Genomic DNA, 72,089 nt, shown 5'->3' with positions numbered 1-72,089 from the left:
TGTGTCCATTTTGACATATCTTCCATTTATCAGCATTCCCAGTGTTATTACCGGAGTCAACCAAAGTAGAAGAAAAAGCACACCCAACACAATCCAAAGTTCAATCCATGGTGAAACCAGATAAGTGTTTTCCAGGTGATGAAAAAGGTCTGTATCTTGTTCTTTGAAAGTTCTTTTTGCTGGCGTCATTTCAGGTTGCTGGGAAACGTATCAAAGTTAATGAAATAGCCAGAGGCAGTTCTGTCAATTGTTGGGATTGCATCAGCATTCGTTGAAATCGCTGGAACCACTTGATCACTTGTTACTTCACTGTAGACAGGTGTTTCTTGACGAACTGTTATTTGGGTTTCAAAAGGTACAGGTTTCATAGCTTTGTTGCTTAGTCCCTCATTTCGCTCTGCAGATTCTTCAAAGGTGATGAGTCTCTCAGTTTGAACCTCTTGGATAGTAGCCAGATTTGGGTGTCTGCTACTTGGTTGGAGTCCACTTGGCCTACTGCTTAGTATCGGCCACATAATGTGGCTTGATCAGGTCGATTGCCACAAACCTGTTCTCCTTTTTACCAGCAAGGGGCAGCAGTAATACTGTTCTTGCTCCGTGGATTGCTAGGACAGGTACTGGTTGTCTGTAAGAAGGCCCAAATTTCTTCTTGTCCACGATCTTTTCTCTGACTAGATCCCCAAGCTTTAGAATCCAAACTGGCCTTGCTTGGATGTTCTGTTTTTCTTCAGTGGTGGTTGGCTTTAGGAACACGTTGCTTTCTTTTGTTCTTATTTAATTTAAGTCCTGTAAAGCAGCCAAACGGTCTTTGATATCAAATCTTTCTGCTCTACCACTGAAGTCTGACAATCGAGGTCCGCTACTAACATTCTGGTCCCAAAAAGCACTTCATATGGAGTGATACCCCATAGAGAAATTCTTGGCAGATTGTTAAGACTACATTGGACACTAATTGGATTTTTGACCACCCGTCACCCGAGCCTAATACCCTAGCAGTTATAGATTGCTGAATGTCCCGGTTTTTCCCTCCACAACCGAATTTCCCTCAGGATGGAATTGACTAGAGTACCGCAATGCAACGCCCAATTTGGCCATGGCCTCCTTGTAAGCTCGAGAGCTAAACGCAGGACCCTGGTCAGAATGTATCGTGCCAACTGCGTATGTGCCAGTAAAGACTCGCAAATCTTTTATAACAGTTGGAGCGTCAGCTGAGCGCTGAGGCCACATCCAAATGAACCTTGAACAGGAATCCACTGCGAATATGATATATTTATAGTTACAATCCCTCTGTAAGTGACCGCAGTGGTCCAGGTAAACGCAAGCTAATGGTTTATCTGAAATTAACAGGGGCGTCTGCGCAGGACGCTCACAGTAGAGACTTTCATCTTTTGGCATATTTCATTCCAAAACATAATTTCTTGTTTGTTTCCTCAAGCGCGGCCACCAGTATCTCTGTTTTAATAATGACACTGTGGCGGAAACACCTGCATGTGCAGAGGCGAGCCCTTCATGTGCTACTAGGATTAGTCCTGATCTATGTTCCATGTTTCAAATGACCCTATCCCCCACTCCAGGGATTTGAGTAAACTGAACATTATTCGCATCAGTTATATATGAGTATTTGACTGGAAACCCCTTTAGGTAACGTCTTTCCGGTGTCTTTGCTAGAAGCATTGACAGCCAGCATTATTTCACTGTCTATTTTTGTTTTTGAACGAGTGATTGCAGCTACGGAAGCCGTTTGCACAGCTGCCTTCGCGGCTTCATCAGCCAATGAATTCTCTGCAAAGTGAACGCCATCACGTTGATGACTCAGTGTATGTATCACGTGAGTCTTTTGCAGTCCTTATTGTAACTGAACTATTTGTTCCCAAAGCAGTTTATGCTTGATTGTGCCACCTTTTGCATCTTTGTATCCGTTTTGAATCCTGTCCTGTCAAGTATCATTGTAAGATTGAACACAATAATACGAATCGCACACTATGAGTGTGGGGGAATTCGTGATCTGTATTTTCAAGTGCCATCTTGAAGGCTTGTAGTTCAGCTCGCTGAGCTGTAGAACCACCTAAAGATTGGGTTTTTGTGACAATTGGTCGGAATTTGCCATCGCGCCAACGACCTTTAACGATCAGGCACGCCGCACTATAGGCTTGTTTACCCCCCGTAGCGGGTTGAGCTGATCCATCAGTATAAATTATACATTCATACTAGTCGAGAGGCAACATTTCAGTAAGCAGAGGACATTCTTGTTCGTATTGTAGAAAAGCTTGTGTTTTTGAATATGGATGAAAAACGTATTCAACGTCTGTTGCAGCAAGAGAATTAACCCATTGTATCCATCTTGGATGTAAAGTTTTAGCATTTGGTGTGCTTGCTTTCGTCACTGCCTCTAAGACAGGTACAGGAGTTACAACCATAATGCGTTTCCCCTGTGCCAGGTCTCTTTCTTTTGCTACTGCAGGGTTTGGACCGCTATCAGAATTTTTTCTGTCAAAGTGACTTTCATTTCTGCTTGTATGTTCAAGTGTAATTTGTAAGCTATTGGTACTTTTTCACCTTCGTTAAAAGTTAAGTACGTTTACGCGTGTTTGCAAATGTTTAGTTGCTAACATGTCTGTTTGTAGTGAACGCAAAATTTCTGTGTGTTTTTGTGTTCAATTTACTGTTTTAAAATCAGGTTTGATTCATTCGTAGTAGTTTAACTCTTTCTGCGTAATTTAGAATGTAAGTTCTTCCGAAATGTAAGAACCCTAGAACCGACTGTATGTTTTTCAGCGTTTTTGGAGGTTGGAGCAGCGCACATTTCTCTATAAAGTTTGCTGCCAGGCTTTTGCCTTCACTTGATAACTCATATTCTAGAAATAACAGGATGAGATGGGCAATTCTAGATTTTTTTTAATTGAATTTATAGCCCTCCGATGCGAATCCAAGTATAATAGTGTTCACTCTGTTCAAGTGCCTGTCTAAGTCATCATCTGTCAAATAGATGTCATCTACGTATGATAATGCTTCATCATCATAAGTCTGTAGTTACTCTTGATGAGAATAACCCAGGACTGTTCTTGAATCCCTGTGGGAGACGACAGAAGTGACGCTGTGTCCCCATTATTGAGAAAGCGGTCAAATACCTACTTTCTGGTGCAATGTTTAGACAAAAGAAACTGTTAGAAATATCTAATGTGGTTTTTTTTCTTCCGCACAATGTTATTCATTAATGCTGTACTGTGTGCATTTTGAACTGCAAATGTTTTGCAACAAGAATTTAGATGTCTGTAATTCGATACTAGACAAAATGTATTGTCTGGTTTGGATGCAAGAAACAAAGGATTGTTCATTGACGAGGTGCATGTTTCAATCACCCCCTGGTATTCAAGTTGATCGAAGATCTCCTTGATCTGTTTTTTAGCTTCTTGCTTAACTGGGTACTGCCATTGTGCAGTTGATTGATTTTTCAGTTGGATTTTATGTTGAGGCGAGTCCTCATCCCATCCTACATGATTTTTGTATAATGCAGGAGCTTGGACGACTGCTCATTTCCTGGCATAAGTATATTTTAAGTGAACTGGAATATGATTTGAGAAGGCTGGCATAATGATGTCTTCGCTATGTGCGCACTCCCTGACAAATTGTGGTGGTCCGTCTTTTTCAGCTAGAAAACTCTCAGAAAGTCGCTCCCAAAAGAGTGCTCTCACTTTTCTTGGTATATCCCCCTCCATCCGGAGTTTTATTTCATATAACCTATGTGGAGAACTAACCCTGGTATCTGCAGTTTCAACTTGAATGAATTCATTCAAGTCCACTGTCTCCAGATGATCTTTGAAGTTCTGGCGAGCTATTGTGATTTCTGCTGCGCTGTCCAACATTGTCGGAGCCCATTCTCCATTCTTGAGTTGTGTCCTCAAGATCCTCGGCATGTCTGATTTTTAGACCTGCTAACTTCTTTTTGGTTAATTGAGGTATCTTGTTTTTCTGAACGTGGTGATCGTCTTTGGACTTCACGCGTTCTTCCTTGTTTTCTGACCGTCCTCTTCTTTCGGATTTCTGTGACAAAGTCTGAATAGTACGAGAGGAACGTGTATCATTATCTTGATATCTATCAGGTTTTCTCAAATTATCCCTATCCCTGAGGTTATACCTCCTGTCAAAGGGCTCCTTTTGAGGAGACCTACCTCTGGAATGAGAACGCTTCTCTTTAGAAGTTTGTTTGCCATTTTTCCGCTTCTTTTTAGAAGATGTAGGAGTATTTTTAGTAAAGACCTTTTCAGGACTTTCAGACAGTTGGGGTTTCACTGATTTTACACCCACTGTCTCTGCCTAATTCTTCATAGGATTTTTCAATAATTCTGGCTAGTTTTTGTGGTTGCTCAGTTACATCAAATTCCCTTAATTTTTGGTGGATCGCCACTGATGCTGCTTCTTCTTTAATATTTGCTAACATTATTGCTGAGACCCGTTTGAAATCTTTCAGTAATTTCATACCTAAATTTAAAGCAGGCTCTACCCCGTATTCATTTTGAATCTGTTTCAGGACAACAGGTATTACCGCCATGGACGGTACACCATGTGTTTTAGTGTAGATTGCAGTGAAGACTGTACCCCAAGTGTTGCAGTCCTCCAGATGTGGTGCGATCCCATTTGGTAAACAGATTGTTAAAATTCAGGGGGTTTTCATGGGGGGTAGTATTAGGAAATACTGCTTTGATTTGAGTCATTCTTTGAGCTATCCAGAATGGAATTTGTTTCCTTTTAACAGATAATTTACCAATGACTGAGTGTAAAGTCTGTGGTGTAATTTTTAGTGTATTCCCCTGGTGAGGGGTATGTTGTGGAATCACTATTGCAGGTTGGACTGTGAGAGTCCACATGACATATTGACCCAATTGTCTATAGATTTTGATTAACTCTTTGAGTTCAGCTAGTAATGCCACATCTGTCATATCATTAATGTCAGGATGTGGTGTATAGCCAGCTAAAACCGGCCATGTGGCTCCTGGTCTACCTAGTGGACCGAGCCTGGTAATGTGATTTAAATGTTTTAGGGCGCCTTTAAACCAAAGCTCATGCTCCTGGTATGTGAGTGGAATTTCCATATCCTCGAAAGGAATATACTCTTCCGGTGGTTCATCTTCTTTGTAGAAGTGAAACACATGTGTTACTGGATTTGCTTCAGGGAAGACTATCCAAGAATAGAATACCTCTGTCTGTTGATATTCATGTGCCTCTATCACAAAAACTGCCCTACCACCTCTCGATGTTAGGCCATGTTTTATACGTTTTATAGTGATGGCTTTCCTTAAATTTAGAAGAATGCTTATAGCATCCTCGTCGGTTTGTTGGAAACCTGTTAGGTTGAAAGCTGGTACGGCATTTTCGCCTGCAGCTCCACTTGCCCCAGGATTATCTTTGTCTGCCATTTTGTTGACTGAAAGTTTGCAGAGCAAGCTTCAAGGAAACAAAGATAAGGTGCACAATAATTTGGAACACTGTATCCTTCAACGTTGAACAAACAAAAAACGAACACATAGGATTTTCGTCCTACTCAGCTATGGCGGATATTATCCTTTTACCCACTCCAGACGTCTATTGGAGTATTTACGGGAAAAGGGATCTCTGAGAAAAACACGACTGAGTTACTTTAGTATCTAGCGTTAAATTAGTGCCTTACCAAACCGTTGGGCGCCATGTATTGTAGTTCCTATATTCCCAATAGGCTCTGCGCATTGGAATAATTCACACTATAGATTTGACATAGGACTGAGGTCAGTATGTCTCTATCGAGTATATTAAACTTTATTGTGAGTGCCACCTAGCTCAGAGGTCACTAGAAACTTTCTCAAATACACAAGAAGGGATTAGTTCCTGATAACCGCATAAATATGACAACATTGTTTCCCTAGGACTGGAACAAATATCTTCAGAGTCGTGGAAACAAAATATAACTATTTTACTCAGTCAATCGTGCATGCTTCGTTTCTACAGAGTTGCAGAGAAATAGTGAGACAGGCGTTTTCAATAAAAGGATTTATTGAACAGTCTTCTTTCTCATGCAAGAGAGGTGAACTGCTACAATCGTTAAACAGAATGCAAAGTATAATGCGTACAGCAAAAATAGTAATATAAAATAATACTGTAATAGCATTGTCTGTTGCTATGACATGTAAAAATACATACATAAATACCACAGGCTAAAATACTCAACTGGTGCTTCTGTAATACGCCTACCCCAAAGTACCTAAACCTAGGTCTAGTACGAGGGAAGAAGTAAGTGTTGCTTAGCATAAGTTTTTGTTCTGCCAAGAATTGCCAAAGGTTTCTCTAGGTTCTAATCAGTTCCATACCTTAGAATGAGGTTAGTATCTCTGTCTCGGACTCTATTTCCCAACACCCTGCAAGGGGAGTCAGAAACACTGGAGCTGGATTCTCGGCAGGAGGATGACAACTTCTTTGTCAGTACGTCAGCTTGCGAGTCTGCTTCCTTCGGCACTTGCTGTAGCGAGCTGCGTCGGGCAAGTAGGTAGTCAAACTCAACCGAACCACACCGTGCTTTGCTTTAGCAAGTGAAGGTATATTTATACCTTGAAGGTGTTTAGGAATGCCAGCTTTGATGTAAAGTCAGGGATATGAACATCATGGATGAACCCCTAAGGAATAGTTGTTCATGCATAATAATGAGTTTCTTGGAGAAATCAAAATCCAGGCTAGGGGAAGTCCCTTCTTCTTTAGACTTTCGTTATCCCAGAAATCGTTGTGACGTAGATGAACGGATGGAAGTTGCCATGCCTGTATATGGGTAGCATGGGCTATGCCTAAATAAGGGCTGGGTTTTTATGCCTATATAAGGGCAATGCAAATTCTACCTACATAAGGGCATTAATTGGGAAAATTCATTCAGCCTCTAAAACGCCATACAACAGTTGGGTAACAGGTCAAACAAAAAGTATTCACTGTACTGTATTTTCCTCTGCCTCTTAAAGTCCCTACTTACAATGTAAATTTCTTCTTACGACTGCTTTTTGTAACACTGCTCCATGTGGGAACCACTCACCTCTGCTGATTTAGTTATTTACCAAAGTGGCCCTTCTCATAGCTTCCACATTGTCACATCGCAATACATTGCTTCATTGTGGAATTCTATTTCTAGTACGGCTTGTGCCACCACAAACAAAGCTGGCAAACTAATAGCAAAAGCTTTATGTAACAAAAAGCCAGACCTTTTGGCTTTGCCAGTGCTTGTTCTAAAACTGTTCCCTACTCTCTTCGCACGCCTCTGTTGCTCCCTTCCCCTTTCTTCTTGCTCTCTTCTTTGTCCATGCTGCTCCTCCTCTCCTGCTTAGGATCGTAGCAGAAATAGGAAACAGACCACTTGTAGTGTTATTACGTTAATGTCCTACCTTTGTGCTATGTGTGGACTTATGCCAGGTACGCACCATGTTTATATTTGAATGAGCAGGGGAAGGGATTTGTACCCTTGCCTTCCCCCACCACGGCCGGAAATGGCGCGCCGACTATCCCCCTGTCCTTAGACTGGGGGCACTGGTATGCTGATTAGTGGGCCTTCCTTTGGCAATAAGGCGGCCTCCCTGTTAGGAGGGTCCCCTACGTGGACCCCGGGCAGCCTGACGTAGTGCCAATATCGACAACACTTCTTAGTTCTCAAACCCCAACATACATAAATAAACCACAGGACACTTAGTTAGTGGAGAAAATTGCTGCAGGTTTATTTGCATAACCAATATGCCAACATGGTGGGTTATCTTACGGGTGATCTAAGGGCAGGCCAGCCCCTCTGTCGCCTGCCCCCCTGATGAGCCAAATTACACCGTAACCGGCGACAATCGGTGGTTATCAATTTCGGGAGGGGCCACCCCTCCCATCAGTGGACCGCCAGTCCATGCACTTACTCACGCCCCCCAAAAGGTGGCGGAGCGTTCTGAAGTAATTCGGGGTTCTCAAGGCCTACACACTCCAAAGATAACCCACTTACACTCAAGAACTGTTGGCACGGAAGCTGTAAAAGGCAAAGAACAAGTTTATTAAGACCCCATGGGGTGGTGGTACACTCAAACAGCACCCTTCGGTAATGCTAGAGGTATCACACCGAACACCGGTGTGACCCCGTTTATATACAGTTTTGGGGCAATAAAAGATAGGCGGCACAAGTTAAGACACATTTAAGGACATATATGGTCATGTTTTGGAATACTGCCAGCTCATTGGAGGGGGCACAACTCCGCTGGTCAGTTTGGTGCACATTCCAGGAGGGTTACGGGTCAGTGGGAACTGCGCATGTGCGACTTGACCAGTACTAAAAATAGCCTGTTGCTGGGCAGATAGGAGTGGTCAGCGGAACGGACAACGGACTAAAGGGCACGTCGGCCACGAGGCCGCTCATGATCTAAGATGGCCGCTGGAACATTCAAAATGGCGTTTTTCATATACAGCCAAGTTAAGGAGGACAACGTGTAGGTTCAGCTAATCGCTAATGCGGCCGGGCCAATTACAACAGACGACCCTTTTAGCGGTTAGCTGAATCTACCTCATAGTGAACATAGTCAGGATGTTCGTCCTCGATGTCTATTAACATTATTTGTGTTACCTCCTTATGAAGCATCATTTTGTCATGGGCAAGAGCTCGTCTTGATGGTATACAAGCTGATAAACACATTGAACATAAAGCTGGACCACATTGAATACATAAACATATGGAAAACATTGCTCCCACAAGTATACAGAGAATTGTCAACAGTTTCCAGCCCCAAGTTGCAATCGTAGACCAAAACCACCCTGAAAGTGTCCAAGTTCCATTGTCCGGGTGTATTTCAGCAGCTATTTTATGAAGCTTGGAAATAGCATCATACACAGATGGAGAATTGTCCGGGACATATACGCAACAGCTGCTTCCGATAATCCTACATGCCCCCCCACGATCAGCCAAAACAAGGTCCAACACCATTCGATTTTGGAGGGTGACAATTCTGGAAATCTGTAGTTCCTCGGTAATATTCCCCAGGGCAATGGCAGTGTCATTTGCAACAGCCTCAACAACACGTGTCAGTCGTCTGATTTTCCGGCTGTTCAGTGCAGCCCCCACAAAGGAGAATAGTCCCAGATTAAAATCCACATACTATTGTAACGCAGTGTCCGTTTGGTCAATGTCCTCCAGGGCAACAGTTCGTTTAACCCTATTCAAAACGAAATCATGGTACAGTATATAATCGTTGTGGTACATCGGAGGGGCAATGAATACAGGGGGTAACACAAACGATACGTAGCACGTGCCCAACCACCCCACTGGAAGCTGATGGTATCCCTTCGTTCCACAAATAAAGTATGTATTTCTTGATGCAACAAATGAGATGCCATTCGGGCTATCAAACGTAAGAGAAATGTTACATTCACTTTTCCCCACTGCAATCGTGCCCTTGTTTCTGATACACAAATCGGCTTTTGTGGCAATGACATTTATAACATGAGCACTAGATACATTAACATTCCGCTGATTGCTGTATACACGTGGGGCAGATACATTGTCAGGCCTATACTCTTCCCATTCGAAACGTGTACTCTCAGCCTGGGGAAACCCATCTTTGTCATGGAAACATACTTTATTCAAACGGAAAAGCACCCCCCCTTTAGTTGGCCATCTCAAAGTAAAAAGGAGGGTGTACCAAGCGTTGCATGACCCATTGTGTGAAAACGGGAGTGGAATAAGTGGGGTGCCCCCCCTCTTCTGGTGCCCAGGCAACATTCCACACACCCAACAATTCGAGGTATTGGTCATGTTATGTGTGTGGTGAAGAATCTGAATGAAGCTGTTATTTAAATACGTTTGGCGATGGCACTCTTCATGAAAGGGCAGTGTGAAATGAAAATGTTCAGACGGTGCCGGGGTAGTCGGCAGCAAATGTTCACGTACAGGCACCACAAGTTCGACTACCCAGGCTATAACAGCTATCACCACAATAGTCAAGACAAAGAGAAAGGCACCCAATATTTTCTTATCACGGGATGCCGTTGATGCCATATTTCAAGAATATTCGTGCAAAATCTCAAATAGCACCAATTGTTCACAAATTGTCCACAACTTGTCTCAGATACACGTACGTGTATACCTAATAAAAAAGAAAAATGCGGTGCTGAACTCCGAGGTAGCCGTTGTTTTCTTCTCCGGGCCAAGACGGGTGTCGCTACTCTGGCAGAACTGACCCCCCCCCCCCTTGGAATTCCCGGTTTCCGTTTCACAAACCTGGAGCGGTAACCAACCAGTCATTTAAAAAGGACACAAAAATCTTCTTATCGTGGACGTAGGTTGTAGCGCTCTCTCCCAATCGCAGTTTGGTCCGGGAAGGCTCCCTCCACTTCGGCCGACATCACAGCTGGGCTCTTTTCTTTCTCCAAAATCTCCTTGTAATCAGTCAACACAGCAGGAGTCACCAGATCCGGAGAGACACGGCGACAATGTGTCGAATGCACCCACCGCTTCCTATTTGTCACTCGTACTGCGGTGCGGGTCGCCAGGAGGACCTGCTCGGGACCCTTCCACCTGGGCTCCAAACTGCTTGCTCTCTCAAACGAGCGAACCATTACATGATCACCAGGACGAAGATCATGGCCTTCTCCAGTAGAGTTGTCAGGGAGCGCTTCTCGAACCTGTTGATGAATAGAGAGCAAATCATTTGTTAATCGTGCCAAATAATCATTCATCATAACACAAGGCACATCATGTATTAATCGCGGCTTGGGCACCCCCCAAATATTCATAGGGCGGCCAAACACCACCTCATAGGGCGTAAGGCCGGTTCGTGAGTGGGGTACTGATCTAAGAGATAGTAGTGCTAGCGGCAACGCATCTGGCCACTTCAATGATGTAGACGCCACAATTTTGGCCAGCTTGAGCTTCAACGTGGCATTGTACCGCTCGACCAAACCTGCTGACTGAGGGTGGAATACAGCGTGGAACTTCTGCTGAATCCCTAACCCCTTCAGTACATATTCCACAATCTTTCCAACAAAATGGGGCCCATTATCGCTCCACAAAAATTTGCAAACTCCAAAGCGAGGAAAGAATTCCTTAAGCAACACCTTAGCTGTTGTCAAAGCTGTATTGTCTTTCGTGGGGTAGGCCTCAACCCATTTGCTAAAAGCACACACCACCACTAAGACGTACTTCAGGTTGTTGCAGCGCTCGAGTTGGATGTAGTCCATTTGAAGCACTTCAAATGGTGCCGAAGGTGGAACGAAACCTCCTTTCGGAGTATGGGTCCCCTTTCCAGGATTGTGTTGCAAACACACCAGGCAGGTCTGCACTACTCTCGTTGCAGTATTAGCAATCTCGGGATGTTCCCAAACTCGTGTTAAAAGCCGAGTTATTGCAAGAGCTCCGACATGAGCCAGTCCATGTGTCATCTGGACCATCGCCTGTAAGTAAGCCGCAGGCAATTTCCACTTCTCCATGTCTTTGCTTCTCCAACAACCCTCGTCATCTAGTACCCCATCTACTGCCCAAGCCGCAAGTTCAGATTCTGTGGCTGATTTTTGGATATCCCGTATCTCTGCTCTAGCATCACTCCATCGCTCAGCCTGTGATTGTACCACGTACATGGGGGAGCTAGTTCGGGACATAGCCGTTTGCCTTGCTATACTGTCTGCAAAGGCATTTCCTTGACCCACTCTATCCGTAATCTTTTTATGGGCACTGCACTTTACTATCGCTACTTTCTTAGGGCCAAGCAACGCATTTAGGAGATCACGCACTAGCTCTCCGTGCATAATGTGCTCTCCGTGTGATGTCAGAAACCCGCGTTCTCTCCAAAGAAGCCCGAAGTCGTGGGCCACTCCAAAGGCATACCGGCTGTCCGTGTATATGTTCACACATAATCCGGCACTCAATTCACAGGCTCTTGTTAAAGCTATCAGCTCTGCTGCCTGAGCTGATTTTTGTGGTATCCTAGCTGTTTCTACCACTGTCTTAAGTGTCGTGATCGCATATGCTGCGGAAGTCGTGCCATCTGGCAGCCTTAGGCACGATCCATCAACCCACAGTTCCCCATCCACATCTGGAAGTGGCACATCCTGTAAGTCAACACGACCCTTTGTCTGTTCCTCGGTCAGGGAAACACAGTCATGATGTTTTTCTTCCTGACCCTCCTCGGCCGGATAGGGCAATAAAGTGGCAGGGTTCAAAGTAGCGCATCTTTTCAATGTAATATGTGGCGCCAAAAGTGTCAGCTCGTATCCTGTTAGCCGTGCACTCGTGAGATATTGGGTCTTGGTTTGGTTTAACAGGGCATCTACTGCGTGAGGAACTAACACCAACAATTTGTGTGATAACACTATTCCCTCACTCTGTCGTATGGCTACTGCAGTTGCTGCTACCGCTCGAAAACACCCTGGCAACCCTCGTGCTACAGGATCCAAAATTGCAGAGAAGTATGCACATGGTCTCTGCTTATCCCTGTGTAATTGCACTAACACTGACAACGCGCACCCATCATTCTCGTGCACGTACAATGTGAAAAGTTTCGTATAGTCTGGTGTACCTAACACGGGTGCGGAGCAAAGGGCCTGCCTCAACTGCTCAAAAGCTTTCTGACATTCATCTGTCCACTCAAGAGGCATTGGTGTGGCTTTGGACAGTAATGCTAGCAATGGTTTTATGATATGCGAAAAACCCATGATCCATTGCCTACAAAAAGATGTCAACCCTATAAAGGCACGTACATCTCTCTGGGTGCGAGGGACTGGTGTGTCTAAAATTGCTTGAATTCGATCAGATGTTAATGCACGCCCCTCCTTAGACAACAGATGACCGAGGTACGTCACCTGGGGTCTACAGTATTGGAGCTTCTTCTTCGAAACCTTGTGATTATTTTGCGCCAAAAAGGAAAGCAACGCAAGTGTACTCTGTTCACATTGTGCATAGGAGTCAGAGGCAAGCAGAAGGTCATCCACATACTGGATGAGCGCTACGCCGGACTGCAATTTAAACGAATCTAGCTGCCTTTTCAAAGCCTGGCTATAGATGCTAGGACTTTCAGTATATCCTTGGGGAACACGGCAAAATCTATACGATTTATTATTGAGCGTAAAACCAAACAGATATCTGCTATCAGGATGAACAGGGATGGAAAAGAACGCATTCTTTAAGTCAATAACACTAAAGGTGGTGGCTGTCGGTGGAACTAAGGTAAGCAAGGTCGTAATATCAGACACCACCGGGTATTGGGGAATGACAATTTTGTTAATCTCTCGCAAATCGATAATAAATCGATAGATCTTGCCATCAGTGTCTCTCTTAAGAATCGGTAGAATAGGGCTGTTACAAACATTATAAGGGACCTCCTCCACCACCCCTGCAGAAATCAAATCCTGAACAATATGTGTCAATGCAATTTCACCTTCTTTCGAAATCTTATACTGTGGCACTCGTGGTAGAGGGGCCCCCTCCTTAACAGTAATGTGTATCGGTGGAATACGCATCTCTCCCACATCCGTATCTGAGGTCGCCCACAACGTGTGCGGCAGAGAGGCCAAAGCAGGAATGTCTAAAATGGCATAAAATCTGTCAGGGTCAGGGCAATCATCAGGGTCAGGGTAATTGTCATTCAGAATAACCCGCACTCCCTCTGGAGCGCACCGTATTGTCGCCCGAAAATATTTAAGTAAATCAATGCCCAAGATATTGTCTGGGGTATGGGGTGATAACAAAAATTGGCCAAAACTGAAATATTTGTCAATGCATAGTGCAAGGGGCTTGGACAATGGGCTGGGGGAGGGTGTACCATCAAACCCTACACACGTAATCATTTCGCCAGACAGGGGAGCCCTCGGAACCAAGTTTTTCGACAGAGCGCTACGAGTAGCTCCTGTGTCGACTAGAAATTGATCAGTAGAACCCAAAATACCCGCTGTTACATATGGACCTTGCTGATCTACCGGCACTTCAACTGATTCCTTACCCCATCCTACGCAATCCTATGCATGCACATAATCCTGGTGTTCCACATTCGCTCCTTCCAAAATCTGATATTGATTCCGTCTATCAAACGTATTTCGTTCGTCCTGGCCACGGCCCCTCTCCTCAACCTGTCTACGATCACCTCCGCTACCCCTCGCTCCAGTATAACCTCCTCTCGACCTTCCACTTCCTCGACCACGCTGACTACGCTGTTCACGAAGTACCGGACAATCTTCGGCCCAATGCCCAAACTCCTTACAATAAGCACACTGATCCTCCGCAATATCCGTACGACCATACGATGCGTTTCCTCTACCTCGTCTACCTCTATCATTCCCTCTACCCTGTGTTCCCCGAACTTGCGCCAACATCACCTTCGTTTTCAATTCCTTCGCCTTTTTCTCTACACTTTCTTTAGCCTCCACTTCCTGCCGCTCATAATACTGAGCCATAGTTAACAAGGACGCAGGGGTCGCCGTGGCCCAGGAACTTTCACTCGACTTCAATCGCTTTGCAATCTCTGGAAGGAGATTAGCTACATACTTATCTACAAACAAATGCCGACCCGTATCATCTGTTAAAGATTGACCACTGTAATCATGAAAAGCTTCCTCAAAACGTGTAAAGAAATCTGAAACCGTTTCATCGGGTTTCTGCTTGCACGATGTTAGCATAGTCCAATCAATCTTTTTGGAGGGAACAAGCGTTTTTAATTTATTCAAGATAGCTGCCGGCAGATCTAGAATTAACTGGCAAGGTTTACAGGCTGGTTCTCTGTCTAAATCTGCAGCATTTATTTCCTTCCATGTTCCCCCCAATATCGTTTCGTCATTATTTTTACGAATCTGCCTCCACATATCAGGTGGTAATATTAGCCCAAAAAACAAATCTATGTCTACGAGAGTCATCACACACGACGATATAGCCCCCTACACCCCCTCATAAAATGCCGCCGGATTCTTTCGAAGATCAGGTAAAGAATTTTTCAATGCCATAACATCCGCTCTATTCCACGGCGTATATACCCAATTATACAAGAAATACCCTTTCGCATCCTTCGACAATTTATCATCATCCGTACCTTCCCCTTTTGGCGGAACATACAAAGGTGCGGCTTCACGCATAGGCATAACATGCAACGCAGAATTCTTATCTGAACCACGGAGAGAACACTCTTTGGCCTGCCCATTAGTCTCCAATTCGGACTCCTTTTGCCTCTTTTTCCGCTCCTCCCGCAACCGGGTTGTCTCATCCCGCAGCTTGATCAATTGTGCAAACAGGTCATCAACATCTGAAAGATCAAAATCACCTTTGGTCAAATTTTCACGATACACTGACAATGCTTTTGGTTCAAACGTATCAGAAAGGTCACGATATGCGCCTACAACTTCATCCGCCAGACTAGACAAAAAGTACATCAATTCAAGATCCGACCACCCTTTCTTTTCTGTTAACAATTGCTCCTGAGTAATACTACGCTTATTCACTTTACGAGCCCAACTGCGCAGATGAGCGGACCTCTCCGCAGTGAACCTGAGAGCGGATATACCCTTCTTGTCCGACTTATCCCGTCCGTCGTCCCCTGAATCCTCATTCGGAGCCGTCGGCGAAACACACGGAGGCGGTGACCGTTGTAGCAAAGAAAAATCATCTATGTCATTATTAAGGACAGGATAGAGTGGTCGACGAATAGGAAATTGACCAGTCGTTTGCAATTTACGTTCCCGTTCCTCCCTTTCTTTCTTCTCCTGAGCCTCCTTTTCCTCAAGCTGTAAAGCCTTATCCCGAGCAGCCTTACGCTGCTCTTTGTCCGCCAAGGCAACTTCACACTTCATTCGCTCACGCGCCGCTTTCTCCCACATTCGCACACAATCAAACATATTTTGTCTAGACCTACGTTGAAACAAACATTGCTCTACAAATTGTATTTTAATTAAATCAAACGACCCGTGTAGAGGCCATTGCAATTCGGGATCGGACTTGGTATACTTATGCCATAATTTACTGTACATAATAGGGGGAAGGCCAAATTTTATGTACATATCCCTATTTGGTGTTCCCTCTGGGGGAGCCGGCTGTGATTCCGCTAACCTAATTGAGGTACCTTCTCCAAGACAGCACATTCCTCGGAGTGTGCTGAAAACAGGCATGTTCGAAAAGTATCACGAAAGCGTGACACCGGACAAAATGGCACTTACAGTTCTTCACACGATTGTGCCGCTCAAAGGAAAAAACAAAGTTAGAGAAACATCTCTACATGCCTGCCTATGTGAAGTGCACTACACATATAAGTTCAAAGATCACAAATTCACAATGTTAGCTAACTCAAATCAAAGATCATAGGACTTCGGCAAGCGTCCGAGGACTACCTTACCGATCACAAAGCACAGATTTTCAGTAAGCGTCCGAAGACTACCTTACCGAACACAAATCATAGGACCTCAGTAAGCGTCCGAAGACTACCTTACCGATCGCGAAGCTTACCCAAATTCCCAAATGTCCAGATTCCAACTGCCAAGGTCTTGTAAGCCAAATCAGCCAAACGGCACTTTCTCAGCGATGCAGACACTTCGGAACTCAGTCGGAGACCGGCGCCACCTGGAAGGTCAGATCGGAAGGAAAGAAAAACACCGTGGCAGCCAAGACTCGGGTCACTCGTGGCAGCGCGCGTCCATGGCGAGTTTCCAAGCCTTCGTCACGACCTCTCCTTCGGGCATCCGAGTCGCCGATGAGTCCCTTCGTGGTCGCCAATTGAAGTAATTCGGGGTTCCCAAGGCCTACACACTCCAAAGATAACCCACTTACACTCAAGAACTGTTGGCACGGAAGCTGTAAAAGGCAAAGAACAAGTTTATTAAGACCCCATGGGGTGGTGGTACACTCAAACAGCACCCTTCGGTAATGCTAGAGGTATCACACGAACACCGGTGTGACCCCGTTTATATACAGTTTTGGGGCAATAAAAGATAGGCGGCACAAGTTAAGACACATTTAAGGACATATATGGTCATGTTTTGGAATACTGCCAGCTCATTGGAGGGGGCACAACTCCGCTGGTCAGTTTGGTGCACATTCCAGGAGGGTTACGGGTCAGTGGGAACTGCGCATGTGCGACTTGACCAGTACTAAAAATAGCCTGTTGCTGGGCAGATAGGAGTGGTCAGCGGAACGGACAACGGACTAAAGGGCACGTCGGCCACGAGGCCGCTCATGATCTAAGATGGCCGCTGGAACATTCAAAATGGCGTTTTTCATATACAGCCAAGTTAAGGAGGACAACGTGTAGGTTCAGCTAATCGCTAATGCGGCCGGGCCAATTACAACAGTTCCAGGCAGCCCCCGGTAGCTCAGGCCCACAGCCACACGTAGGACTAACGGGCACTGTCGTTCTTCCAGTGTGAACCCGAGGGGAACCATAAATAAAAATACCTGCCCTTTTTGACTACTGGGAATGACAAGTGTTCTTTAATACTTTGTAGCCCATTTGTGTTTAACCCAGGGGAATTCCAATCTTATGGACCATAGCACACTCGTTGGCTGCCAAGGCTATAGGTTAAACAACAAGGGGTGGTGATGGACAGAGTTTCTGAGTTAAGCTGCGTTCATAATAGTCGCAGCCACTGTTGCCGAGAGACTCGGAAACAGTGGCTGCGACTATTTCCGGTCACATCTGGGACACGTGAATACCTGACACGGTGCCCTAATGAGTGGTGCTGGTACGTGCTGACGTAGCACCCTCAAGGTCCACATTTGTCTGAAAAGACTGAGAATAGTTAACCCCTCTTATGCCCTGATGAAATCGGTAAAACGTGGAGCGATGAAACATGTCGGCTTGAGGACATAAATCACTATGGTATACAAGTAACCATTTTTAACAAGTGGGGTTTGCTGCATCAGAATAAAACTGTAAAGCAAGCAAAACCCTACTACACATTATTATTTTTTGTGTTTGGTTAGGGGTCTATTTATCTGTTTTTGTACACTACAAGTGTGTGTCAGTGTTGATACGTCTGTCACTATTTGTGTTTTTCATCACTATTCTCACGTCCCCACTATTATTCTTTTCTAGTGCACGTTTGTCTTTTCACATAGAGAGAGTGGCCAATGATGAGAAGTGGGTATACCGGCAATTACTAACCGGGAACCCCCTCGGGTTGTTCTACCGTGAGGTACTCTCTCTATTTTTCACACTTTTTTTGGGTGAACTGTTTGTGGTCCTGTGTGATTTTATAACGAGCACGCATCTTGACCTATGGATTTATGTTATTGGACAAATTCCTGGGAATATTAATGATAAGTAGTCCCTAGCTTGTTGGTCTTTTATATGGATGTGGTTGTATGTAGGTGAGGCTCCAATTGTTTGAATACTGTGTGAGTGGGGGGCTGCCTTACCTACTCCCCTCCCCCTTCACCCCTAGAGATTGTTCTACCGGTTGTGTTAGTGCCTGTTTTGGCCCCTGAACCGTGTGTCCTGCCTGGGGAACCACCCCTCTCGCCCCAGATTGGGCTGGCTGCACTGGAAAGGACCGATAAGGCACCGGTAGACCACTAGCCGTGTGCGTGGAGGCGGACGAATGTGTCGACGCCAACCACTGCATCCAAAGTTCCTGATCGATCTCCCCCCACGGCTTCTCAGGATTCACACTAACTCGCGCCCTGAATTCTTCATCATAGCTCAGCCATGCGAAACCACCAAAATGTAACTGCACCTTCCTGATAATGTCCATGTACTTGAACAAAGGGATAGCCCTGTCCAGATGCTTCTCGCAATATATGCTGGCATATATCAAGAATGCCGACGTCCAATTTTCCATATTGACAGGGGCCCTAGGCCTTCTGGTCAACTCCCAATCCTCTTCTTTAGAGCCCTCCTCGGCCTGCACCTCCCTGTGTAGTAGCTTGAAAACATGGACATATTCCTGTTTCCAAATCCTACTCTTAATCTTCTTGGACAGATGAGGCCCTAAAGGCATTGTCAAGCCCATATACGGCAGCTTCTTTTGGTGTTTGTCTCCCCCTTTCTCTTCCTTGTCCTCCTTTCCCGCCGTCCAGTCCTCTGAACCCAGCTTGTCCGTCTGTACCCCTGCCGTCACCACCTGCTTACCTGTCATCGCAAGCGCCCCTACCGTAGCCCCTTTTGTCCCGTCCTCCCGCACAGAGCCCTCTCCAACTCCCACTGACCTGCAGGCCTTCTTCCTGCCCCCTTTCTGGCCCCCATCCCAAGCAGCCCACCAGGCACCCTCACCTGTCAATGTAGGTTGCGACGGTCCCGGCCGACGTTCCATGCTGCTGGTCTTCACCACCGACCCTCTCGCCTTCCCGGTCTTCTTCTTAGGGGCCTGCAAGACACCAAGTCCACTGTTGCCCTGCCCTCTATCAGCCGTCCTGTCCGCTTCATCTCTCACTTCATCTTCCTCCAGCTCGTCACTCTCCGCACCATAGTCCATTTCCATGTTCCACTCATCTTCCACAGGCTTCCATTCCACCTCCCGCACTGCACGTTTCACTCCCTTCTGTACTGGCACACCACTCCCCGACTCCACATCCGCACCAGACGCCGAAGCCCGGTCCCGCGCCGGAGGGAGAACCGCAGCCGACTCCCCTACTGCTTCAAGGCAGCGTCCAGGAGCCGTCTTGCGCTCCACCGAGCCGCCCACCCTTTTGCTGACCTCCGCCAGCTTGGATCCCCCAGCCCCCCCCGGGCCGCTCCAACCCGGGTGGGCTCTGGCATTGCTGGGCCTCCCGCTGTCTTGGCTGTTCCTAACTGCCCCTGCCTATCACCCACGCCCCCCCTCAGGACCCCTTCGGGCCCCCTCTCTCTTCCCAGCCTCCTCCTGCTCCGTCCAAAACTCCTCCTCTGACGTAGGGGTAGGCAGGCCCTCTACTTCACCCCCCCAGGCAGCCCCCGCCCGCATGTCCTCCAGTACACCCCACCTGGCATCCGCCTCTTGCACCAGCAACCTCTGCTCCCTGATCTTGGCCTCCACATCCATGGCCTCCCATCTGCCCAGCAGTGGAGGTCAGTAGCCCCTGGGCCCCAACCCCTGCATGCTGCTCCAAGGGAGAACCCCCCAGCGCCCCCAGCCCCCCCAGGCCTAGGCTCCAGCTCCACTCACCCAGCGGGCATGCCCCTCGCTCCCCGCAGTACCGGGGTGCTAGACCTGGGACCCACAGACAGGTCCAGGGGCCCACACTCTGCCGTCCCCTTCAACACCTCACATGCTGCCCCTTCTCCCTCGCTGCCCTCTTCGTGCTCCAGGTCCACAGCCCCAGGCCCCCCATGCACCAGGCCCCCCCAAGTCCTCCAAACAACACCCCCCCACAGGCTGAACCGCTACCAGGCTCCCTACGAGGCGCCGGCCAGAACCAGGAAGCATACCGGGCCCGAGGGGGCACCCTGCGCCCCCCCAGGTGGGGCCCACCATGTCTCCCCCACCATCCGCCTGCCTCCCATGCCCCCGGGGGCCCAATACTGTGTCTACCCTCCCTTCGACTTTCAAACGCTGAGGCTGGCCCTTACGCCGGCCTCCGCGCTGTGAACTCCGTCCCCTCGAGCCCCGCCCAAGCCCGACACCAGCCTGCCAGCCGGAGCAGAGTCCTCCTGGCAAGCGATCACTGCAGCCGACACCACCACAGCAGACGCCCGCGGGGGACGCTCCATGCCCACCCATGCCTGCTCCAACACCCCCGGCCTGAGCAGATCAGCCCTCCCCAACACCCGAAGCGCCTCCCGGACGCCCTCCGCCTCCCCGGACATGCTCTTACCGAAATCCCGAAGCCGCCACAAGCCCCAAACCACCGACCAGATGGCCACCGATCCGCAAATGCCTCCGACCGCACAAAACCACCGATCCACAGCAGGCCTCAGCAAGAATTCCCACCACTACCTAGCTACCACAAAAAACTCGCTAACCCCCACCCAGCAATGCCAGAATGCAGGAAGAAGACGTTCTTCCTCCCCCTGCATTCTTATACCCACCCCCCAACCATGCCCCCAACCCCAGCCTGGCCCTTCCCCGCGCGAAAGACCCCTGGGGAAGACTATACTGCGTCTTCACTTCCCCCGGGGCCCTCCACTCTGCTCCCCCAGTGTGTTACTATACCGCAGGAGAGCTGGCCAAATCCCAGCCCGAGATTTGGACAGGTACGACTTTTCACTGTAGATGGATCCTGTGCCTGCCTAAAGGATGAGGCAGAACGGATAGATGCAGGGCGCCTGGCTAATGGCATCCAACACTGCGAGGTGCCACTCGTCTGTGCCCTGCCCCAATGTCACCCCCTCCCTACCTTTGCAATAGCGCTGCCCCACAGGCGAGCCGTAGTACCCAGCTGGTAATGTGGGATGCAGGGGGTTGCCCAAACGGAGAAGGGACAGGCCACCTCCGGGGAGGTGCAAGGGGAAACTACATCACACGCCAGCAACAAACGCCGTTTCCAGACCGGATACCACATGTCAGCAACCCTGGTAGAGGCCCGTGAACCGGCAGGGCTGCGGGTCACCAACCACGCCCTTCCAATGTCCCCCCCCGCTGCCAAAGCCGCTGTTGCCACGCAGGATAGGAGGGCGGAACGGCCAGCTGGGCGACCACACCCCTCATGGCTAAGAACTATGGGCCCTGGAGCCGAGAACAGGTCGAGCCGCGCCTGACAGGCCGCGGGCCCTTAAACTGCAAAAACCAGCGGCACCCTGTCCCAACACCAAAACCAAGGCATGCTGGTGCGAGGGACGTCCCGGGTCCCAAACAACTCCCTCAATGGACACAGGCTCACCCCGGAGGTAAAATGTACCAGACCGAAGATTCAGGGTGTAATGGCCCCCTACCCATTCACAGAAACCAACCAACGCACGCAGATCACCAGTGCCCCTGTGGTCGCCGCAGAGCATGCTGAGGATATGAGACTTGCGACCCATGGGGTGATTGTACCCGACCCTTAACTTTGCTCGCACCTCTCGCTACGCCACTGACCTACAACCTCTCCATAAAACCCCTGCCTGCGTGCACAATATAGCATTCTAAGCTGGAAATATGTTGGCACAGCATGGTTTATTTTCAGTGTAATTGTATCGTTCCTAATCCTATCTGTGCTACTACAGTGGACATGAATGTGGTCCCATAGCCTGTATGTGAGGCACATAATACACCTTTTAATTGTAGCGAGACGCATGCACCCTGCCTGCCAAATCCTGGTTAGCGGCGAAGACAGCGATGGTAAATCGCGCCACCCCTTCCCTAGCCAAGGACCAAGAAGGATGGATAAGTCCCTGGACATTCAAGGTATGTTGTTTGAGAGGACAGTTTGGCAGAAAATGTGAAGGAAAATTTTGCCTCACTGAGAAATAAGGTAGCTAATTGGCTAAACATGAACAGACCGTTGCCCCCCCATATCCTGAGATTGTAATGGTTAGGAGGACCTCATGGATTGGTAGATCAGCTAAAAGCATAGCAGGTGATTGTATAGTGGTCACTTTTGGAGACCCTAGAACTGTCTCCCATATTTGTGCCTGGTCTAACCAAGGAACCGACGGTATGATTATGACACTACCACTAACCTTCTTCTACCCCTCATATAGGGTGGATGCAGAAATAGGGAATACCATGGATTGGATAAGAATAGAGAGGAGGGGTGGATATAGAATAGACCAGATCCTATGTTTATACCCAACATGTTCCTTAGTTACAACCGCTTTAATTGTCTTGAGGCGGTAGACTGACTGGGTCACGACTATAAATTGGGGCTGCTATGCGACCAGGAAGGGGTGGAAAGTATGCCTTTTGAACAGATGGAAACATCCAGCCAGATAGTGCCAAAACTACTGGGGATAGGGGATAATGAAGGCAGTGTTGATCCAGGTATGCAGGAGGACACGAACTTGGGTGAGCTAGGTGACTATTCTAGGCTCAGCGCGCCTGGAAATGATAGCTCGGTCTCCATCCAAGTATCCCCTGTGATAGAGAACCGTGGCCTAAATACCAATTTTGCTGACACTGGGCTTAGAGAAGATGTATCTAGAGATAGGACAAGAACCCTCGAACTGGGATAGACCAATGGACAGAGAGGGTATACACTAACTTCCTGGAACATCGCAGGTTGGAATAATAAAAAAGACCTCTTGGGGTGGGGAGACATTGTGGAAGGCTTTGACATTCTATGCCTCCAAGAGACATGGAGTGTGGGGGACTTAAGTTATGAAGGATTTGTCTTGTTCAATTTACCAGCCCAAGGTTCTACCATGGGCAGAGCCAAAGGTGGTCTCCTGATCCTGTTATCCATTGATCTTACTGTGAAAGTTATTCTTTATGAGAAGGTTGGTTGGCACTCCCAACTATTGTGGCTAAGTCATAAAAATGGCTGCAATGTTTTATTGATTAACTATTATAGTAATTTGCCGGATTCATCACGCCAGAATGCAGTCATTGAATTGGAAAAGGCCATGGAAAAGATTTGCCGAGTTAACCGGGTTAACTTTGTACTCATCTGGGGGGGGAGATTTTAACGCCCAGATGTGCCCATTGTCTTTTAACAGGGTATGTGGCTTTAATGATGAGAATGGTGATGGCTGTTTACATTTTGTCCACAGTGCATATGGGGAATCACTGAACTGGGTCTTAGCAAAATATGATTTAGTTGCTTTACAAGCCACGAAGGACTGTGAGGGTAATAATGTCCCTACATTCACCGGGAGGAACGCCGCAAAGGTTATAGACCATGTGCTGATCTCGGGCAACATTAGCGGGTCCTGTGATAGTCCTGTCGTTTTGGACTTTGCGATGAGTGACCATAATTGTGTCACCATGGTAATAACTATTTGGGGTAATAAAGTATTGGCCGCTAAACCTGTGGTTACTGATATTGCCCCAACTAGATCTAATGGCTACAGAATTAAATGGAGGGGAGATAACTCGGAAAACCTTCTGACTAAGATCGTGGTAGCTTGTCTACCAGACCTTAGCATCTGTCTGGACATCAATACTGATTCAAGGGACATTTTGATAAGTTTTAGTCGGATTAATGCCCAGGTTGTTAACATCATGACCATAACTAAGCCCAGCAATAAGAAACAGAGGACTGGATGGTTTGACTCTGCTTGTTCGTAGTCACTACGTAAGTTAAAAAAGGCATTATCTATTAGGCCGATTATTAAAAATTTGAGAGCTGCCTATAAGGGGCAGATAAAACGTAGGAAGCATGAATTGCGGGAGGAAGCGTGGGATAAGCTGACCAGGGCAGTTGAATTCTCAGACAGCAAACTTTTCTGGGACACTGTTAACTGCCCCTTCCTTAAGAGCGATAATATGCCATGCCTCACTGCTTTAGTTAGTGAGGAGTGTTGGGTCTCACATTATACAAGTATTTTCGACCCGGAAGGAGAGGGCATTTCACCAACCATGGCATACAATCAGTGGCCTATTATTCCATTATGCATAACTGCCTCAGAGGTTGAGCTTGCTATCAGACATAGAAAGGGCGGGAAAGCCCCAGGTCCGGACGGGGTGCCAGTCGACCTTTATAAGGCCGATATCAAACTATGGGGCCCAGTCTTGACCAAGGTGTTTAATGCGGCAGTCGAGGAAAGTACACCACATACTTGGGGTGAATCTATAATCATCCCCATACACAAAAAGGGAGATAGGTCGGATGCGAAGAACTACCGACCTATCTCACTTTTAGACTCGTCATTTAAAACAATGAGCCGAGTGTTGTTGGCCAGGCTGGAGGAGTGGGCAGAAACGGGTGGTATCCTTGCGAAGTCCCAGTTTGGGTTCCTCAAAGGCATGGGAACCATAGAACAGTGTATTAATCTAGACCTTCTAATAGGAAAGTATACGCGCGCCAAGCAGGGGTCGTTGTTCCTCTGCTTTGCGGACCTTAGCAGCGCGTTTGATCTCGTTGACCATGCATTGTTATGGTCGATACTATTAGAGCAAGGTGCCCTGCCCGGGATTATTTACTTTCTGGCCAGATTATATTCAAAACTATCTGCCAACATAAGATATGGTCGAGGGGGAAAATGTATGAACAGTATCCATGTTAATCTGGGTACCCGACAAGGGTGCGTTCTCGCGCCCCTTCTTTTTTCCCTTTTTATAAATGCGATTGATACCGAACTTAAGCAGGTCAACTCAGATGCCCCACAGGTTGATGGTCTGCCCATCCCGGTCCTGCTTTATGCCAATGATTCAGTGCTTTTATCTAGAACCCCTTGTGGCCTACAGAGGCTAATGGACAAGTTTGTAGGGTTTATCAAGGGCAGGAAGTAAAAAATTAATAACACCAAAACATTTATTATGCAGTGCAGGGAGAAAATGAGAAAGTTGAAATCATTCTATATAGAGGATAAAAAAATAGAAATTGTTAAAAAATTCTGTTATTTGGGGATTACGTTTAGTAGTAATGGTAAGTGGTCCCAAGAGATAATTAATGTGAAGGCCAAAATGTCTAAAAGTGCCCACAGAATTTTCAAATTTGCGACTAAGCTTGGGGACCAACGTATCCATGAAATGTTGCACATCTACCGTTGTAGATGTGTGTCAATCGCATTATATGGATCCAGCGTTTGGGGACACAGTAGGCACATGGATCTACAGGTCGATGAAAATGCTTTTATTAAAAGACTGTTATGTCTACCAAAATCAGCCTCAAACGAGATTTCACATCGGGAACTGGGTTTGGATTTTTTGTCTGATCTAATCAGACTAAGACCCTTGATGGTGTGGAGAGCAGTCTGGTTGAAGGAAGAAACTGGCTTTACCAGGAGTATTATTAGTGATTGCCTTCTCCTAGACAAGTGCTCACTGATTCCATGGATCCATTATGTTGTGGTAACAGCTGGAGACATATTTAACCTAGATGTCAAGGCTGACCCTGATTGTCTATCTGATATCCCCAAGAAAGAGCTAAAGTGTCGTTATATGAGTAAGAAAACTTTTCTTCGTAGAGACACAAATATGTTGTTAACAACGTCACAATTTTATTTTTCCAATGTGGTGACACTTGGCTTCCAAAATTATCTGAGGATTTTCACTAAACCATCCCATCTGTTTGTCCTCACGAGACTGCGATTAGGAATAGTCCACCACCTGGTGGCATTCCCTCGTATGAAAAATCATTCCTCCTACCCCTGCCCTTGTGACAAGGTTACTAAGCAGAGCACTGTGCATTTTTTACTTATCTGCGACCTTTACTTGCACTTGAGAATTATGTACTTGAAACCACTATTTAAAAAAAAAAGCTGTAACAACGACAAAATCTGCAATGAGCCTTTTGTTCTCCCTAGAGGATCCAGACGTTTGCTTGTTTAGAGCCGTATTTCTTTTAAAATCAATGGCCATTAGAAAAAGTATGTTTTTTTAACTTTCCCCAAGTCTTATCCGTATGTGCCGATTTATGTCTAAATCTCTGTTATGTTTTTATCTTTGTATTTTTGTACTGGTATTTTAAATGATATTAACAATATAGTGTATACTGAGGAACGTAAATCGCACATATTTTGTACGCTTTTATGATTGTTCTGTGAAATAATCGAATAAAGCTTTTGAAACTGAAACTGAGAGGACAGTACTGCTTCATATATTTGCCAAGCTTCCCTTTCATAAAATTCTACTGATGTCACCGTCATCATGTACCATATCACGTTTCATATGTATATTGATATGAAGCTGGATGCAGGTGACCAATGAATGTACAACAGAATTCAATTTGCACACTCGTCAGTGCTCAATTCTTCTGTTTATTAGGAATTAACTTTATAAAGTAACTCTTAATTGGACAGTATGACGAACACGCATCAAAGCTCTCTTCCCTTACTGTGTGTCCTTCCCCACTACTAGAAACAATGGTTAGGGGTTCTGCCCACATAACCCTCCCGTACCTGAGCAGGGAACATCCAAGGATGAAAAAGTAGAACAAGAAGGTACTAAAGGGATTAATCAAACTTTTTAATTGCATACAAGAAATGATTCATTATCTTGTTGCCTGCAAATTACTAATAGCATTTGTCTGTACTAATTCATTTTAACATATATGGGAACAGCAAGAGTGGCTCAGATAATAGTAATACAAAACACACAGTCTATATAAAACATTCCAACATATACACAATATACATATCACAAACATAAACTGTACAAATATTTCAATCTATCACAAAAATATATCTATGTATAAATCTATGTACCCTAAAAAAGGAAGAAATACACAACTTGTACTTGTATCCACTCCTAACTTCGAGTGAACTACATAAACAGTAGGTAGTCCAACCCAGTGCACCTGAGAACTAACTTCTCTACACAACCTGTGATTATTACGGTGCAAAAGAAGGCACTCAAATTTAGTTGAAATATAATGGGGACTCCTTTCAAGGACAAGGTGTCGACGCAGTCGCGGTCGCGTTTCAGCCAGATGATTTAGGCTTCATCAGGACATGGGTACTATAAAAATAACAAACACATACTGAGTAATCCTCACTAATATATACAATATAATATAATACAGCTGCTGCTAAAAAACACACTCTCACCCATAAGTGAAGAAGATGCAGTGCCACCAGTGCCCGTAAGGAGTCAAACCAAAAAACTCAAAAACAAGAAAAGGAATTTAATGGTGAAATATACAGAACATAAGGAAATAAGTGATATCAACATGGTGGGATCTTCCACATGCACGGATCTACACAGGGGGGACCCCCCCCACAAGGTAATGCACTATGCTTACTCCTATCATGCAACTAGAAAGAATAGTACACAAAAAGAGAGAGACACGATCACAAAACAACTTATCACTCAATAGCCCAAAGGGGAGAGTGTGCAAAAGTCCTAACAAAAGTGAGGGAATACACCCAAACTGGCACGTAAATAAATAAATACCTAAGGCTGAAAGCCAGGAGAGTGGAAAGTATCACAGGGACCGCCCCCAACAAGGGAGGGGTCAGAACTCCGTCTGCACAGGAAAATAAATGTCTCTAACTGAGTAACAACAAAAAGAACGGAAATTATCAAAACTGTGTCACCAAACTGACACGCAGACTACCAATGGCCAAAAAAGCCACTCACAAGTGTGGTGGAGTAAAAGAGGCACACCACACATACATTAATTAGCGTGGTCAGGATCCGTGTAGCAATTCGCATCAATATCTCTACCTGCAAAATAAATCACACACGGGAAACAACATGAGCAATCTCAATGTGCATCACCTATCCACAGAGATTGTAGGCCAGCGGACCAAATGTATATAATTAAATAAGTAACTATGCCCACACAAGCTACACCTAAAAAATGGGATCTAGCCTGTGAAATACTACAGGTTGTTACGCGAGGACCTGCGAGGCTATTTGTCTCTCCTACTCGCCTATCGAATATGTATAATACCCAAACCTAAAAGATAAGAATATTCCAGATGGGAGAAATATACTACAGTAAAGCGGATTCCATGATCCAAGAACCAAAAAAGATGAAGAGTGACATATATTCATCATAGAGAGATAACTATATAAAGGCCCGTGAAAGACATCATATGTAGGACTGATTGGGCATAAAGTACTGGAGAAAAAGGCAACGTTCAATAGGTGTTGAACCGGATGGCATTTTCCCAGGGAATCTCACTGTTCAAACCCTGTTTAATGTGTTCAGAGTGAAAATCAAAACAAGCATTTACAATGCAATGGTCTCGGCATTTTTAAAGGTAGAGCTATTGGCATTGCTCATGACATTTTTTTTCATTTTTTTTTAAAAACATAAATTATTGGTATTGTCATTTACAATGGCAATAGGTTAACATTAAAGAGTAGTAGAGAGTATTCGCGGACACAGAGCCGCACACACACACACACACACACACAGACAGAGCCGCGCACACACACAGAGCCGCGCACACACACACACAGAGCCGCGCACACATACACACAGAGCCGCGCACACACACACACAGAGCTGCGCACACACACACACAGAGCTGCGTGCACACACACACACAGAGCCGCGCGCACACCCGCACACAGAGCCGCATGCACACACGCACACAGAGCCGCGCACACACACGCACACAGAGCCGCCGCACGCACACACGCACACAGAGCCGCGCGCACACACGCACACATAGCCGCGCGCACCCACGCACACAGACAGAGCCACGCACACAGACAGAGCCGTGCGCACCCAGCACACAGACAGAGCCACGCACACAGACAGAGCCACGCACACAGACAGAGCCATGCCCACAGACCTAGCCACGCACACAGACAGAGCCATGCACACAGACAGAGCCACACAGACAGAGCCACACAGACAGAGCCACACAGACAGAGCCACGCACACAGAGCCACGCACACAGAGCCACGCACACAGAGCACGCACACAGAGCCACGCACACACACAGACAGAGCCACGCACACACACAGACAGAGCCACACACACAGACAGAGCCACGCACACAAAGAGACGAAGAACTGCAGACAGACGCCCGCTCCATGCATCCAGCCATCCGTCTTATAATGGAGTAAACATGGTAGTTATGACGATTTCTAGTCATTCTCAACTTCACCAGAACTTCTTGTTCGGCTGGAATACATCGTCTAATTTAGTAATCTCGAGTGGGCGCTGCTACTGTTTTCTATCCACAATTCCCCCCTTCAAGGGCTTGGTTCATCTACTGGACTAATATAGTCCTTTTATCAGTAAATACAAGGCAACATGCACTATAGTCTTGGTGATCTCCATAACTGATAGAACTACGGATCCCAGTTCTCCAAATCTACTTATTCACAATAAGTTAACATAATTGTGCATGAATACAGACTTCCTATAAATCAAATGAATTGTTTGTTATTATTCATATACATTTTGTTATATTTATTGGATTTTTGTATGTATGATTTTACAATAAGACAAAAAAAACACTTTCTACAAAAAAAGATTATATAAAAGCAAATAAAATATTAGAATATATCAGTAAAATCACAGTGTGAGTTTAGTTATTAGCTTCTAGTTTTTTCTCTCTCAAGTTCAACAGGCACAAAACACGGTGCAATTTTGCTCTTCCTTACCCCAAGAGCCTCGCACACACAGACAGAGCCACGCACATACACAAACAGAGCCACGCACACACACAGACAGAGCCACGCACATAGAGGCACAAAAAAACTGGGATGACAAACAGGGAACAGAGGCACAGAAAAATCAGGGGAACCGAGGCACAGAAAAACCGGGGAACAGAGGCCGAGAAAAACCGGGGTTGACAAGCAGCACAGCTTGGTCTTAGTAACCCAGTACAGAGTGCAGACACCCTGCTCTTTCAGATGTAAACACTTGCAACACCACAATCCTCATCCAGCAACGAAAGGCTGGTTGGAGAAAGAATACCACACAAGTATTTCAGATGAAAGCAAGTACAATGCCACAATCCGCGCATAGTAACTGAGCCAAGCTCTAAGGAGGAGGTACCCTGACCAGTAATCAGATGTAAGGTAGAAAACCACAATTGAATTGAACTTTGTGCAGGAACATGACACTAACATCCTATATGTAAATATGTGCAGCAGCGCAATCTGCACTATCAGCAAAAAGATGTCTTCGCTTGCATTCCAGATGTCAAAATAGGGAACGCCACAATGCCTGCATATCAGCTGTGTCGTGTCCAACATTGCTATTATAGACTGGGACTGCAGAGAGATGACCACATTAAATGTCAGATCCAGCTACAATCCCTGTATATTAAGCCAGTAGAACTCTGCAGAACGCTGACCATACTATCCTTTCCAATCCTTGAACAGGCAGGAGCTATGCACAGAAAAATGTACAACACAGCAATCCCTTTATTATCGCAGATCAGGGACCCTTTAATAATTGGAGATTAGTGGCGCCTGCAAAAAGTGACCACAAGGAAGATTCTTATATGTACAGAATCACGAACCGTGTGCAGGGACAGACCAGTTGTGTCTGCAGAAGGGTAGGAAGATGTGCACAATAGATATGTACATTTGCAATGCCAAAAACCCCATTGAGTAAGCGCGAAGTACACACACCACGTCCGACTTGTAAGCTAAAGACAGAGTGGAACAGGTGTACACCAAACACACACACACAAATGAGAAAACCCGTCCGCCCATAAACAGATGACAGAGCGGTACTGTTGTAATCTCCCCTCTGGTTCTGGCCTTCCCTCCTTTCCCTCCTGTGGCCATACGCCCAGTGGTTTGTTCCTAGAACCTTCAGAGGAAGGCTGCATTAGAATGTTGACTGAATGTTTGTTCCCCTCTGGCACTGGAGGCACTGAACTGCATTATACTGGTGACAATAAACAAAGGTGTTACCTAGAAGCTGTTTGTGATTTATTACCACAATTTGGCGACAGAGGACGGGATGCTGTGTCAGGGACAGTGTGGTGTCTTCCCCTGAAGTTATTAATTCTTGCCAGAGGACGGGAGTTTTGAAGAAGTTACTCTTCATCTTAAAGGTGAGCGACGAGTTCCGGTATTTCAAGGACTTTTATTGCCACAAATTTAAAGGAGCTCCTTCCTATGCGGTCTTCGGTTTGGATTGGTGGTTACTTTAATCATCTGTGGTACAGCCACCAACCTTTGCGGAAGTTCATAGGAGCCTGGGTGTAGGAGCGGAGACCTGCTCGAGAGTATTTACCATAGGAGCAGTGCGGTGTGGTGTGGCCGGAATTCGAGTGTCAGGTCGGACACTGAGGCTGCATGAGGCGCGACATTGTTTAAGGGGGACCTGTATTAGCGTTCTTCCAGAGGCTGAAAGGCGTAACCATCCCCAGGAGGGGAAGCTGTGAAGAGCCAGGTGAGGTGATCTGGTTACGTAAGGGGCAGCTGCGGAAACTCGTGTGTCAGGGGCGGCGAGTGTAGAGCTGCAGATGGTGTGTTAGCAGTGGTGTGGAGCTCGTGGCAACTCGTGTGTCAGGTCGGGCACAGTGGCGGCGTGTGGAGAGCTGCGGATGGGGTGTTTGTTTATCAGTGTAGACATTGGAGCGAGGAGACGCGTTTGGAACCTCGTAAACGGCAGCGCAGCAATAGCCTGATAAAGTGGACGCTTTGAGGCAAAGATTCCTGCTCCGGTCAATATTTAAAAAAAAATAATTATTGGGAAGAAAGTCAAGTGGTTTTTACCTCATTCGGCGTTTCCCGGGTGGTGGACATACAAGCCTGGCTGACACCTCTCGCAGTCTCCTCAGAGGAAGTGCCCGCCCGAGCAGTAAGCTGATTGACATATACCGCAAAAAAAAATAGAAAGGGGGCTTTTAACTGATATCGGTCTGGTTATCCCAGGCAGCCCTTTCCTCAAAATGGCTAGAAAGACGCAGACAAACACAAAACACAAAGACTGTGGCGCCCACCAACTTGAGAAATACCACATTTACGTCTTCGATTTTAAAACTGCTGAACATGTAAATGAAATGTTTTGCTTTACCGCAGCCGTGTGCTCGGAAATAGAAATGGACCTTTAAAATTGTAAGCTTCAGAAAGCGGCAGCTACTTCATTCGATGCAGGGTCGTAATTAGCAACACCCGTGGGCAGCACTTAACAAGCCCATTTACTTCGCCACCCCAGCAGCCCCTTCCTACCATGGGCCAGCCTGGAAGCCGTAGATTTATCTGTGGCAGCGACGCATAGCACAAAAAAAAATGTGTTGTTCTGAGTGACGGATGACGTCACCGTCGAAAGAACAGCAAAACTTACGCCCCCGAATCCGAAAGAGACGGGGCTTGATTGGAGTGACTCCCTTCTCCTACAAAGCCAGCCAATGGAAGAGAATGGAGGAGAGAGGCGGGTTCAAGCCCCCTTACTCAAAGTCATAATATCTCCGACTTCCGGCTGGCAAGCCAGCCATCGGTCCGAGACCTAAAAACCTCTATTCTCTTGCGAATTTCGGTACTTTGGTCTGCAATCTCTATTTTTTCCAGGATGAGCCATCTTATATGTTTGACCAGGGAATCAGTGATTTTAGAAGTACGATGTTCTGTGAGGCGTGTGGCAACTGAGCGCAAGGTTTCACCCACATGGCCCAGATGGCAAGGGCATAAAATGAAATAGCTGACATTTTTGGTTTTACAGTTACAGAATTGTTTAGAACGAATGGTGTAAGTGTTGTAAACAGAGTTTCACCATTAATCACTGTGTTACATGATTTGCAATAGGAACATTTGAAAGTGTTTTTTACAGGCTGCCCTCCAGTGAGAGATTTTTGAACTAGTGGAGGGTCACTCGCAAACCGTGAGTGGACAACAATGTCCTTGATGTTTCTATTCCTACGGTGAGCAAATAGTGGCTTTGTGAGTTTCTGCTGTTGATCTGGATTACTGTTAAGAATGTACCAGTTTGAATTAATGATTTGTTTGACAGTGTTGTTCACAGTAGAGAGACTAGTAATACACACGAGTACTCTTGTCACAAAATAAGAGGCCATCGTGCACCCTACCCTTTCTCTCAGCATCTTTTTTACTTTGATATCACTATACTTTTTTGTTAGGTGACGGTTCCTATATCTATATGCACTATAGTCCTTATTCAGTTCCTTATTTTTCCAACTTCAGTAATGTATACAATAAGTTAATCAATCAGGGAATTGTAAGCGCCCTACTCCTCCGTGAAGGTCTCAAGGCGCTGGGGGGGGGGGGGGGTGGGTTGGTTACGAAGATCCGTTTAGCCGGGTAGCCAGGTCTTGAGAGCCTTCCAGAAGGTGTTTGGGAGGGGGCACATCTGATGTCTGTCGGCAGCTCGTTCCAGGTCTTGGCTGCAATGTGAAAGAACGATCTTCCTCCTGCTCTGGCTCTGTGGATGTGCGGGATTTCAGCTAGTGCTAAGTTGGCAGAATGGAGGCTTCTTTTGGGTATGTGGAAGTTTATTATGTCGTTGAGGTATTTGGGTCCATTATTGTGTTGGCATTTGTAGGCGTGAGTGAGGATTTTGAAGGTGACTCTCTTCTCCATGGGGAGCCAGTGGAGTCTCCGCCGGTGTTGGCTGATGTGTTCGTGCTGGGGGATGCCGAGGACGAGCCTGCCTGCAGTGTTCTGTATTGTCTGGAGTTTGCAGAGTAGGGACTTGTTGATTCCGGCGTAGAGAGTGTGTCCATAGTCCAGTCTGCTGGTGATGAGTGCGTGAGTGACTGTCATTCTTGACTCAGGGGAATCCATTTGAAGGTCTTTCGAAGGATGTGGAGGGTGTTGAAGCAGCAGGAGGTGCAGCGTTGACCTGTCGGTTCATGGAGAGTGATGAATCCAGTACGACGCCGAGGTTTTTGGCATGGTCTGAGGGGGTAGGTGGGTTTCCCAAGGCGGTGGGCGACCAGGTGTTGTTCCATGCTGAAAGGGTGAGTCCAAGGACGAGGACTTCTGTCTTTTCGGCATTGAGTTTTAGGCAGCTGTTGGTCATCCAGACTGCGACATCTTGCATTCCTCTCTGTAAGCTGAGTTTTGCGGTGGTGGGGTCTCTGGTGTGGGAGGGGTTGAACTGGGTGTCGTCGGTGTAGGATACAATGTTGACGTCTTGTTGTCGGATGACGGATGCAAGGTGGGCCATGAAGATGTTGAAGAGGGTCGGGCTCAGTGATGACCCCTGTGGGACTCCGCAGGTAATTTCTGTGGGGCGGAGAGGAAGGGCGGTAGCCTGTTCATTTGGCTCCTTCCGGTGAGGAACGATCGGATCCAGCTCAGAGTAGTTCCTTGTATGCAGGTGTTGTGTATTCTGTCGACTAGTGTGCGGTGAGAGATGGTGTCGAAGCCTGCAGACAGGCCAAGGAGGATGGGGGCTGCGGAGTGGACTTGGTCCAGGAGGGTGCGATGTCAACAGTGGCAGCGAGTAGGGCGGTCTCGTGCTGTGGTTGCTTCGGAATCCAGATTGGGACGGGTCTAGGACGGTGTTCTCTTCGATCTATCATGTCAATTCCATGTTAACTGCTTTCCCTGCCACTTTGGCTGCGTAGGGGATGAGAGATGGGCCGGTAGATCTTGAGGCAGGTCGGGTCGACCCTGGGTTTCTTGAGCAGGAGCCTGACTTCTGCGCGCTTCCAGTCATCTGGGAAAGTTCCTGTTGTGATGGTGGTGTTGATGGTTTGTTGCAGTTCAGGTGCGATTGTGTCCGTGGCCCTGTGGTAGATGTGCAGGGGTCGGGGTCGGTGGGGGCCCCCAAGTGGTTGCCTTTCATGTTTTTGGCGGTGTCCTTGGTCGTGTGTCCTCGGTCGTGATTGGTGTCCAGTTGGAGATGGTGGGCTAGTTGGTGTCTCTCCGGGGCCGGTTGTGGCGTTGTGTGCCCGGATGAAATTCCTTTTAGTTGTTCTGATTTAGTTGTGGTTGTTCGTCTCGGCGTCCTTGTAGGTGGAGTAGCTGTTGGTTGTCTTGGTGTTCCTCCAGTACGTCTCCAGGCATCTGCAGATGCGCTTGGATTCTTGGAGATCAGTGGTGAACCAGGTGGCTTTCCTGGGGCACTGTTTGTCGGGGTTGCCTAGCGGGGCGAGTTCGTCTGTGCAGTTGGAAATCAAGTGTGGAGTCCTCTGGCGTGTGAGGGTGGAGTTCAGTTGCTTGTCGGTAACCTTGTCGGTTCTTTCATGGTGGGCGGGGGGGTTTGGTGCCTTGGGTTTGTTGACGGTGAAGTGAACGCAGTGGTGGTCAGTCCATGGTGGTTGCGTTGTGTGGTGGAAGTGAACGCTGTTACCTGCAGTGAAGATGGTGATCCACAAGGTGATATACGTTGTGACTCTGTTATTTTGAATTCTCCTTAATCCAGGAATTGTCGTGGCTTTCCTGACATATGGGTAACCCACGCCAAAACATGCGTCAAAGACAATACATCAACCAGCCACTTTAGTTATTTGTCTTCCCTTTTCTTTCCTGAATCACTCTGTACTATGACAATCTTTGTATCTGTTTGTGTGTACTTGTCTGGTTATACTGATGTTAGCTTACTGCACTATGTACTTTTGTAAATCATATCATGATATCAAATTATATATGCACTGAAATGTATGATAACAGATTTTTCAAAATGTTTTCAAATATTGTGTATCAAAATAATGAATTAAAGAAATATATATATTTGTAGTGCACACTGAGTTCTTACATCATGTGTTCAGCTGGTATGGTCTGTTAAATCGTTAGAGACTGATAGTTGCCTAGGGATACTCATGTCAATTATGTATTTGCCCTCCCTTAGGAATCTAGGATATTTTCCTTTAATTTTCTTTTTCTTTTCACAGAGTTTTATATACCGCGAACTTGACCCGGTACCGGGTATCAGAGCACTTTAGATAGCACCAGTTGCGTTACATGAGATCGCATTTCCTTTTTGTTAGGCATGGGGAGGTTAAGTGATTTGCCCAGAATCACAGGATGCTCAGCGTCATTGCTGAGACTCGAACCCGGTTCTCCAGATTCAAGGACGACCGCCCTAGCCGTTAGGCCAACTCCTCTCCCCTCCTCTCTATTAGTTGGGGGTCCTTGTTATTTAGTCTGGGATTCATTTAGGACAAGGGAGCTGCCCAAAAATGTACGGCAATAAAGGATCTGATTGTTGAGACACTGACTTTTTCTCCTTTTCAATCAGGACACAAATGTAGACACACAGTGAATGCCAGTCAAGTTGGTCTGGGGGCAGATTTGTCTCAATTGGTGCAGGGTAGTGAACATACCATTGCATTCGCCTCCCGCTCCTTGAAGCAAGGTACATTACAGCACCAATGAGAAAGAAGCGTTAGCTTGCTCTTAGGTGATTGAAAAATTCCACTCTTTCCTCAAAGGCATACTATTGCGTTCGCCTCCCGCTCTTTGAAGCAAGCTGAGTTACATTACAGCACAAACGAGAAGGAAACGTTAGCTTGCTCTTGGGTGATTGAAAAATGTCACCCATTTCTCAATTGCAAGCATTTTGAGGTTTACACAGACCATAAAACTTTACTTCATATGCATAGGCACAGGGTAAGACTGATTTGTATGTGGCCATGTCTGAATTGGGGTGGCGGAGTGAGCTAAAGAATGATGATGGTTAAAACCCAGTTCAGTTGACTGGGGCTGAGTGCTTGCAATGTTCAACACTTCGTCCATCATCCCCTTTGGTTTTGCTAAGTTCGCCCTAAGTTGACAGGGTATGCCCAGACGTGGGTCCCTTGCTCAATTTGTCACTGGATTCAAGATAGCCTGGCTGATGAGGTTATGAACCCGAAACCGGTCCCAGGATGCTTGTTTCCGCTCCAGGGAAGACATGGCTTGGCATTTCGGGCTCGACTGTTCGCATGAGGCACAGGGTCAGACTGATTTGTATATGGCCATGTCTGAACTGGGGTGGCGGAGTGAGCTAAAGAATGATGATGAATTAAACCCAGATCAGTTGACTGGGGGTGAGTGCTTGCAATGTTCAACACTCCGTCCATCATCCCCTTTGGTTTTGCTAGGTTACGGACAGTGGCACCCATTGTACCTCTTCCCAAATGAGAGATTTTATTGAACGTTTCCACATTTTACATTTGAAGGTGGCCCTATATTCACCAACATCAAACGGTCTTGTGGAGAGGATAAATAGATTTCTTAAAGAGGGTGTTCAAACTGCTAAAGCTAACAAATTACCAGTAGAAGACTTTCTTAGAAGAAAAGTATGGGCTTACTTGATCACTCCTCATAGTACAACTGGGGTTTTGCTTTTTCACATTGCGAGGAAAAGAACACACAAATGTGAAGTTTGTCCCGATTTGATCAGAGACTTGGTTGCTAAAGAAAAAGGATGTCAATGTGGTGTTAATAAAGCTGTGAAAGAAAGGGTATCTCCTTGTTATGTTGTCCCTTTAAATATTTCTTGGAATTGTTTTTATTCTATGTTCTATGGTATCCAGGATTCCTTTCCTAGCAACTGTATGCCAGTTGCTGAGGAAGAAGCACTGTGTAGGATGTGACCTACCTTGCTCCTGTGCTTCTTTCAATAAACTACACTTTACTTATTATTTTGTGTGTAGTCAACTGTACAATTTTGGCGACGATCTTGCTACAAGAAGCACCAGGAAACTCAAGAACCCGATTTAAAAAAAAAATTCTCAAGAATTCACCGTTTTCGTGTTCCTAACTAAATGGAAAGAAAACTTAAAAGGAATTCTCTTCACTGCTAACGATTAATTAATGAAGATATTCATCTCAAATATTTGAAGAAGTCTACTCGACCTCCGTTTCATTTAAGAATATCCTTCTCATCGTTCGTTGTTGTGAGTAAAATACTTTTTATTACCGTTTCACCCTCTACCTTTTTCCCGTTACTAAGCGGTTCAATTTATTTTTGGCTTACGCTTTTGCTCGTAAAGAATTGAAAAAATAAGGAAGGAAGCATTCAATTCTGTGCATGCATCTTTTGAAACCACAAACGGTTACCTTCAGCACGCTCCTTTTCCTCTGTTCCTCGCGCCACTGTGTTGCTGTCTTTGCCGCTTGTGATGTCACTTCGCCTACACGCTGAGTCGCAGCATCTCACATGATGCGTGTTGACGATTACGCACAGCAGCCATTTTAATCTCCATGACAACGCTTTCTACTTCCTTAACGAGCGTAGAGTACGGATTTCACCACTGATTTCATTTTATCGCAAAAAACTTGTTTTACTATCAATTTCGATTATTTTTCTGAAATTAATTAATTTAACCTTTTACATTTGTATTCATTTCTTCAAGTTCAAAGTATCTGAGGAGAAGACTTTATATCGAGTCATCTAGTCAACCTTCAAGTAAGCTTGATTCTTCATTTTTTCTCCATTTTTTTTTCTTTTTACTTTCTCAGTTATTTAAGTCTTATATTCAATATGACTTCACAAAACTTTACCATTCAGTCTCCACAACCATTTTGGCCTTCAGGTTTGGAACCGTGTATGAAATGGCTTCAATGGAAAGCTTATTTTATGAACTTTATCGATACCATCGATGAAGACGGTAAAATGAAACCTGAAAGGAAAAATAAACTATTTTTACACTCGTTAGGTGCTGGTGGACTCAAAATTTATGAAGAAATGTCTAAAAGTAGCGGTGGTGGTGATTCTAATGTTTTTGATGATATTTTAAAAGACTTTGATAGTCACTTTTCTCCTAAAGTATGTATAGGTATTACTCGCTATAAGTTCTTTCACAGGAAACAACGACCTGGAGAAAACATTGATGTATATATTGCTGAACTTAAAAAAATAGCGGAAGATTGTAAATGTGACCATTTCCAAGAACAGCTTATAAGAGATCAATTGGTAATGCACGCTTCAGGTCCTTCTATTCAAGACAGACTTTGGATAAATGGTGATTCAGACCTTAAGGATATTTTAGCCATTGTATGGAAGGCTGAACTTTCAGGCCGTAGTGCAAAAGCAATTAATAATGAGGAGAAAACTATTCTTGAACAAAAATCCACCAGTGACCAAACTGTTTCAAAAGTTCAAAGCAAATCTAATTATAAACAAATATTTCAAACAAAAATCAAACCTGCTGATGTTAAAAAAAAGATAATTTAAGGTGTTTCTGGTGTGGTAGCAGCTCACATTTGGCGAACTATAATCTTTGCCCTGCAATTAAGGAGAAATGCTCGAATTATGGGTTAATTGGGCATTACTCCAGAGCTTGTAATAGAGTCAAAAGTAAAAAAGTTAAAGTGGTTTACGATTCTTCTTCGGATGATGAAGAGGATTTAACTAACAAAGTCATGCATTGTTATGTTGATGATGATTGCGTAAAAAATGTGAAATCACTAAGCCTATTGAAAAAGTTTACATATTTAATATTAATGATTCGTGTAAAAGAAATATTCTCAAAAAAACAATATGCAATATGCTTATTGGTGGGATTCCTATTGACATTTATGCCGATTCTGGTTCCCCATATACCATCATCAATGAGAATGTCTGGAATTCTGATTTTGCCCTTATCTTGGAAATGATCTCTACACACCTGATATTTCCGCTGAAGGTTTTTCCGGTGGTAAGATTGACATGATTGGTTTCAAACCTTTGAAATTTAGGTTCAAAGGTAGCGAATCTTTAGGCAAATTATATGTGGCCAAACTTGGACCTTCAGTTCTCGGATGGAGAGATCAAAGGGATTTAGATATTATTTTGAACCCTAAAAGTCCTGATCCTGTTTTGGTTGTCAATGAGGGAGTAGAGCTTGGAGAATCTATGCTTAAAAATTTTTCTAAAGTCTTTAGTGGCAAAATAGGCAATTTTCAGGGATTTTCTCATCACATTGTTCTAAAAGATAATGCTAATCCTAAAACTTTCAGAGCTAGGAATATTCCTATTTTAGTTCGAAGTGATGTAGAAAAAGAATTAGAAAAACTAGTTAAAGAAGACATTATTGAGCCCATTGAGTCTTCCAATTGGATTTCGCCAGTTGTGATCGCAAGGCGTGCCAATGGCAAAATCCGTCTTTGTGTTGACCTTCGTCATTTGAATGAGAATATTGTAATAGATAAGTTTCCCTTACCTAACATTTCTGAAATGTTATCTTCAGTTAATGGTGCAAAGTTTTTTTCCACAATAGATCTTTCTGCTGCATATCATCAGATTTCTCTTGATATAGAAAGTAGGCAACTTACAGCGTTTATTACTCCCATGGGGTGTTTTCAATTTAAAAGAATGCCATTTGGCTTGGCGTCCGCTGCAGCCATTTTCCACCGCATTATGCATCAATTGTTTGGAAAACACCCTAAAGTTAAATTTTTTCAAGAAGACATTCTGGTATATGGTGAAGATAAAAACGAACACAATTCTATTCTTGAAGAAGGTTTAGGTATTCTTGAAGAAAAGGGGTTAAGCATTGAATTTTCAAAATGCATTTTTGCAGTTAAATCTGTACCTTACCTTGGTCATGTTTTATGTTGTGACGGTGTTTCCACCAAACCTAAATTGGTTGATGCTATAAAAGAAGTTCCTCCTCCTACCAGTAAAGATGATGTAAGATCATTTCTAGGAATGGTAGAATTTTATTCTAAATTAGTCAAGAACTTTTCTAGCAAAGTTTTTAATATTAGACAGCTTTTGAAAAGTAAAATCAGATTTGAATGGTCTGCCTCCTGTGAAAATGAATTCAATAGTATCAAGTTAGACATCATTAATGCTCCTGTTTTGTGTCCTTTTGATTTAGAACTTGACTCTGTGATCACTGTCGATGCCAGAAACAAAGGTTTGGGCAGTGTTCTCTCTCAAATTGATGGTCTAGGTAAAGAACGTGTTGTTGCATTCGCTTCAAGAGCACTTTCAGATCCAGAGAACAAATTCTCTGTTATAGAAAAGGAAACTCTAGCCGTAGTCTGGGCCCTTGAACATTTTCGTAGTTTTGTGTGGGGGAAGAAATGTGTAGTTAGATCTGACCACAAACCTCTTACCAAACTTCTTACTACTGAACGTCTTTATAGTGCTACAGCTAGAATAGCTAGGATGTCTATGCGTTTACAGGATTTTATTATTAAGATTGAATATCTGCCTGGGAAAAGCAATGTCATTGCTGATTTTCTTTCCCGCATGCCTACGGACTTGCAAGAGTGTGAGGTGAATGAGTGGGATTCTTTCCACATTGCTCTTGTTCTTGATAGTAATCCTTTTTGTATTGAGAAAAAGATATGGAGAGAAGAGTATTTAAAAGACAAAATTTTAATCTCTGTCATTTCATTTATTCAGGAGGGGTGGACAGAGAAGAAAGAACTGTTGCCCGATTTCAAACCTTTTTGGGAAGTTAGGAATGAACTTACTGTATGTGAGGATACTATTTTTCGGGGTGACAGAGCTGTTCCTCCTTCATTTTTGAGGAATAATATTGTTGAGTTGTGTCACAAAGACCATTGTGGCATTGTTAAAACCAAACAAAATGTCAAACAATGGTATTGGTGGACAGGAGTTGATGTTCTTACAGAAAGAATTGTACGAGAATGTGTTACATGTTCTAATTCGGACAAGGTACTCAACACTCTTAAACCTGACATGTGTGAACCTTTAATACCGGAAGGTCCCTGGCATACAGTTGCAATGGACATTATGGGGCCTATTGGGGAAAATCATAAATTTATAATTTCTATAATTGATGTTTTTTCAAGGTGGCCCAGTATTACTATTGTTGATAAAGTTGATTCCTCATCTGTTTTAAATTTTATTGATAAGGTTTTTATTGAAGCAGGTCTCCCTAACCAGATCATAAGTGATAATGGTGTTCAATTTACTTCTAAATTAACCCAATCTTATTTTGATAGAGTTGGTATTGTCCATAAAACCACCTCTCTATATAACCCCAGTGCTAATGGACTATGTGAGAGATTCAATAGAGTTCTGGAGAATGCCATTCAAATTGCTAATCAAAAAAATGAGGATTGGGAAACTTCTGTTTTCAAGGCTGTTTGGTCTTATAGAACCAACATTCATGATGCTTTAAAAATGTCACATTTTGAAATCATGAGAGGTCGTGTTGCAAGAACCAAGTGCAATCCCAATTGTTTACACAAGAAATCTTGTTTAGATATATGTATGAGTAAAGTCAGAACTAATGTTATTGATAAACATCTTGAGTATAAAAGGAATTTTGATAGTAAGTGTTGTACTAGTGCTGTGAATGTAGATGTTAGAATGTGGGTTAAAGTGAAGAAACCTTGGAAAGTTTGCAAGGGGGATTCTCAATTTTCTGAACCTTTAATGATTAAGAAAGTTTTACGGAATGCAGTTCTTTTAATTGATGGTAAGGTGTGGAATCTTAAAAGAATTGCCATTTACAGAGGAAAGAAAAATTTGAAGAAGGACCCAGATGATTCTTCTCATCTGTCTAACAATGTGTCTGTTCCTCAATCTGTTCATAATGAGGATCATGGTGGTTTTATTGTATCTGAAAACCTTCCCATCTCTGATGCATGTTCCAGTACTCCAGAAATTGCAAGTGATGTTGATGTTATTGATTCTTTTTCCAACATTTCCAATATGTGCACTTCACGTGAAGTTATTCCACCTAATCAAGGTTCTAATTTTACATCTATTGAAGAATCCAATTGTAACAGTGATACGTTTGTGAGCCAGAAACGTGTTTGTTCCAAACCTAAGTGGTTACAAGATTTTGTTTGTTAATAATTTTGTTTTTTTTATTTTCATTGTTTTATAAAGGGGAAGATGTGTTATGTTGTCCCTTTAAATATTTCTTGGAATTGTTTTTATTCTATGTTCTATGGTATCCAGGATTCCTTTCCTAGCAACTGTATGCCAGTTGCTGAGGAAGAAGTCCTGTGTAGGATGTGACCTACCTTGCTCCTGTGCTTCTTTCAATAAACTACACTTTACTTATTATTTTGTGTGTAGTCAACTTTACACTCCTGTACAAACATCACACTTAGTATGTTTTGATAACATGCATGGAGTTAAAGACACTGATTTTCAAGTAGGTGATTGGGTGATGATCAAGCTTCCTAAAAAAGTAAAGAAAGGAAAGTCAAAATTCTCAGTACCTGTAAAAAACACCAAAGTCACTAAACCCTCTGTTCTTTTTGGGAAAAAAGAGGTTGAAGTAACCCCTCAGAAGTAGAAGTGAATTTAAAGTATATTTATTCCATCCCTCGTGATGTGAAGCTGTCTCTTCAAAAGCTTTGCAGAATGTATTTTCAAGGTTCCGATTACTGCCAGAACATAGAACATAGAATACAGAAATGGAAGTTCTAACTTCCAAGCTACCGAGGCTTATACATGTTAAGCAATATACATACTGACATAAATACTACACATCTTTTCCCTTTAAATGAAAAATATATTCACACACAAAATCATTAAAACGAGAAGGTTTCCTAATAATCCTCCCACATGAAGACTTTAGGTCATCAGATGTTGAAAAACCTTCGAAAAACAAGGAAATTTCACTGAGATCAGGTTGAGGCAAATCTTGAGATGCACCCTGAAAATCAGAAGAAACTCCATCATTAGAAATAGGTCTACAATTATCTTGTGCAGAACTGGAAGTGTCAGAAGTTTGAGAACAATTGGACTCTGAACATACATCACAATCCAACATCCACCAAAACTTTTTTTGAGAAGGAACATCAAATAAATCATAAGTTGAATTTTTACTAATAGTCAGACGGTTCATGTGCCAAACTTCACTATTGCCAAGAACTACAGTATTATTATTTATTTTGGTAATTTTATGAGGTTCGCTAAACCTTTAGGAGATTTTTAGCAAGTTTGACACGGACCCATTGACCTACAGACAGATCACAAGGTTTACTGCCATGCTTCATGTCACAATAAGCCTCATTCTTTCATTGAGGAAATTCAATATGTTGTTTAATATTATCCCATTCAGAATGAACATACTTACTTCTGTTCATCCAACTAGGATTCTCTTTTGAAAACGGAATCCTACCTCTCATTATGGAAAAAGGACTGCAACCTAGAGAAGGATGACTAGTAACTCTATATGACCAAGTCATTTTCATTAATTCATTTCCCAAGACAAATTAGACTTGTTAGAAAGTCAAATAATACCTTTGATCGTTCTGTTAATTCTTTCTAATACACTATTTCCACTGGGATTATAAAGTGCACTACATTTTTGAACAATTCCAGAAGAGGGTAAATACTGTACCATTTCGTTAGATTTAAATTGGGCCCCATTGTCAGTAAGGATATATGCAGGAAAACCTTCCCTGAGAAACACAGAATCTAAACATTTTATAACAGATGTAGAATTAACATGTTCTTCAAAAGTTAACTCAAACCATTTTGAAAATATATCCACAAGAACAATAATATATTTAGTGGAACCATCCTGCAAGGAAATAGGACCCATGAAGTCTAAAGCAATCTCTTGCCAAGTTGAATTTGGACAATGTAAAGGAAAAGAAGAAGGATTAGGGATTTTATGAGATTTGTCTGCAATTTCGCAATTGACACACTCTCTAACAAATCGTTCCGCAGCTACATCAGCTCCAGGCCTCCAATATAAAGCTTTAAGTCTTTGCTTTGTGCGTGTAATACCAGATTGGCCCTCATGACACAAGCTGATAATTTTCTTCCTCAAAGACACAGGAGGTACAACCTTATGGCTTCTCAGCAAAAATTGATCATTGATACATAATTCATTTCTTATTTCCCAGAATCCTCTGAGTTCATCTGAAATAGTATTTTTATCCACATCATGCCAACCGTTAGTAACTTTAGATTTGACATCGAGAAGATTACTATCCTCACTTTCAGGCTTAGACCATTCAAATTGTTCAATACAACCTTGAAATACATCCACATAAGAGACACTCGCCACAGAAAATTCATTCCAAGAATTACCATCAATCTCAATTAAAGGTAAAGACATCCTGCTTAAAAAAATCAGCAGTCCTATTTTTAACACCAGGAACATACTTTATAATATACAAAAAATCTTGGAGTCTCATTGAAAGTCTAGCAATCCTAGAAGTGGCTTCTGATTATCCATCAGGGTTATGAAGATTAGTTAACGGTTTATGATCTGAGCTTAAAACAAAATGCCTGCCCCATAAACATTTTGAAAAATTTTCTAATGCCCAAACACAGGCTAAAGTTTCTCTCTCGATTACAGAGTATTTCTCTTCTAAAGGAGATAAAGACCTTGAAGCAAAGGCAATGATCACCTCTTTATGATCGTCATCAGTTTGTGTAAGCACAGCACCTAACCCTTTTAAACTAGCATCGGTTGTGACCAATGTATCAGCTGACGGATCAAAACCTTGTAAACATGGAGCTTTGCTGATAGCTTCTTTGATAGATAGAAAAGCTTTTTGACACTCAAAAGACCATTAAAAACTAACCTTGTTATTTAAAAGAAATCTCATAGAATGGGTTTTCTCTGAAAAGTTCTCAACAAACTTTGAGTAGAACTCTGCTAAACCCAAAAATGATCGCACATCATCCTTGGATTTAGGTGACAGTGCATTAACAATAGCATTTATGAGTTTAGATTTTGGTTTGCTATCATCAGAACGTATTTCATGGCCTAAATAAGTCACACTACGCTATGCAAATTTACATTTAGAAATTTCACCAGTTAAACCTTTGTTCATTAAAACATTTAAAACATTTCTTACTCTTCCATCATGTTCAGATTTGTCGTGACCCATTACAAGAATGTCATCCTGAAAGAAAGTAATACCAGGAATATCACCAAATAACTGAGTCATTTATCTTTGAAATACAACACTTGCAGAAGACAACCCACAAGGCATTCTGTGAAATTGGTAACAACCAAAAGGGGTACAGAAAGAAGTAAGGCTTCTGCAAGATGGATGTAGTGTGATTTGGTGTTATGCCACGAAAAGATCAATTGTAATAAACCACTTTGAACCTTTGGTCATTGAAAGCATCTAATCTATTCTCGGTAGAGGAAATTGGTCTACATTAATATTCTTATTAAGATTCCTGAGATCCACACATAAGTGAATTTTTTCGTTGGCACATCTGGCAACTACCAATGGAGAAATCCATTCAGACGCTTCTATGGGCTCAATAATCCCTGAATCTTGTAGCTTTTTTAATTCAAGTTTAACCTCTTCTCTTACAATCAATGGTATATTGCATGCTTTGTAGATTTTGGGTATGGCAGAAGGTTTAAACCTAATAAGATGAGTAAAACCTTTCAGTTTTCCAATTTCTGCATTGAACACTTCTTTGAATTCTCTTAAAACCCATTTTTTTGTTTCTTCGCCATCACAAGATACCAACACTTGTTCAGGACTATTGGGATCAAGAATAATATTAAGAGCTTTCTGATATTTCCATCCTAAAACTGAAGGACCATCATAGGCAATATAACGTTTGCAAAGTGCTTGTCTTCCTTTAAATTAAATTTTAAGTAAACGAAAACCAATCATATTAATTTTTTCACCTGCAAAACTTTCAGGGTTAATATCAGGAGGTTCTAAATGTGGACCTAAAACACTCACAAACTTGTCATCCCAAATAGAACGAGCAATTATCGTAAAAGGAGATCCAGAATACGCAGCAACCTGTAAAGGAATACCACCAAAATTAATAGTGCACAAAGGTTTGCATTTATCAGAGCCTATGATATTGAGGACAACCTTTTTTGAATTGGAAGTAGACGTGAAATAAAATTGAGCATCATTAGAATCATTATCAGAAGAATCAGAATTTTCTGTAAGGCAAGCAACTTGGTTAGATTTTTTTTTTCCTTCTATTGCAAACTTTAGCCAAATGACCTATAACACCACAATTAAGGCATTTAGAAGATCTAGCATAACATTTTTCAGAACTAGCATTGTGCTTGGTGCTGCCACATCTATAGCAAGCAAAATTATAAACTTTTCCCCGTGGTTTGGAAGTAGATTTATCAGAAGACTTGTGGTTGTCAGAACGATTTTCTTGTGAAGAGCCTGAATTAAGTTTTTTTTTACATTTGGAAGAAACTAAATTTATTGAAGATTTTTCCGAAGTATCTGAGATGGCTTATCATTTCATCGTGGAGTGTTCCAAATTTACAAGGGATAGCTAAAGTTTTTAAACAAGAAACATAATCCTCAATGGATTCATTCTACTGTTGTTTCCTTTTGTAAAAAGTACGCCTGGAGATTGCCACACAAACAATTGGAGGACAAACATTTACAATGCAACGGTTTCGCCTTTGCAAAAGTTAGAGCTATTGGCATTGTAAATGAGAAATTTTTTATTTATGTGTTGGATTTGAAAACAGACAAATAAATGGCATTGTCATTTACATTGCCAACAGCGTAATCTCTTGCAAATGTAAGACCTATTGTACCCAACTGGACGAGCTCAGCAGACAGCAATTACTACCACACACACACACACCCAGAGCCAGCCACACACACACACCCAGAGCCAGCCACACACACACACCCAGAGCCACACACACCCACACACCCAGAGCCACACACACCCACACACCCAGAGTCACACACACCCACACACCCAGAGCCACACACACCCATAGACCCAGAGCCACACACACCCACACACCCAGAGCCACACACACCCACACACCTAGGATGCAATGACAGAAACAGCAACATACAAGTCGGGTGGCACACTATGTTAAGGCAGATTTTTATTGTATATGTTTTTAAGCCACGCCCTTAATTACACTGGCCACGCCCCTTGTAGAGACCCTCCAGTTTTTCGTCCCAGTTAAAGCCCTGCTGCTCCCTACGTGTTCCTCCATACACGATCTTGGTGGAGTTGCCAGCAAACACTATCTTTCATAATAGAGAGAAATTATATTAATTGGGTGTCCCCTTTGCATATTCTCTTTTCTCCATTCAAGAAGCTGATTGGAATATGCTGTACAGCCGGCTCCTAAATCCCTATTCACCATTTCAACGTACAGCATCCAGGAATCTATCAAAAAAGGCTTTTTTAAACAGCAACTAGTTTTTTTTATACTGTAAATATTTTCTCAAAAAACGATTTCATTACATTACACTGCAGTCAATCAGTTATCGCCCGACACAAATGTGACAGTGTTAACAATGCTAGGTTGCTTAGTATGTGAGATGCGGTATAAATAGAAATAAAGACACTTAATTTCACCTATCGATAGACGATAAAATGAAGCTCAGTGTCACTCCTAGAAGGAGCCAAGCTGCATATACAACAGGCCCAAGCAGATGTTCGATACCCGATACTGGTACAAAGCTATGGATAAAGGTGCCCATCGTTTACAAGAAACATTTTAATGCAAACAAGACCCTTTACAGCCCTGTTTAATACAGAATCCATCTCAGTGAAAACTGTTCAGCAATAGTTGGACGGATAGGGTAAACTAAAAGCTTCTTGCAACTTTCAAGTAAAAAGGTTTTGTGGGGGCGAGGGAGAGGGAAGAAACACGACAATGTTGTGGCTCAAATGGATTATTGCTGGTATTTTGCCTGACCACAAATAAACCGAACTTCAATGTATGCAAGTTTAACTATGCCTTTTTGTAAAGTGTTTGACAAATTTATGGGCATCGGGTGTGCCCTACTCTCTAGCTTATTGCTCCTAAACAAACTGTTCTGGGCAAATAAACGTCATTGTACCAAACACGGTGATTTATGCTGCGCTGAAGACATGATCTATCATGGAAGGCTGCAGAAAAGTCAACTAATTTATATGTAAAAATATATTTACATATTCAAAGCTTAGCTAAATCTGCTCAGAATGATACTACATTATAAATACTGCTTAGGAGCATATGTGACACAGCATTCATCACGCAGTAGCATTATCGGCCAGCAATTTTCAAGGCTTCCAGCAAAGAAAGCCTCCCAAATAGGCATTTGCCTTTCATTAAAATGCACCCTGCATGATGTAGAAAAGGGAAATAAAGTAGGCAAGGCATCAGTGTAAAATGAGCATGTCAGTTCATTAATACGTGGAGCGCCCGCGCTTGACCTGGTACTGTACAATCTGTGGCGCGGGCCTGCCATATACAGCATCTGTTCCCGCTGTTGGTCCGCTTCATACAGACAGACAGACAGCTGCAGCACTAGAGCCCGCTCAACCTGGGGACCATCTGACTTTAATTGTAGCACACAGCTTGATGGGGCTCTGGCGACGAGAAGCCAAAGTGCGGCTGCACTGTAATAATCTGCACAGGCAGACAGGCAGAACGCTGCCAGCGCACCCAGTGCCTGGGACGTCTGGAGCCTGATGGGCGGCAGGAAATCTGATTAATGAGCAAGGTATAATGATAGCAGGAACCCGATTAGCACCACAAAAAGGTCACAGATCAAAGTAGTATGCATTTCATGAGTCCGCAATCACTGCATGCAATCTGCGGACGGGGAGAGGTAAACTGGGAGTCAGGAGGAAAAAAAGGTGCATGAATGAAAAATAGCTCCCATCTAGGAATCTACTTCACTACAGCACACCGCAAGGTTTACAAGCCTTGCATTAACATGGATGTATGAGATCGCAATTATTCTTTATTCGGCCATAAAAGCACAAAAGAAAACCACAAAGAGAATACAATTCACTACGTATACAGTACTTGTGTGTGCAAGCATTTCATAATATAAAGTACAGTCCGCAATTACAAAACGCAGCTAGAAGGGATGGTTACAAAAAGCATGTAGGGAACTCAGTCAACGTACACCTGTCAACAAACCTCAGGTGGCTCCATTATGTGACCGGAAATGTTCAGGGCCACCTAAGAATCATCCTATGAATCTTGAATCAGCAATAAAAAACCACCATAAAAGCACATAAAATCATGTAAAACAAACATTTTATACAACTTAAAAAAACACAGCCAGGCATCCTTATTTTACCACCATAAATAGTTAAAAAGCCGGATCTAATTCTCCCTGTAGCCTGCATCTGCTTCCGGCTCTCCATACCATCAGCCTCCGCCCCCGTTACTCTCCCTCCAGCCCCGGTATCACTCAAACCCCCTACACCGCTCTCCATTCACTCCTCGCCATCCTTGCCTTCATCACGACTGCCCTCCCTTTCTCTCGATATCCCCTCCACCCTGCCTGTCCACTGCGTCACCCCCACCAAGAGCCCCAACTTGTCCCCGACCCCCCCACCCCCGGGCTATGACAGCCGAGTCTGTACCTGAGCAGCTTGGCAGGGCCTTCCTCACAGCATCGATCACAGACAGTGGGAGGGCGGGAGGGAGGAGGCACGGACAGTGGGTGGGCAGGGAGGAGGGAGAAGGCATCGAACACAGACAGCGGGCGGGTGGGAGGGAGGAGGCTCGGACAGTGGGCGGGAGGGAGAAGGCAGGACAACACAGCATCGAACACAGACAGTGGGCAGGTGGGAGGGAGGAGGCACGGACAGTGGGCGGGCAGGCGGGAGGCAGAAGGCAGGACAACGGGAGGGAGGGTGGGGGACAAACAAGATGTTAAGAAACCTCCATCATGTCCCGGGCCGGCAGCCAATCACAGCGTGGCCCAGGGAATGACGTCACGGGTTGTCCCGGGCCGGCAGCCAATCACAGCGCGGCCCGGGACACACGGCAACAAGGGGCGGGACTTAAAAAAAGAGTCAGAAACACCCCCGATTCGCGTTCTGACCGGGGAAAAGTGACTGACAACGATGTCTTCCAATGGCTAGCCTCCATTTATGGAGCTAGCCAATGGAAGACAGAGGCGGGACTAAGCCCTATACTGTAGGACATAAGATTTCGCCCTGGGCGGAGCACCTGCTTTGCAGGTGCTACGGCCAGGGCGAACCTAAAAATGATTGTCTAGATCAAGAATTGCGCATTTAAAAATAGCAACATCGCCAGCTCTATCTGCTTTTTGCATCTGATTGTATACTCTTAAGCCTTCAGGTCCGAATCAATGCTTTAGTATTCTTATTTTTCTTTCTGGTGAAAGAATACCACTATTGTCTTCTAATGTAGCGATATAATTGAGTAAATATTCCTTTCAATCTCACCAGGGTTAGTGAGAAATTCTTTAGGCGTGTTCAAATTAATTCCCATTACTAAATTATTAACAACATTAGGAGGAGAAGAAGGATTTTCAGAACTTCTATCCATAGTGTATTTCAAAACATGCACACGAGGAATTATATAAAAAAAATAAAAGCTTAAAATCATAAATACAACTGACCATTTCTAAGAAATTAAGCAGTAGTCACATTGAAATATTGTTTAAAATGATATTGTGGCCAAGATGGCGGGCTGAGAGGACGCGCCGTCCGCGAGCTCCCGTGATCCTGGGCCCTTGAACTGTTGAAATTTGCTGATCTCCCCCCAACTGCGCGGAGATCGGCACCGAAAACGAAAAGGCGCACAGGTGATCCTGTGGATGCAGCAGTGGGGCTCGGGATGAGTCTGGGAACAGGAAGGACACAGGGAGCCGGCCAAGTGCTGAAGAAGCCGGAGCCACAGAAAGACGGCGCCGCAGAAGTGCGGACTTAACGGCACACAGACCGCCTGGATGTGTCGGGCGGTCCCTGCACAGCCCGGCGAGACCCGGTGGAGGGGACGCACACGGTGCGCATAGTGCCCGGAGCTGACTTCGCCACGTGTGGGACCGGCGTGGGATCGCTACGACTGGCCGGGGTCTGGGCCTGCCGGTAGGCCTGAGGCTGCACGCTATCCCCCTGGTCCAGCGGAGATCAGCACAGTGGGATAGAGCAAGTGGGCGGCCGCTCCGAGGAGCCTCCGCATAGCACGAACTGCCAAAGCACGGCTGCCGGACATCGCTCAGACCCAGGCGGGAGCTTGCGGCGGCTGGGTCTGCAGAGGTTGACGCGGCGGCCCGGTGTGGGGGCGCTGCGTGAGTCCGGGGACGCGGCGGAAGTGGGCCTCTAGCTGCACGTTTCCCCGCGGCCCACTGACACTCGGCGCAGAGGACGGGGGCGCCCTCGACGAACCCCCGGATGCCGCAGGGAGGCCGGAGCCTACCACCGCGGGGCCCAGTACCAGCAGAGAACTGCAGAGACCTGAGGGGGGCCGCGACACTGCAGGGGCCGGACCGCGCGGCCTGTGACATACTCGCTCCCTGGCTGAAGGGGAGCAGATCGACCGCAGTCTCGGCCAGCCAGTGCGAGACTTAGACTCCGGCGAGGGTAACTCCAGCGCAGTGGCGGGAAGGGCTACACAGTCACGTTGAAAAGGCATGTGGCGGGCCGGCCGCGTCTCGGACGACCCGTTACGCAGTGGTGGCGGGCCTTGACCCCCGAGCCGCACGGCCGGGCCCCCGGACTCAGTACGCTGCTACTGCAACCAACGCGGGAGGTGGACCTCAATCGCCCCCCTCGGATCGCGGCTCTCGGTGCGTCCTGTGGGCCCGCAGGCAGGAGCGTGAGCTGGCTGAGACTTCCGTTGATGTGCCATAGGACCTGGGCCCCACAAGGAGTTTCACCGCCGGACGGAGGGTGCCCCTGACCTGGTGCCGAATCACAGGGCCCCACCAGAGGACTGCATCGTTTAGCGTGCTCTCCCACATTCACGATGTCCGGTAACAGAGGGAGTAAGAAGGGAGACCGCACATTGCCGGAAATGCTGGGTAGGGGAACCCCAAGACAGGATAGACAACAGCAGGCCCTCGGCCCTTCGAGCAGCTCCCGCGGAGCGGAAGGGGGGAACCCCCGGTAACCAGGTCCTTCCTGGAGTCGCTGTTCAGCTCCCTAAGGGATGATTCCCAGACACTAAAGCAAGAGGTGGCCGGAGAGGTTCGAGAGGTGCGGAGAGAAGTCGACTCCCTGGGCGACAGAGTGGCTACTGTGGAGGACGCCGGCCACTCCCGAGATGAAGAGATCGCACAGCTACAGCAGGAGGTGATACGATTAAGGGACCAGCAGCTTGATCTCCAGGCGCACAATGAGGATCTTGAGAATAGGTCTCGCCGCAATAACATTTGGGTCCGGGGTATTCCGTCTAAAGAGGAGGGCAGCGACGTCCCTGGATACCTGAGGGACTTGTTCAGGGAGATACTGGGCGAACCAGGGGACTTCCCTATAAGAATTGACAGTGCGTATAGAGTGGGCCTACCGCGCCGGGCCTCGGCGACGCCCCCGACATCTTGGCCTTTCTACCGGACTTCCCCTTGAAGGAACGGATTCTTTGTGAAGCACGGAAGCAGCTGTCCCTGCGTTTCCGGGGATGTACCATGTTACAACGCATACCGTTACAACTACCTACCATTACAACGCGACCATTACAACGCATACCATTACAACGCATAGCGCTTTGGGGTGCTGGATAGTGGTAAGTATAATTTACTATTCTAACTCCAGTCCCCGTGGACCCTAGGGAAGGTGTTGGATAGTAAATTATACTTATTCCCTATCCTATAGCGCCCCCCAGCGCAATGCGTTGTAATGGTATGCGTTGTAAAAGTCGCGTTGTAATGGTAGTGCGGAGTAACGAATGCGTTGTAACAGGTGCATACCCGTTTCCGGGGTCACCAGGTGGCCCTTTTTCAGGATTTATCAGCTATCACGCTGCAAAAACGCAAGGCATTTAAAATATCTACGGATTTCCTGAGGGAACACGACACGCAGTACTCCTGGGGCCATCCCTTCCGGCTCAGCTTTCGATGGAACGGGACTCTACACCAACTCCGGTCCCTGCAGGACACCTGTGGAGTGCTGGGGATCACTGCGACGGACGAAGATGCACCTACCCCTCTCCCCGTCGACGCAGCACCCGAGATGGTTGGCAGACGCTCCAGGGACGGCGATCTCCTTCTGCGCCCCTGCGGCCGGACTCACCCACTGTCCGGGCAGAAATGGACATTGCAGTGCGGGAGGTGACCAGAGATACGGCGTCTGGTGATGTGGCCCTGACTGCCTGAATGCACTCCGGGGGGAGATCGAAATGGCTTCTTCATCAATGCAGGTTCGGAGGTTCGGGGGGGGGCGGTGGGGTTTTTTGTGGCTGGACGTCCACTTGAATAACTTTCCATGGACTTGTCCACCATTGACCGGACTTGGACAATGGGGATTTTTGAACAGTTGGCCGAGGGGGAGGTGAGGGAGGGGGGCAGTTGGGGAGGTGGGAGGTTGGCTGTTTGCATGACGGGACTGTTGGGGAGGGGAGGGGGGACGGGAAGGGAGCGGGGAGGGATGGGCAGTTTGAGGGATGTTCACGGGGAGTTGGGGGGTTCGGGGTGGGGATGGGGATCCGGGAGTTGGGAAGGGGGGGGTCGTCCAGTGCACCACGCAGTTACTAGATGCTTTGGCAGCATTCATACACCTTAGTTTGCCCGGGCAGGGACGCTACGCGCTCACTTACACTTTCTTCTATGCCTTGCAGCTTCTGGTAGCTTTACGGGCGCTCATACACCTTGCCTCACCCGAGCGGGGCCTTAACGCTTTTACCTACACCTTCCTCTATGCCTCCTGACACTTTTAAGGTGGTGACTCTGAATGTCAGGGGTTTGAATAACCCGGTCAGTGCTTTCTCTCCTGGAGAACACACATGCGGACATATGTCTCCTTCAGGAGACACACCTGCTGCCACAGGACACACACAGGCTGCGCTCACATATGTTCCTGTCACAGTTCTTCTCTTCCTGTACCACTAAGACGGCGGGGGTGGCGATACTGGTAGCCAGACACTTTAAAGGGGATATCCTTCACAAACTCACAGAACAGAAAGGCCGACTGTTAGCATACCGGTTTAGGATTGGTGGTCTTACTTTCACGATCGGGTCCCTGTATAGCCCTAATGAACGACAGGAACGTTTCCTGCAATCGGCGATTGTAGATATTACCACGTCGCCAGATAGACACATTATTCTCGGTGTAGATTTTAACATGGTTTTTGACTGCCATGGACAGGTCGGCGCAACACTCCCCGCAGGTCGGGGAGTTCTCCGCCGGATGTAGGGCACGGCTGTCGGAGGTAGACTTACTTGATCTTTGGCGACACATGCATCCCACAGACAGGGGATATTCGTATTATTCCCACGCACACAAAACGTATGCGAGGCTAGATCATCTCCTGGTCACGTCTCCAGTGCAGGCACTGGTCTCGGGGTCGGAAATGGGAGTGTTATCTTTATCGGATCACGCCCCGGTCTGTGCCAGTTTGTGTCTGCCGCCGGCAGCTGGTCCTTTCAGAACATGGCGCCTCAGCGACACCCTGCTACACAGGAAGGTGGTGGTGGACCGCGTCGAGGACGCGATCCTGGAGTATCTGACCCACAACGACAACTCTGACACCACCCGGGCAACGCAGTGGGCAGCCTTGAAAGCAGTCTTCCGGGGGGAATTTTTGGCGATCTCCTCTGCTGAAAATAAGGGGCGACAGGCCAAGAGGGAAGAACTCACCAACCGGGTCCGCGTGCTTGAACAGATACACCGCAGAACAGGGGCCCCCAGAATTTGGCGGCAGCTTAAGGAGGTGAGGAAACTCCTGGCGGCCCTGGACTTGGACCGCGCGGAATATGTTGCGCTCCGGCTGCGCCATACCTATTACACAGGGGGGGACCGTTGTGGCAGACTGCTGGCCAATAGGCTCCGAGCAGCGTGCCAGAGTCAGCTGGTGAAGGAGATCTCTGACCCCACAGGGGCGGTGGTGATGGAAGACGCCCACATAGCGGACGTATTCCGCAGATCTCTATGCTGGTGAGCCACCGGACGAGACGGCTATGTCCACATACCTGGACTCGGTCACTCTACCCTCCCTGGACCCCTTGCAGGTGGAGCACTTAAATCAGGATATCCGGATAGAGGAGGTGATCTCTGCCATCGCCAGGCTTAAACATGGCAAAGCGCCAGGCCCGGATGGATACACCTCGCTTTTTTACAAAACGTTCTGCACGTCACTAGCCCCAATCCTTACTCGTCTTTTTAACTCGTTCGCCGACCCGGGGTCCATTCCGCCTGATCTTCTACGGGCTTCCATCACGGTTATCCCACAACCTGGGAAAGGCCAGAAGCATTGCGGATCTTATAGACCGATATCCCTTCTGAATGTAGACTTAAAATTATACACGGGGATCCTAGCCGCCCGACTAGCCCCTCACCTACCCGGTCTTATAGATCCAGATCAGGCCGGTTTTGTCCCGGGGAGGCAGACGGTCGACAACACCAAGAGGATCGTCCACCTGTTGGAGAAGGCCTCCCAGATCCCGGGGGAGAGAATGATGCTGGCGGTGGACGCGGAGAAGGCGTTCGACCGGGTGCACTGGCCTTACCTAGAACGGGTCCTGGTGAAGGCGGGCATAGGAGATAAGTTTTGCTCCATGATCCTTAATTGCTACAGACTGCCAACTGCTGTGGTTCGCGTGAATGGTTATAATTCAGGGAGCTTCAACATCGAGAGAGGCACTAGGCAGGGCTGCCCGCTCTCGCCCCTGCTCTTTGCCCTTTATATGGAACCGTTTGCCCAACGGGTCCGTGACAATCCGGCGGTGACGGGGGTGCGGATGGGAGGTTTCACGCACGCTATAAGCCTCTACGCGGACGATGTCATTTTATCGCTTGATGAACCCCGGACGGCCCTGCCGGCCTGCATCGAGGAGCTGGCCTCCTTTGGTGCGGTCGCGGATTTTAAAATGAACATGGGAAAGTCGGTGGCTCTAGATATCTCCCTTGAGCCGGCCCCTAGAGCCTACTTACAAAACCAATTCCCCATGCTTTGGTCATCAGAGGTGGTGCCCTACCTGGGGATCTAGATAGCTCCCACCTTACCGGCCATGGTGTCGGCCAACTACACAGCCGTAGGCACAAAGATCAGAGAGGAATTGGGACGATGGGATCGCGGCACTCTCTCCTGGTTGAGCAGGATAGCCGCCATCAAAATGACGGTCCTGCCCCAGGTGCTTTACCTGTTCCGGGCCCTACCGCTCCAGCCACCAGTCGGGTGGATCCCGCAACTACAGGCGGACCTCTCGCGTTTTATCTGGCAAGGCAAATAAAACTGAATGCGCATGGCTCTCTCGATGTTAGCCCCAGAGGCGGGAGGACTGGGAATACCGGACCTTCGTAAGTACTTCCAAGCAGCACAGTTGCGCTATCTGGTGGAATGGAGTAGGTGGGAGTCAGATAAGCACTGGCTCATCCAGGATCAGGCGGTGGCGGGCCGGCCCCTACAAGAAATCCCATTTCTGCGCCGGCCTCACCGGCCCAAGAATTTGTACGCCTCCTTTGTTACAAGGGTGCCCCTGCGGGTCTGGGACGCTACCAACCTCGCGTATAGCCTCACCTCATTCACATCACCACTCACACCGTTGGTGGACAACCCAGACTTTACCCCGGGCATGGAAAGGGGGGCCTTCACACACTGGAGGCAGGCGGGGTGTAGAGCCCTGTGTCACATGTATAGCCCAGAGGGGGTCGTCCCCTTCCCGCAGTTTCGCCAGGAGTTTTCACTCCCTGAAGCCGAGAGGCACCGCTATATGCAGGTTCGCCACTGGGCTCTTCAACCACAGGTGCGGGAGACGGCCGATAGACTACTCCTCCCATACAAAAAATGGCTTCTGACGCGCACATCAGACTCAAAATTGATTACGGATCTCTATAGGCTACTACAACCACCTTCTACACACCTCTATAACCCAGAGAGAGAACGCTGGGAACGGGAGTTGGGTAGGACACTGAGTCCTAAAGAGTGGGAGCAAATATCCTATAGGGCAAGGCACTCGGCATACCACATGGGCCTCACTGACACACTAACTAAGGTCTCCACCTATTGGTACTATACGGCGGAGCGGGTTCACGAACTGGACCGTAGCAGGGAGGACACCTAATGGAGAGGGTGCAGGCACCGGGGCACACTGACACACATTCTATGGGACTGTTCGCTTCTAGAAACCTATTAGAGGGAGGTGCTAGACAAAATCGATTCCCACTTTGGCATTGAATTACCACGCTTTCCTGCGTACACCCTGCTAGGGCTCCCGAATGGACTGATGTACCCACTCAGATCTCGCAGAGGTAGGCAGATAGCCATCGCACTAGGATCAGTGGTCCAAAACATCCTGATACATTGGCGCACCACCACGACACTCTCTATCACAGGCTGGCTCCATAGATTATGGCACGTGTTGGCATTGGAGAAATTGTCGCTCACAGTAGAGGGGGATATAGAGCAATTTAATGCGATTTGGCAACCATTTCACTCCTTGCTGCTTACACAATTTAGAGAACTTACTTGTCCCAAATACCACCGCCTATTGCGGCTCACGAGCCCGGCGGCGCCAGCCCCTTGACTTGATGGGAGATTCACTCCCCCTTTAGGAGGCGACTTTGGTGAAAGACTTGGAAAGGGTCTGTGCACTGGACGAAGGGAGGGGAGGGGGGATGGGGAGGCAGGGACCTGGGAGTTGGGAAGTTGGGGTTTTGGGGGGGTGTTTCCAATGGAAATGTCATTTCATACTGCGACAATGCATATCACTCACTGCTGTGATGGACTGGCGCAAACAAACTGCACTTGATAGATCTTCAAGGTGGATGCGGCTTTATCTGCACTAACAAGATGCTTCATACTGATGTATGTTTGTCCTTGTATGTTGTGCTGAATAAAATACTTTAAACATAAAATGATGAAGAGTTATCAAATATGTCGCTTGAAACTCACGAAGAAATGCTGCTGAGTTGCGTGTAACTGCTGCTGGAAACTCACAAAGAAACGTTGCTAAGTAACACGTAAAGCTGTGTTACAAAATGGTGGCACTTAGGGATCACGCAGCGTGACCTGCAAAAATATCCCAAAATGCTTTGTGCGTGTACCAATACGTCATGAGTGTGAAGAAAGCAGCATTGGAACGTTGGCACAGAAGAATGTTGGCGAGTCAATCTGTTTTATAAAATGCGGATAACGGTAATTCACCAACAGTAAATAATAAGTTAAAGAATTCAGTGAAACTTAATGAAATAAGTTCGAAATTACCCGATATCCTGAAAGCATCGCACTCACGTCTTTGAATACTGGAAATGTTGAAGAGAGAAGAAAAGTTTTCAAATGAATCCGTTGTCAGTTGGTACCTGTAATAGGGAAGACGTCTTCACAGAATACCAAAGAAAAACGCGTTGTGGGTCCGGGGTTGGTTCAAAATCCTTGGTCGCCAAATTTCTGAAGTAACCACTCAGAAGTAGAAGTGAATTTAAAGTATATTTATTCCAACCCTCATGACGTGAAGTTGTCTCTTCAAGAGCCTTACAGAATGTGTTCTCAATGTTCCCATTACAGACAGAACATAGAACATAGAATTTAGAATACAGAAATGGAAGTTCTAACTTCCAAGCTACCTAAGCTTATACATGTTAAACAATATACATACTAACATAAATACTATACAGGTGGTGGAGTAAAAGGTCTTTAGTAAAAATCTTACTCCAGAACAAGCTGACAAATTAAGCAAACACAAAAGCAATTTGGAGGAAGACAATGGTGGTAGTGCTTGGTGGTTTGTCATTAACAGCACGTGCTGTGATGGTACAAGTGCTGGTCAGTTTAGTTTCACTGTCAGATATTACAGAGTCTGCAATTGGTGATGTGCGTGATTTAGTTTTGTCAGACAACTTAGATTCACAAAGCAGTTGTAATTCCAATGTTCTTGGAGTTTCTCAGAGCCCTTTGCATAACACAGTCATGCCCTCTAGATTCATTGATTTTTACATGAATTTACTTGCATTCTTTGTATGTACAGATGTTTTTTTTTACTTGTAATTCAGTTTGTAATTCTAATTTTGTTTTGTGAATGAGGGAATGATGTAATGTTATTTCTTTAATGTCTTCCCTTTGTATTGTGTCTGGGCTCATTCCTGCCTGTTTATGCTTACATAAGGCTCGCAGTTTCTGGCTTCCTTTTCCGTGGTTTCCAACTTCAGCTCAGTTAGTTGGAGTTGGAAATTCGTCGAGAAAGGATCTACAGGACGTGAGCTCCCATGTCTAAATAAACTTCTTTTGAAACCTTATCATCTACTTTGCCTTCTTGTACCAAAAGTGCAATTTACATTACTGCTTTCTTTACATCCAAGTTCTCAATTCACCTTCCTCTGCCTCATGCTTTGCTTTGCTCAAGCTCTGTTCTTCGAAGCGGCTGCAATGGTAAATGAGGCCTCTGGGCTGAGTTTCTTGTGCCAATGACTGAGGTGCAGCTCCATACCAATCGGGAATCTCCACTGTGACTCAACTAACTTTTTTTGGTGGTGGCACTTTCTGTATCTCCAGCCTGTGGCAGACTACTAGCCTTTATGCTCTGCTACAAGCTCAATGCAGTTCAATCCTGAACTTTGTAGCAAGATCAAAGACCGTCCCGTTCCAGCATGGTCACTCATGTATCCCTCTATGACAGTCTGCTTCCTCAGCAGATCCTAACTTCGGGAGCTTGCTAGATAGTCTCTCCTTTGCAAGGCAATGCACACACTTCCTCCTTTCCTCAGCAGTCAGGTTGACTTCTAGGGTCTTTAGATAGACTCCAAGCTCTTCAAGAAGAAAGTCTTGACTTCAGGTGATATCCTCTCATCTCTGGAGAATGGCTGTCTGGCTGCACAGCAGCTCTTTGAGTACTTTGTGGAGGACCCACTTCCTTGGTCAAGAAGAACTTGGAACAAAATGGGGTGGTTTGGATCCTACGGTTATGCACACTTTTGAGACCGGGGCTGTGGATCCACTATCTCATGCATCAGAACCGGCTTGGATTGGTTCCTTTTCAAAAGTAATTTACAGCATGATCATCACACACATCTTTTGTGTAAAGTGATGCTCCTCATGGTAGGGAGCACTTGGGCTGGATCCCAGCAGGACAACCTACAAATAGGGGCACATTTAAGTGTGAGTTGTCAGCTGCTGGCTAACATCAGCTTCGTTGAAGCAGTTTTCTGAGACAGACAAAAGGACAAGCCTGACCTAGAAACCACCTCAACTTGAACAACAGAAACTGTAGCCTCACCCCTACCATCCACCAAAAATGAATGAACAGGAAGAGCTCATTAGTAGCCCTGTGCTAACAAACCCCCAGATGCATCAAGGCCAGAATACGAATTCTAAATTGAGAAAAATACCAAATCGCAATTTAGAATTCGCAAAATGGGAGGCATCAAGAAAAGCGGGAAAAAAAGCGAATCACAGTCGGCCACAATTGCCGATTGCGATTTTCGCTAAATCGCACAAAAATCACAGAATTGCCCGTTTCCCATGTTGAAATTGCAATCTCGTAATTACCGAAATCACAAATTGCGATCTCGCTAATTGCGAGATCGCAAAAACGGGAAGTTGCATTTTGAGCACACTGATGACATCACAACCAGGAAGTAGGCAGTTCCCTCACTCATTCAGAACACAGAGCCTGAGAGTGGCAAAAGCACAGCCCAGAGCTCCACAAGACACATCCTGCAGCACCACAACAGGACACACACACCAAAACAGAATATCCCAGGAAGCAGCAGGAAGAAGTGCACCTGGCAGAAAACGAAAAATTACATTTTCTGAACAGGAGTTGGAGTTCCTCATCGAGGGTGTAAGCAGGGACCATGACAGGCTGTTTGGCAAGGAATCCAGGAAGGTGCCTGAAGCCGACAAGAGGAGCATTTGGCAGCGCTTCCGGTCCAGGGTAAACTCTTGAAGGACTGGGTTATTTAAGACCCAGCGGTGCCAGGGGACAACACCTGAAACCTTCATGGGTAACCTGCTCCGGCGTACGAATGACAGAGACACGGGACACTTCCTTCGGCGTCAAAGATTCGAGCTTTATTTACTGCAGGGAACACAGAAGTCACAGCAAGTACAACACGTGCAACTTGGGGAGACTGCTTCAAACTGCTGCAAGCGGGTCGCTCCTTTTATACACGTTTCTTCCATAGGTTTACATGGTACACAAAGGTTTATGACTTGGTTCCCATAATTATCCCCGAGAGGGGTCGCTTTGGTCACTTTGATACATTCAAGGTCCGGAACATAAGTGCGGAAACATTTGGCGGTTCCCAACTGTAAAAACCCATCTTCTCATCATTAGTACATTCCAATCAGCAATAAAACAGATCGAAGAAGGAACAAGGACAGGTGCAGAGGGAGATGGAGACAGTGGGGAGATTGGAAAGGGTGTAAAAGAGGAGGTGTCGGGAAACACGAGCTACAGGCATCAAAGGGACGTGCATAATGAGATGCACGGCTGAGACAATAAACCGGCACGGCAAGATGAGCCTCGAGCGGGGCCATCTGCCTTACAGTATCATCCCCCTCGTCATAAAGACATTTTCAAAGAACATGTGTCTTCCGCAGATATCTTGGGAATCCCAGGGTCGCGAAGCGGACAACGTCCGTTTGCTGGCTACTTGAGGGCAAGCGACAAAATGGATGCCATATCTAAGATGGAACCCGTGGGTACAGATAGAAAAACCCACGTAACACACGAACGGTTTAGGTTAACACAGCGAAACTGCATACACCCACTAAACTCGTCATTTGCGGTTCATAGATACCAGACTCGACCATATTCGTGCGAGTCGAAAACACCACTTACAATTGTCACGGAACCTCAGACGCTCCTTTTGCCCTCATGTAGGCAAGCACTAGTCGGAATCATACTCGATATTCATCAGACCATCTAGATGTTGCTGTAACATAGCTCTGTCCAATCGAGCTCCTTTGGTAACAGGCGGCTGTCTTATACACGTTGTAGCACAAAGGCCACATAAGGCAGGACCACACTGCACACAAAGGCAACACGTGAACAGGAATGCCACAACAACTCCGATAATCATCAGAATCTTCCAACCCCAAGTCGACATCAGGCCCCAAAACCACCCAAGTAGCGTCCAATCCCCTACGTCCACGTGTATGGACTCAGAGATCTTATGCAACCTTGAGATGGCTTGATAGACAGTCGGAGCGTTATCTGGAATGAAAATACAGCAGCTCGAATGGATCACCTTACATACCCCACCTCGATCTGCTAAGATCACGTCTAAAACCATACGGTTTTGTAACGTCATAAGTCTATCCGCCTGAAGTTCTGTGGTGATATTACCAAGGGCACTGGCAGTAATATTAGCTGTTGATTCTACCACTCGAGTCAATTGTCTCAGGTGCCTACTATTAACCATATATTTACAACAAGGGGTGGTGAGGGACAGAGTCTCTGAATTAAGCAGAAAGCTCTCACCCAGTCAAGAGATCAGGGCTAGATCCAACACCGTTTTTTAGCTCACTGCACCATCCCAGTTTCAGAACCTGGCTGTATGCAAATTAGTCTGTTCCTGTCCCAGTGCATGATGGGAACAGGGCAAACCAAACTACAAAAGCCAATTCTTACACTGGGAAGGAAACAAGCTCCCGGGGACCGGTTTCTGGCATTACAGCCGTCTTCGGCCCGGTTTGCTTGAATCCTGATGGTGCAATGAGCAAGGGTCTCACATCTGAGAATACCCTTCCACGCTTAGGGTGGACAAAAATATTTACAACAAGGGGTGGTGAGGGACAGAGTCTCTGAATTAAGCAGAAAGCTCTCACCCAGTCAAGAGATCAGGGCTAGATCCAACACCGTTTTTTAGCTCACTGCACCATCCCAGTTTCAGAACCTGGCTGTATGCAAATTAGTCTGTTCCTGTCCCAGTGCATGATGGGAACAGGGCAAACCAAACTACAAAAGCCAATTCTTACACTGGGAAGGAAACAAGCTCCCGGGGACCGGTTTCTGGCATTACAGCCGTCTTCGGCCCGGTTTGCTTGAATCCTGATGGTGCAATGAGCAAGGGTCTCACATCTGAGAATACCCTTCCACGCTTAGGGTGGACAAAAATATTTACAACAAGGGGTGGTGAGGGACAGAGTCTCTGAATTAAGCAGAAAGCTCTCACCCAGTCAAGAGATCAGGGCTAGATCCAACACCGTTTTTTAGCTCACTGCACCATCCCAGTTTCAGAACCTGGCTGTATGCAAATTAGTCTGTTCCTGTCCCAGTGCATGATGGGAACAGGGCAAACCAAACTACAAAAGCCAATTCTTACACTGGGAAGGAAACAAGCTCCCGGGGACCGGTTTCTGGCATTACAGCCGTCTTCGGCCCGGTTTGCTTGAATCCTGATGGTGCAATGAGCAAGGGTCATGCCTGAAATGCCAGAAACCGGTCCCCGGTAGCTTGTCTCCTTTCTGGTGAAGAATTGGCTTGGTAGTTTAGTCTGCCCTGTTCCAATGATGCACTGGGCCAGGGACAGACTGATTTGCATATAGCCAGGTTCTGAGCTGGGATGGGGCAGTGAGATAAATAACGGTGATGGATCAAGCCCTGATCTTTGGATTGGGTAAGAGTGGTCTGTTTAACTCAGACACTCTGTTCATCACCATCCCCTTTTGTAAATCGTTTTTGGCCACTATAGGTGTGGCAGGGTATACTCAGACATGAGTCCCTTTCTCACTGCTCCATCAGGATTCAAGCAAGCCGGGCCGAAGAAGGCTGAAATGCCAGAAACCGGTCCCCGGTAGCTTGTCTCCTTTCTGGTGAAGAATTGGCTTGGTAGTTTAGTCTGCCCTGTTCCCATGATGCACTGGGCCAGGGACAGACTGATTTGCATATAGCCAGGTTCTGAGCTGGGATGGGGCAGTGAGATAAATAACGGTGATGGATCAAGCCCTGATCTTTGGACTGGGTAAGAGTGGTCTGTTTAACTCAGACACTCTGTTCATCACCACCCCCTTTTGTAAATCGTTTTTGGCCACTATAGGTGTGGCAGGGTATACTCAGACATGAGTCCCTTTCTCACTGCTCCATCAGGATTCAAGCAAGCCGGGCCGAAGAAGGCTGAAATGCCTGAAACCGGTCCCCGGTAGCTTGTCTCCTTTCTGGTGAAGAATTGGCTTGGTAGTTTAGTCTGCCCTGTTCCCATGATGCACTGGGCCAGGGACAGACTGATTTGCATATAGCCAGGTTCTGAGCTGGGATGGGGCAGTGAGATAAATAACGGTGATGGATCAAGCCCTGATCTTTGGACTGGGTAAGAGTGGTCTGTTTAACTCAGACACTCTGTTCATCACCACCCCCTTTTGTAAATCGTTACTATTAACCATAGGCCCCCAAAACGGGAGGAAACCCTTGAAAAAGTCTCCTGCCTCTTGACCGGCAGTATCCTCTTCGCTAATTACGCCTCTCACAACTCTAGTCTTGTGATAGTCTGCGTCTACAGTGAACGTCGGAGGCAACAGATTTGCGATAAAACATGACCCCGCAAAGTCGGAGGGCAACCATGCATACGCACGATCATGGCAGACAAAGTATGTACCCTTGGCAGCCAGAAACACAGGGGATGAGACCATCGGCAGAATGTAATTCTCGGTGCAAGCACTCTCTCCGAGTCGAGCTTTCGATCTTCGGCCACGACCCATTAAACAAAAATTACCAATGTGGGGTACGACCCATATCGGAGGTGAGCTTTTAAGCGGTTTATCACTCGTGAGCGTACTATATTCGACCTTACTCAGGACCCTATAGGCTTGTACCTCTTCCTCCGGAATGAGCGACGGCTCATAGATATCTCTATCTAAGTCTTCTATCGCTATAGACAAAGGCTTGTGATACGAGCCAGGGCCAAAGTAGGGAGAACGTGGCTCTCGACTGGGGTAAGAATCTAGTGCGCTTCGAAACATTGTTTGAAATGCTCGAGCGGAACCCTGGGAACTATACGGTAAAACCAGATATGGAATTCCCCTATCCGTGGTATGTGGCATCAACCCACACACCCAACAATTAGTAGTGTTAACCACTAACTGGTGCAGGTGGAGGAGCTGGATAAAGGAATTATTGCGGAATTCTACACGTCTAGCCTGCTCGTGTTCGGGTAAGATATGAAAAGAATGAGGGGATGCAGTGGAGGTAAGTTTAGGGTCAGAAGTAGGAGTAGGTATGGCAGAAGGTAAGAAGTACGACATCATATAGTACACCCCACCCGCCAATAATGCAGAAACAGTCAAAAGCAATATAAATATCTGAAACATAAAACATTTGGTACGACTAAGTTGTTGTAGCTTGGATCTTTGTGCCTGAGCTTCTTCCAAGTCCATCAGCTTTGAAAACGCCATCCCCTACGACCGTCCGCAACGTTTCTTGACGCACTTCGTTCTGTGTAGCAGTAGTCAATCCCTAGGAGTTCCCAGGAACCGACGGTCTTTAACCTAGCGTCAAGACCTACTAACCAGAAGGAAGTACACGCGCGGCCCTACGGCCTTTATTTACAATGTATATGCAAATGTCTCTCAGCTGTGGAAGCAAAAATACATATGAAACGAACCTTCAATATATACAAGAATAATTACAATGACACGGGTGTTCAGGCTGATCGTGGAAAACGGGATAATGCAATTGCCAAGGGGCAGAACAGAATTTTATTTGTCCTTAGTGCTGGATCGCAAAAAGTATCGAGTTTTCCCAGGACGTGTCTGTTCGTCAAACAAAGGATCCGTTGAAGAAACAGAGTTCTGTTGATCAGTCGAATGTTCTGGTCTTGAGTCTTTTGGTGACAAATGTTCAACAGTGTCTTTCTGCTGCACTGGGGATTCTCCGACAGGTTGTGCGTCGCTGAAAGGTACAAACGCCGGCAATCCTTCGGATTCAGCTGAAGCAATGCCCCTCCTCACCCACGAGTCTGCCGGTAACGGTATAGGAACTTTCTTCGTATGGGTGGCATGGACCCAATTTTTCCGGCCCTCTAAACGAACGGCAGTTCTCGTGGCAAGGAGGACCTGATAGGGTCCAGTGAACCTGGGCTCCAAATTCTTCTTACGAGCAAAATTTCTGGTTACCACCCAGTCTCCGGGCTGGAGCTGGTGGCCTGGACCCTCCGTCTGCGTCGGCAATGCTTCGTAAACCTGTTGGTGAATTAACCTCAGTTTAGCAGTCAGATCATGAAGATAGTCAATCAACATTGGGTACTCAAGATCACGGAACACACCCGGTCTAGGGACCCCCCACACATTCGCAGGGCGACCGAACACTATTTCATAGGGACTAAGCCCTACTCGGGAGTGTACGGTTGCCCTTGTTGACAGTAAAGCTAAGGGTAAAGCGTCAGGCCACGAAAGACCTGTCGTAGCCTGAATCTTCGCTAGCTTTAGTTTAAGGGTGCCGTTATACCCTTCAACCAAACCAGCTGACTGGGGATGATTGGCGCTGTGGAATTTTTGATTAATTCCAAGGCCTTTGCACACACTCTTCATCACACTCCCCACAAACTCACTTCCGTTATCAGACCATACAACCCGAGGCATTCCGTACCGAGGAAAGTATTCCTTCAGTAGGATTTTTGCAGTTGACAAAGCAGTGTTGTCTTTGAGAGGATAGGCTTCAATCCATCGGGAGAACGCGCAAACCACAACTAAAACGTATTTCAGGTTATTGTATTGCTCCATATGGATGAAGTCTAATTGAATCACCTCAAAGGGACACGAAGGGGGAGCAAAACTACCAGGAGGAGTTGGGGTTCCCTTACCAGGATTGTACAACATACATACCATACAATTCTTAACCAAACGTTCAGCACATTTCGTGATACCATCATTCTTCCACACAGGAGACAGCAATTTACAAATACCCTTCACGCTAATATGTGCTAACCCATGTGCCATTGTCACAACAGCCAGCACATACGCATCTGGCAACATCTATCTCTTATGTTCCGACAAGTCTACCCAACAACCATTCGCATCCAACTTTCCCGCACTTTCTTTCCACTTCGTCTTTTCAGTCTCGGTGGCCTCCCTCTGAATTTCTTTCACACTCTCAATAGTATCCTCACACATACTAGACTCTGTAGGCCACCTAACCGAACTCGTCACATACATTCGAGTGCTAAGGTTCCGGGCAGTCTCCTTAGCAGTCTCATCTGCAAACGCATTACCACGTCCAACATCATCCGTCACCTTACGATGCGCACTACATTTAACAATCGCTACCTGCTTAGGCAACGTAAGTGCATCCAAAAGATCATTCACAAGTTGACCATGCTGAATCTTCGTACCATGCGATGTCATAAAACCTCTCTCTCTCCACAACCGTCCAAAACTATGGGCGACACCAAATGCATATTGGCTGTCGGTAAACACATTCACACGTTTCCCTTTCGCTAACACACACGCTCTAGTAAGAGCAATCAGTTCCGCAGCCTGGGCAGAATTCTGATTCAATCTTGCAGCTTCAACAACAGTATTCAACGTCACAACGGCATACGCAGTAGTGACATCGCCGTTCGGCAATTTAAAACATGAACCATCCACATACAACGTTCCATCTGGATCTTCTAAAGGGGTGTTTTTAAGGTCCACTCGACCTTTTGTTTCCTCTTCGGTCCTCAAATAACAGTCATGTTCTGCTATTTCATCTGACTCCGTACTAATTGGTAACAAAGTTGCCGGGTTCAGAACATTGCAACGTTTTATCTGAATATGACTTGCCAGCAGCGTCAACTCGTACCCAGACAACCTCGCACTCGTCAAGTGCTGAGTTTTCGTACGATTTAAAAGAGTATCGACTGCGTGCGGAACCATCACCGTAAGCATATTATCCATGACCAATCCTGCTGATTGTCGGATGGACACCGCAGCTGCCGCTGTTGCTCTCAAACAACTCGGCAATGCTCTAGCTACCGGGTCCAAAGTCGAGGAAAAATATGCACATGGACGTTGCTTACCACCAAAAGGTTGCGTTAAGACACTCAAAGCACAACCTCCCCTCTCGTGAACGTATAATGTGAACGGCTTACTGTAGTCAGGAGTACCTAACACAGGAGCCGAACACAATGAATCACGCAATTCAGAAAAACTCTTCTGACATTCTTCCGTCCATGGTAAAGGAGTTGAAACATCCTTGCACGTAAGAGCCACCAATGGTTTCGCTAGCAATGAAAAATTTGGAATCCATTGCCTGCAATACGACGTGATACCTAAAAAGGCACGCACATCTCTTTGGGTTGTTGGCACAGTCATTCGCGCAATTGCTGCAATTCTCTCTGGGGTCAACCGCCTTCCCTCCTTTGACAATAAGTGACCTAAATAGGTTACTTCTTGACAACAATATTGGAGTTTAGAAGGTGACACCTTGTGATGTAAGTCACAGAGATGTTGCAGCAACGACACCGTAGCAATTTTGCAAATGTCCTGAGTGTCCGCAGCCACCAATAAGTCATCGACATATTGGATTAAGGCCGCACCAGCCGGCAACGTAAACGCATCCAGTTGACCCTTCAAGGCTTGACTGTAAATCGATGGACTCTCACAGTAGCCTTGAGGAGCGCGTTTAAACCGGAAGCTGCGTCCACCAAGAGAGAAACCGAAAAGGTCTCTGCTCTCTTCAGCAATCGGAATGCTGAAGAACGCATTCTTCAGATCGATCACCGAAAACCAAGATGCAGAAGCTGGAATCAGAGTCAGTAGCGCCGTGATGTCAGGTACAACGGGGAACTGAGGAATCACAATTTTATTTACCTCCCGTAAATCGATAACAAAACGATAAACAGGTGGTTTCGAGGGATCAGTACGTTTCAGAATGGGCAGTACAGGGCTATTGCACACGTTTCCCCGAGTTTCTTCAATAACATCTTTCTCGATCAAATCATAGATGATCGCTAACAGTGCTCGTTCACCATCAAGAGAGATACGATACTGGGGAATACGTGGCAATCGCACATTAGATTTCAGTTGAACAACATAAGGGGAGATGTCAAGCAGGCCCACATCATTGGGATCTGTTGCCCATAGAGACGCAGGAAGAGAACTCAATTCCGGTGGAAGCTTATCGAGAGACAAGTACATAGGAGAGACAACCCTCTCTCCTAACGTAAGCTTTACACCTGCAGGAGAACAATACAAAGTTGCATACAACCGTTTTAGCAAATCCAGGCCCAAGAGATTTTCACCACAACCAGTAGTCAAAATCAACGGAGCTTCAAGCTCACGTGGCCCAATTGTAAGGGGCAAAGGGCGTGAAACTGGATTGCTAACAGGGGCGCCAGAGAATCCAACGGAAACATTTGTTAAGCCAGACAAAGGTGCGCCAGGGAGTTTCGAATGCATAATGGAACTTTTCGCTGCACCAGTGTCCAACAGAAAAGGCTCAACGACGCCTGATGTAGCAACTGCGACGTAAGGCCCTCTCTGATCAACCGGAACTGATACCACTCCCTCTCCTTGTCTATGGCTGTCCTAGTAATTACTGTCGTCAGTTCCCTGATCGACGTAATAATCGTCTACATTGTACTGCGCAGATCGTCCTTGCGATGATCCACGTTGATCGAAACAGTTATTAGAATTTGATGAGTTATCTGAACGGTCATTTTGAGCACCACGACCCCTACTGCGTGATGTCTGCTGAGAACCACCACGACCTCCTCTAGATGAGTTACCACTATTACGATCGTTTAGAGCAGGACAATTGAATTTTAAATGACCCTCCTGTCTACAATAGGCACACTGATTGTACCCTAACGAAGATCTTTGAGAAGAGGAGTCATTTCGAGATTGTGATCTATTTGATTGTGGCTGCGATCTATTTTGCTGTGAGGCATTCTGATTCGAACGCGGAGGATACGCTTGCTGTAACAACACTTTAGTTTTAAGTTCTTTCGTCTTTTTATCAGCGCGGTCGTTCTCCTCGTTCTCTCTGTTCTCATAATACTGTGCCGTAGCCAATATTTGAGCTGAGGTAGAAACGGCCCACGCACTTTCAGAGTTTTTCACCTTATTGCTCAAGTCGGGCAATAAGTTAGAGACAAATTTGTCCACGAACAACCGTTGACCACCCTCCGTGCCCATATCCTGACCACTATGATCGATGAATGCCTCCTCAAATCTCGTGAAGAAATCGGAGACACTCTCGTCCTTCTTCTGTCTACAAGCTGACAATTTGTCCCAATTCACCCTCATAGCTGGCATAAGAGTTTTCATTAGCGTAATTATTCTCTGTGGGAGAGCAGCAATCAACTGCTCGGGTTTAGCACCACCAACTTGCAACCCATCCGCTGCTATAATGGCCGCCCAATCACCACCTAGTTCGTTTGCGTGATTTTCCTGACGAATCTTAGCCCATACCGGTTGCGGTACAACATTACCAAACAGCATATCAATGTCGGCAAGATTCATCACCGTAGCATCTACAAGCTGCGACAATTCTTTATAATACCCCGCAGGATTTTTGCGAGGGTCAGGCAAAGATTGCTTCACCTGTAACACTTCTGATCGTTTCCATGGGAGATGTATCCACACTCTCTGGAAATAGGGTGGAACAATGGGGTTAGCATTAGGATCGCCTGGCATCCACACTGGTGGAACTTCCCGCATGGGAAACTGACCAGACGCATCTAACTGCCTCTCAACGTCCTCAACAAACAAGGCTTGAGGTATAGGAGTGGGACGGAAAGATAACAACCGCTCAACAGCACGTCGAACGTTGGTATCCACTATCAGTCCGTTCGAGAACTGAAGCTGTAGATCAGACAAAGCGGTCAACACCTCGTCAGGTGCATCAGCCGATATCTGATCGCGCAAAACTTTGCACATTTCTTCGAACACAAATCTTTGTGTCGGTACATTGAATTGACAGAACGTATCAAGTACAGCACGTGGAGGATTTCTAAGAGGATGCGTCATCCAACCCATCGCCATATTGTATAGCGAAGCACGTTCCCTGTTACCGGGAAGCTGACTACGTCTCTGAGGACCATCCGAACCAGCGGACCCAAGAACAGGTCCGAGAGAATGAAAGAAGCTAGCCGCAACAGGAGAAGTACGACTACGAGTAGATGAAGAAGTATAGCACAAAGGACTAACAAGAGA

The sequence above is a fragment of the Lissotriton vulgaris genome, chromosome 6 (assembly GCF_964263255.1).
Source record: "Lissotriton vulgaris chromosome 6, aLisVul1.2, whole genome shotgun sequence".
Taxonomy (NCBI): domain Eukaryota; kingdom Metazoa; phylum Chordata; class Amphibia; order Caudata; family Salamandridae; genus Lissotriton; species Lissotriton vulgaris.
Note: the sequence above shows the minus strand (reverse complement) of the source record.